Raw genomic sequence first — 72089 nt, 5'->3', positions numbered from 1 at the left:
ACCCAATTAAGCATTACACTTGTTTACAACAGGGTCCACATTGTTCAATTCATCAAAACATTAAAGACGTACAAATAGACACTTCTATATAGTTAAAGAACAGAACAGGAATTCATCATAAAACAGTGTTCCCTGACTGGGAATCGAACCCGGGCCGCGGCGGTGAGAGCGCCGCACCCTAACCACTAGACCACTACGGAGAAGGATGATGATGTTGATGAGAAGGGCTGTGGAGGCTGAAGAGAACGGGCTATTTTATAAAGTATAAAGTTATTTTCAATGTCATGGATCAGGGTTACAGTAAATGACAATGTAATTCAGCCAGGGGTGCCATGGATGAAAAGATTACAGGGGTGATCTGAAGCAAACATGAGAACCAATGCTTTACTTTATTTCTTCAGACGATTTTTCAATGTTTTGTTAACAATTTGGACAGAATGTTACTTCGAGGTGTCTGCCTGTATCCCTCGACATGGCTTTACAAATCCCTCCCAGGGGGGGGGGGGGGGGGCGTTTGACTCCGTGAAAGAAGACAACTACAAGTGAAACTCCTCCCAGTGGATGGGCTGCAGGCTGCATCTGTTCCATTGGCTAGTGCCTATCACTGCCGGGTGACGCGCTTCATTTTCACGCTTGTGCGCAGCTTCTATTTGAGTCTGGCCGTCGCGTCCATTTGAGTCTGTCCGTCGCGTCCGCCGGGCGCGGAGGTGGAGCTTATTTTCCATCTACCAGCTGTCTAAAAACCCCACGAAGAAGAAAACTTCAGCTTCAACTTCACGCTCCTGACGCTTGCAGTGTGCTCACAGGTGTGTGTGTGTGTGTGTGTGTGTGTGTGTGTGTGTGTGTGTGTGTGTGTGTGTGTGTGTGTGTGAGAGTGTGAGTGACACGGTCTCATGCGTGAGTCTCACGCTGATTGCGTGAGAGTTGGTAGGCCTGCGTCTCATGCGTGAGTCTCACGCTGATTGCGTGAGAGTTGGTAGGCCTGGTGACTGACCACTGACCAGTTGTCTTAAGTTCTGAGCCAATTTGTGTCTTTAATTAGACAGTATTGTCTACCAGTTGTCTTGTCTGAAGTTGTTGGACTTTTGAGGTCCAAAAAGTTTGAGAGCCACTGGTGTAGGCAATTACACCTGGTTTACTGTTGAGGTTCAATAAATATTATATTGAAGTGCAATACATATAGTGAAGTTGAAGTTTATTTCTCCCTCATGGCAAAAGGTTATTATGTCTTATGTGTAAGTTGTAACTTGTAAGTACCTGTCTATGCTGTTCTACTCTATGCACCTTGTGAAACCTGCTCCCAAAAACAATCCGAATTCTTAGACATATTACAATTTTTTTTACGCAAATAGTTACTTTTCCTAGTAACTAGTTACTTTTACAATAGAGTAATTCAGTTACTAACTCAGTTACTTTTTTGGAGAAGTAACTAGTAACTATAACTAATTACTTTTTTAAAGTAACGCGCCCAACACTGGCGAAGACACCCAATCAGGAAGGAGGGGCAGGTCCGAACAAGGACCTGTCACTCTCACAGCCAAGTCTGCATTCAATCATTCACTGCCAGCCATCAGCCTTTCTCACTCTCCAACATACTCCATTCAATACCTTACATGAAACACAGAAAGAAACAAATTATAATACAAGCCATCCACAGAAGACCAACATTTCCATACTATAAATATTATTCACAGCTCAACTAATTATCATCATAACAATTAACCATCACAACATCAATAACAAATACTCAGAAGGACCATGGTCCGTAACATGGGCACAGATCCTTCACATATTGTCCATAAGTCAATGCAAATGCAACAATTGGCTGCCATCTCCATGTCATTACAATAAGCTTTTGTAAAAAATTTAATTCTTGTGATTAATTTCTCAACCACCAACTACAGGTTAACCAAGTTTAAGAATATGTTTTAATTAATTAATTTAATTTAGATTTTGGTCCAGTATCTTTTTTCACATCTGAAACCATTTCCTTGCTGCTGTTCCATTGCTACCGACAAGTTACTGTTAGAGAGTAGTTGCTTGCTCGACAAGAAGCATAGAACTACAGCTTGACGTTTACTACGTGTCAAAGTAGGGCGTAGTTATCCCTGAATCTCAACTCTGTCGTCACTACGCTCGTCCCCTACACTTACCATGAAGTGGTGGGTGTGACCACAGAAAAACTGCATATTGACCCTTTTTAAAAAAAAGCTACTTCGTCCCATATAATAATAACCCACCGGTACATTATTTAACTAGGAATGGGACCGTGGCAGCCCATCTTTAAGATGGGTTGGTACATTATTTAACTAGGAATGGGACCGTGGCAGCCCATCTTTAAAATGCACTGATGTTGTATGTGTGAGTGTCATCTGTTACTAGAGGATATACCAATGCTATGCATGTGTTTACAGAGTCATATAACCAACAAGACTTGACTCTCCCCCAGGCATTTGTCAGGGTAGTATCTGGCTCTAACCTTTTTAGTTATATATATATATTATATACATATAAAATGTTGTAGAGTTGTTGCAGGATAAATGAAGGTATTCGTTCATCATAACTAATGGAGTTACAGTAAGAACATTATTGTGGCACAGTCGACAGTCTCTGGGGAAATGGTAGCGTAATGGACAGAGCTCCGATGTATAGCTTCACCAGGAAACACCCTTGGGGAAATGGACTAAGAGCAAACGATATCAATGGAAAGAGCTCCCTGTAAGCTACCTCGACGAGAGGTATGTTCATGCATTATTTAGCTCCTTGTACTAGCCATACCATTCTACACACAGTCTCCTATGGTCATTAACTACACAGAACAGATAAGCAGTCTTGCTCTCAGCAGCTCCATCAGATATTCAGAGATATACTGCCAGCCAGTGAAGGGTACGGCTAAGGTTGGACAAAGATTGCACTGAATGTCGGAGATAAAGCTGTATAACCTGATTAGTAACACATCCAATGGCCTGAATTATGGATGCTTGGATCGACTTGTGCACATAATAATATGGCACATGCGGAGAATAAAACGGGCAGGGTCCAATAAAATCTGGATTGTTAATTTAATTGTAATAGTTGACCCATAGCAAAAATAATACATACGTCTAAGACCAATAACATCTGCAATGAAACACCTTACAAACAATAATTCTAGTAATAGTAATTGAAAATAATAATAGTAGTAATACAAATAATATCAATGAAATAATTTGAATAATGAAGCATTGAAGTACACAACTGTTTTGATAGATAGTTAAAGTAAATACACTTAAAAATACATGGCAGCCAGTGCAAATGTCTCCTCACTTGAGGAGTTAACCAATTTCAAGTGTTGTTTCTGTTCACTCCTTCCCGTTCTCCTGCCCCCCCCTCCCTCCTACCTTTCTGTCTCTGTTGCAGGAGATCGTGGACAAAGATGGCACCAGCAAGCTCCTGTCATTCACAATCCCCTCTCTGTCCAAACCATCTGTATATCATGAGGTGGGATGTTGTTCACTACACCTTACTGCCTTACCTTTTATTTTAGTCTACTTTTTCTTGACCCCACCGCGTGATGAAGAATGACCCATCTGACATCACCTTTTCCATATCTCTAGTGTAGACCAGTGATTTTCTATCTTTTTGTGCCCATGGCAAAATGGCAGATCTACAAGCTCACAATGAAATGTGTTGCTTCTTGGTCCATTTGTTTTTCCACATTTGTGAATTAGATACATACAAATAATTGTAAACTTTTAGCCTACAATGACATCCTGAAAAGTGAAAACGGTGATGATAATATGACACTAGATACTGAGGCAGTTTGGCAATGTCTCTTGACGTTCTACACCTACAGCATACCAGTAACAATTTGATTCCATATTGGTGAAATGGGTTTATCAGTTCTAATAAAGGCCAGCACCAGCAAAACAAAGTGATAATCTTTCTCTATTAGGACGTTGTGCAGTAAATGTGTGTCATCATTGTTGAGCTCTGTACTGTGTTATTGTTAGTTTCATAAAGCGTTCTTGTTCCTTTACAGTTGCACACAGTACAGTACATGCAAGACACCGCTGATTCACTAGTCTTCGTTTATGTCCGTGTAATTACACAATGATTACGATACGTTACTGTCACGATTTGTAAAAACCGGCAGGCCCAAAAGCAGAACACAATAAATCCAATAAATGTCATTCCTAAAGTCGCAGCCCTAAATTGTTGCTGTCCAAGTATAGTAATACAAATGTGTTCTGATTTTGTCTATGTATCAGTATCTGGGTTAAGATCACAAGTTTCCCTTCATTCTTCCCTGTAGAACACACTCACGGCTCCTTGTTTTCGCTGTGTTGTAGACCAGAATCTTAATGGCCTGTCCATCTATTGCAAAAAGAAAGAACAGATAAGAATGAATAAAATGTTCAGATTTGCTGTGTCTGAGGTGTTTTGCTTGTGAATCTAGAACAGTATCGTGTGTAAATGATTGATCCTTTTGTCTGTAACGTGTGCATTTTGTATGTAGCTTAACGTGTGTCTATGTACAGTATGTGCATGTGTTTTTATCATAATGTGTATTGTGTGTGTTTGTACATGCAGCCCTCCAGCCTAGGGTCCATGGCGCTGACTGAGGGCGCTCTCTGTCAACACGACCTGATCAGAGTGGTGTACAGTGGCGTCCATCCACAGAGAGAGACCTTCACTGCACAGAACAGGTAAAGCACCCACTCCAGCAGTTTTGATTTCATCGCCTAATACTATGACGGAAAATGTTCGTCGACTACCTTTTTTGCACTGATGAATGATCCAGTATACTGTAAGTAAAAGACACAGGTCATTGTACACTTGGTTGCATGCTGACAATAGCGGATCTACAAGCTCACAGTCACAAGGTGTTGCGCTCCATCAACACAGCACTCCAGATAACTATTTCCATGAAGATTTTGACGATCTTTAGCTGCGTTTTCTCTGAATCTTTTCTCCACCTGGATTGGCAATTGGGCAATCTTTTGACCTCAATGAAAAACCTTCGATGCCCCGCGGTTAGCATATTGGTGCTTCTAGCAGTACCGAAGGAGCTCCAGACTGTCTCAAAGATGGCGGATCGGGATTCTGTGCCAGCGCCTTGCGTTTCCATATGGTGTTTTGAGTGCAGAGGGGGCCGGGCACAGAACTATGTTGTGCACATGCACGGCATGGAAAGAGTTTTAAAAGCATCATTATTGTGTATGGCTGTCACTCACGATTACAAATTTAAGTTGACGATTAATTGTCACACAAAAAGTTGCAATTAACAATTAAATTGTGTATTTGGCATTGAACATTGGAACGTTCCAATTTGTATTAAAAAACAATTACAAAATAGCGGAAATTGTTGATCTACAAGCTTACAACACATCACGAAGCGAGTATTGTAAGCTAGTTGATCTGCAATTTTTGAATAAACACAAACGATTGATAATTATGCAAAACTAATTGTGATTATCTCAAATAATTGCGATTATGGCAATGTAATAATTGTGACAGGCCTAATATTGTGACATGTTGTTATCGTAGTAGCAATATGGATAATATTGTTACATTACTAATATTTTGTGTAGAGTAAAACAAAAAGGATGGGGCCTACCCGGCCTAGTATAGCCATGGTAGACTCTGATCAATGGATTAAGTGGTTATTCAACTTGATCCCACAGCTTTCTGATGATTACGTCAGACATTGCTACACACATCTCCAACAACTCCAACCATTGCTTCCTAAGCCGTGCACTTATTGGAGTAGCGAATAGGCTAATACCAATCTAAGTAGGCTAATTCCAACCAAGTAACGGATTTTAATATATTAAGTGACCAGGGTTAGAACCCTTTCTCCCTGGTCCCCAGTGATTTAGGATTGGCCATTGATGCGCAAAGAGTTTTCTTTCACGTGGGCTGTAGGCCTACACCTCAAAAGATGTGTTGTTTTCAATAGCACATCATATACAGTAATATGATTGTTTCTATGGTTGTTTATAGCTTGCGTTTTGTTTACATAAAATATGTAAACGATTTACTGATTGAATAGTTGATCTGATCAAGGATATTAGAGAGGGGTAAAACACCTGACTTGAAGTTACTTTCATTTGCGTCACAAAGCTGGTATCGGCAGGCCCGCCATTTAGGAACCATTTTACCCCCCCAACCCCTCCCCTGCTCCACTCCAGAGTAGGTTCCTGAGAGTATGTGTTCCTAAGCAATGGAGCAATGGTCATATGTTTTCGGGATAACAGGCTCTCGAACTAATTTCGGTCTTTTTTTCTTTTTTTGCTTGTGGTACAGTATGTCAGCATTGAAAATATGCACACACGCGTCCACATCAGCATCAAAATAAATCATCGGAGGTAAAAATGTGTGGGTGCGCGTGCTTCTGCTGGGTGCTCTTCTTCAGACCCCTTGGTGTGCGGTTTCTTTTTTTATTCTTATACTGTTATATATATACTGTTATATATATTTTTCGTCCAGCACCCAGCCTAGTATAGGTTTTGGATGTGTGTCTCATTTGGCTGTTTTTCAGCCTCTTTTTCGTGTGTGTGCGTGTGCGTGTGCGTGTACTGGGACCTCAGCTATGATGGGCATTGAGGGCCATAAATTGAGCTGATGGGTTGTGGCGAGGATGTGCCTCGTAGCTTATCTAGGAATCCATTTATGTGACTTGGCCTTAGATGGTGTTTTATGAGGAAAAAAATCCCATCTTCCCCAAGAGAGGTTGTCACTTGCTCAGCTTGCTGATATAGAGCATGGCTAGTATTTACTAATTATGGCCCCGCACAGACGGACAGGTCAAGAAGATGCCTAAAACCAATCAAGTATAAAGTGCACCTCCAAGTTGGGTTCCAAATGAGAAGTGTGTTATTTGAATAATTGTCTTAAAATACTGCAAACATACTCAGCACCACACATACTAATGTACACAATCGTGTAGATCTTTTTTTTTTTTTTTTTTTTTTTTTTTTGCGGCTTACGCCTTTTATTGATTTTTGAAGGGACAGACAGTAGGCTGACAGGAAACGGGAGAGAGATGGGGGGATGACATGCAGTAAAGGCCGTGTCGGGTCCGGGAGTCGAACCCGCGGCACACTGCGACTGGATTACCAGTCCGGTGCCCAGACCGTTACGCTACGGCCTGGGCCAATCGTGTAGATCTTTATCTAGATCTTTCTTCTTAAACACAGAGAGATTATATTGTAAAAATCAAAGCCGTTTTGAAGGCTCTCCATGGGTCACAGTGAGCGCAGCTGCAAATTGAGCAGCTTGCTCAGCACGCTAATTAACAGTCCTGCGAGTTAATAAATTGCTTCAGCAATTCCAGATAATTGTCTTCTGTGTACGTATATGCATGCAACGCTGCCACTAATAGTGCACTGATTAGACTGTGACCGAACTGGTCGGTCTAAAGAGTCTAAAGAGGCCTATTTCAAAATATACAAGATTCAGCGCCATCTCCTCTCTGTGCAGATACACTGTAGCACTATTCGTCGCCGATCGGCAGTGACATTTCTTTTGTTAATTCAGTTACTTTATTTTTTGACTGGAATCCTCTGTTGTTTGTCACCCTGGTGCCAGGTTTGAAGTGCTGTGTTTCCTGATGCTGTGCTACAATTCTGCCGTCGTTTACATGCCCCTCTCCTCCTATCAGGCTGTATGCAGAATGAGTTCACGGTGAGGACAATAAACACACACACACACACACACACACACACACACACACACACACACACACACACACACACACACACACACACAGTAACTTCATGCATTGTCTCAATGTTCACAACTGTTTTCCTCTTGACTCAGTCCTTTAGACTCTCTCTTTTCCTCTTCTTATTTCATTACTTACCATCACAGAACTGAGTTTAAACCTCGTACTGTACCTTGTGGCCACAGAGTACAGTACACAAATATGTCCTGTTTACAGCAGAATGTAGTAATTGGCTTGTATAGCGCCATTGTCCGTGGCGCTGTCCCATGCTTATTGAAAGGTACCAGTTTCCCATTTCCCTTTAGTTTAACCACATTTACCATGTGGTCTTTATTGTAGTTAATTACCATACACTAGTCTTGAGCTAATCTCATAGTGGACTTATTTACGTCACCATCTGGCCACGCCCACATTAAGGTCCCCCTTGTCATTTTCCAGTCCGGCTCCCCTGGCCATTGTAAGAGGATCATGACCTTTTAACCTGACTGTAAATTGAACATTATCAATACCAGGTGGGTTCTGAGGTCAGATAAACAATATACTATATACACACACCACCAATAGGCACAAGAGTCTGCTGCCTACTATTGACAAACAATAATGACTCAGTCATAACTGCAACAGAGCTCGTTGCACAGTAAGGTGCAACAAGCTCTTGTATAGCGCCCGTTTTTGTTAGTTTCCGCCGTTCTCTTGTTGGTTCACTCACTGTGTTTTGTTATGGCTTCCATAGCTCCAGTTAGCTCATAACATTAGCTTCTGTTGCCACTCGCTCTGCGTTGCGTCGTTGAGAGTAGGGGTTTTTATGCATGGCCGTCTTTACGGTCATCATAGTGGTGCGTGCAAATGTAGTCCAGGTGCTTTACAAGCTACTGGCAAAAATCCATCACAAACTCAAATTGGAGTGGCTAAAGTTAAGCCAGTGCTGTATGTTGGATAGGATTCCTGCATGCGCGTTTGCTTCTGGTAGAGTGACTTGCCGTACTCAGGAGGCAGCAGAAGGCATCACTCTGGTATTCATAATGTGAGTTCTTGATGTGGGAGAGACTGCACCACCCCGCCGTGCAGACAACCCAGGATATGAAGACTTCCCTAATTTGGACCGAACAAACACATTGCCTGGAGCTACTGTAGCGATGTCTAGACGGGCAACACACTGAGACCATAAAGAATGCAGAACGCTACAACAATGCTCTCTCTCTCTCTCTCTCTCTCTCTCTCTCTCTCTCTCTCTCTCTCTCTCTCTCTCTCTCTCTCTCTCTCAAAAAAGCCCCACTGAGTTTCTGTAGACCCTGAGGATTTCATCAGTTAATCTCGTCCGACCTCCCGGAGTATGATAGCTATGCATGCATTTCTGTTTGTTTGATTAATATTCTTCCTTTTTGTTTACCTTATTCGGTAAGTGACTAATGTTCCATGGTTATTGAGAATACATTCTTTTACAATAACAACATCCTACTAAATCGGATTTGTAAAAATAGCTGATCTAAAACTGCAAGCCCACAACGCATCACAGATTGTGGGCTTGTAAGCCTGCTGCTTTTGGTGTGTGACACCACCATGTGACAGGCCATAAATTAGTCTTTAGCATTTCACATCTGTAACTAGAAAAAGTGCCCTTCTGGGCACAGGTCTCCACCAGGTTATCCACAGATCCGTGCAGTTAGAGGTAAAAACACTTTTCGGCCAGTTATAGCGCCACCTTGAGGCTGAGTTGAAATTGTTCATGTGGCATTTTGTCCTCGGCCTAGTGGGAATGTGGGTGCACAATTTCACGGAAATCACGCGATGTGTTCATGATTTGCAGCATTTTGTTTGAAACTGAGCACTCCTGTGAAATTTGGAAGCCAATCTTAACCAATCAGGATGGAGTCTGAGAAATCTGAAAGACCCTTTTCGTTGAATGGCTCTAGAGAGACTGTGTACCAATTTGCGTGATGTTTGGACAAAATCTGTAGGTGTACTGTGCAAAAACTAGTTTTGCACAAAGCGGCCTCCTGGTGGCGCTATAACAGGCCGTTCTGGAAAGTTTGGGGCAGAGGTTCATCTTTGGCATCCAGGGAGTGTGTGTGCAAAATTTGGCATCGACCGGGTTAACGGTGGCCGAGATTAGCTGGTCACGGACGGACACACACACACACGGACGGACGGACGGACGGAGTGCAAAACATACTCTCTCCCCATGCCTTCGGCCTGGTGGAGACAATTATCAAACATTTCTCCTTCTGGGTGGCTGAGTGCCACCTGGTGGATGAAAAGAGCGTGCAAAGGCGTGCATTAATTTATAGGATGAGTATAACTGTCAATAGCAACAAATGTTGTGTGTGTTAATGCTTGATTCAGTATGACCTCCCTAACTGTATGTGCGTGTGTGTTCATTCATTCCAGGTTGTGTGTCTGCGGCTTCCCTCGGCAGCAGCAGAAATTGTGGAGGGAACCATGTAATCGTGTGCTGTTGGACCCAGAATTCATGGTTCAGATGCTAACTGCCGTCTACCATGCCATGTACGTATTCGTTGGTGATGTTCACTTGTCTTAAACCAAGCAATTATGGCATTTCGGGGTGCAACAGTTAATCGATTATTAAAAATAAAAGATTATTCTAATCAAATATTTTTATATACAGTAGAAAATATTTTGCAAATTGGCAACAATGTTCTAAAACCATTTTAATCACAAATATTCGGTTTGAACTAGGTTTTACAGGAATACCTTGTCAACACATTCAGTATTTATTGATGAGTATAGCCAAAGCTCCCTTTTGACTTTTGACTATGGTTTAGAATAGAATAGTCTAGATCAGTGGTTCTCAAACAGTGTGTCGTTAGACAAGTCACACAGACTTGTCTCACGCGCTTTGGGATTTTGTGACACTAGACCGGTGCCCGGCTGTAGAGCACCGAGTCGGTAACGATGGTAGTTGGAGATCCATGCCCCACCCGGCTATGCAATACTTTAAGTTGTACCCGCGTCAGAGTATCCGTTACAACCCATCTGTCTGTGTCCCTTTTATGCTCATATGGAGATTTCTGTATCCGTCTCTCTGTGTCCCTTTATTATGGAGTTCTGTGTCAGGCATGCCCAAATATGAGGTGATGTGACATCAGAACAGGCCAGCTCCATATATGGAGATATAGAGGTGACCAGGTCCAGAGCCCAGGCAAATTTGTGATGTCAGAACAGGCCAGCTCCATATATGGAGCCTGGGCAGGGGCCCTGTCCAGAGCCTGGGCCATGGGCGGGCCTACCGGGGGAGATGGGGGTGTGACTTCACCCCGGGCCGTGACTCGAGGGGCCCGGCCTGTCAGATGATCGATCACACATCGTTACACAGTCATGACAGAGATTGGTTGGTCCCATTCAAAGCATTATCTCTCAGGGTGCTACAAATGACTAAGTTCACTTAAGAAATAAAACTAGTGTTGACTAATCATTACAAGTAGCTCTTATTTTGAAGAGGAACTAGCCAACTTCCATGACAGTTTTGTGTTTCAGATGCCGGGAGAGAGGGACTGACAGGCTGTAAACAAGTGATGGTGGTGGTGGATTAAATGCATGCTTTTAGCCAAAGTTCATTATTTACCATTATGAAATCTTTGACTTAAACAATGTACAACACTTTGGAAGTACGTTAAACATGGTGGAACCTCTACGGCGGCCTTGAGATTTTGACATGCCCATTGGTGTGCCTAGGACACAAAAAGTTTGAAAACCACTGGTCGATATTGACAAGACAAAAAAAAACTGAGATTGTCCCAGACCGTTTTTGCTAACAAACTCCTGAGGATGGCAGCTTCTTTGTGCATGGGCTGATTAGATCGGCAGCAGTAGGTTATTTCATCCCCTAGACGGTCGTTGCAAAGCAGATTAGAGTGGATGATTGCTCCTCCTCAGTGATGGGTCCCGTGATGGGACTGGGCAGTGCTCTTCACCTGAGAGAGAGAGAGAGAGAGAGAGAGAGAGAGAGAGAGATAGAGGTGGCCTAAAGAAACCCATGGATTTATCTGTGTGCACGTGCGTGTGGCCACGCTACGTGTGCTGGCATAAGATCAAAGGAAATGTGTTGCTCTTTTGTTGCAGCCATTTCCTTCATCTGCCATTCTCTGAATAGGCATGTTACCTTACCATGTACTATGAATTTTTAAGAAGACCCGACCTGACGTTTTTCGGGCCTGGCCAAACCACACCAAAGGGTCAGGTTTGGACAAAACGTTTTTTTAAGGTAAACCACTCTATGCAACTCAATGAGTTGCATTGGTGCGGTTTAAAGCTGTTTTGTCCTGACCCTTTGGTGTGGTTTGGGCTTTAGGCTCCATGAAAAAAAATATATATATATTGCATTTTTTGATAATATATAATAAGTCTGTTTGTGTATTTATCTATTATAAAGGTGGTGCTGACTGGCATTTCACTTTTAATCTGTGATAGAGTTCTCAAATTCTGCCCAACCCGATTGTGCCAGAGGTTTTAGTGCCGGGTCGGGCCTAAAATGGCCGGCCCAGTTAGGACCGACAAAGCCTTTATTTTCAGGTCCGTTGAGAACTCTAGTTCAATGGACAGGTGGCTCCATCTTGTGAGGTTCCACCGATATTTCTGTCAATGGTATGACGTCACACATTCTCTTTCTGGCATATAATATCTTATTATTTTAATAAGTTTAATGTTCTATTGGAAGTCAATGTGGCTCAGATCAGGTTGAAACCTTGTGTGAGGGACCGAGCAGTCAAAGCTTAAAGATGACACAGGTCCAAACCAAACTCAAAGTTTGGTTTAATGTCAAAAGTAGCAAATAATTAACCAAAACTTCAACAACTGTAGTTGTAGGGCCCTTGAGGTCAACATAACATAACTTAAATTAAAATAATGTGGAACCAAACAGGAAATGAACTCAACCAACAGACCTCTTTTCAAATGACACATGAGGGAGACTTATATAGTGGTGGACCAAACCAATAAATACACAAAGGGGTGGACAGCAATTAGAGCCAACAGCAATCCCTAAACAATTCCTAATTCCCCCCTTCTCAATGGAGTATGTTTGTATGGTCCTCTGCATCACAGCTGACTCCACCCCCTGCCCCATATGTTGCCATTTCAGAAACTGAATAAAGAACAGAACATTAGTACAACAGTGCATATTGTCACCAAGCCATTTTCAAATACTGATTTTGTTTTATGCATTATAATATAATATAATCATTGCAAATGTCAATACTAGAGGTTAGAGTAGAATGCAAATGCGAGTGTGGGTTAGAGGAGTCTTATCTCACTGTGGGGCTGGGATCACAGCCCTCACACCTTGCCATGATGTGGCGTCAGATTCATAACGATTACCGGTATACGTCATACTGTAGACGTCAGGATGGGGCTTTCGACACACAGCTCCCATTCATGTCTAGTTTGATGTTTTCCTACTTTTGTGTTTCTGATCTCATCCGTCCTCACTCCAAACACATTTATATAATGCCCTGTTATTTCCTCATTGTGTTGATCAGTAAAACTGATTTGGGTTCAACAGTTAATTGAATTTACAATTATCAATAATACCGGGTAAGTTAAATCTAAAGTTGCCAAAATAACATAATATAAGTGGTTAATCAAACTAATCAATTTGATGGACTATTTGTTTTTCTTTGATACGAAACATGCTTCTCAATGAGTCTCTTAATCAAGAAAGTCATTGATAGCATAATCGTTAGAAAATAATGTATTGTTGCATCCCTAAAACAGATATCCTTTGGGCATACAGTGAAGTGAGAGTGAAGTGCTGGTTGCTCTGCCTGAACAACATCTGCTTCCCTCTTGTCTCGCTGCTAGCCTAGGGCCTTATTCAATAACTCATAATAATAGACCAGGATATGTGCTTCAGACATCAAAAAAGATGTGTGTGTGTGTGTGTGTGTGTGTGTGTGTGTGTGTGTGTGTGTGTGTGTGTGTGTGTGTGTGTGTGTGTGTGTGTGTGTGTGTGTGTGTGTGTGTGTGTGTGTGTGTGTGTGTGTGTGTGTGTGTGTGCAGATACAATGGCGAGTGGGAGACTGGAAGAGATGCTTTGGAGGACATCTTGTACAGAGCCCAGCTAGAACTTTACTCCCAGCCCCTCCTGGTAAGCGATTATACCACCTTAATAGAAAGGACCTCACTTAAACCCATTTAGGCCTGACGAAACCTCATGTTTCTGTATCAGTGGTAATTGGCCACCGACCCACATCTGAAAAGATGTTGTTCCAGTGACCTCCCAGAAGCAAAGATTTGAGTTAAAAATGTTCACTCTGAAAGAATATATATTCAAAAGATTTTCACGATTTTTCAAAAATAGCAGACCTACAAGTTCATAGCGCGGCACTCGGTGCCACCCTATGAGCTTGTAGATCTGCTATTTTCTTAACAGCTAAAGCATAACATAATGCTTAAAACACCAAAAGGGGTTGCCGCTCAAAATGGGTTAAGAAGGGGGTCCTTGATGGGGTTCCAGGGGGTCCCCACTGGGACCCCATCAATCATTTAGTTGATGACTCTCCAGTGATTAATGGTGACCAACTGAACCCGGTCCCTTACTGTTCTCCATTTGGTTCCATTTGTACAGTACAGTTTACAAATGGACTGGGTCCATTTGTTTCCAATTGCAGAGTTTCATGTTATGGCCTAATGAATATCAAACTGGGGGTCCTTGAAGTTTTTTTTTAATACATTTCTTGAGAATCACTGATATACCTGTAGACTGTCAGTGGACACAGGTCAAGTGATTACCTTTGCATCCCCCATGATCCTAAGAACCCCAGTCACAAATCACCATTGCATAGATGGATCTCCTGTAAGATATACTGGTCCCATTGGAAATCTGACCATATCTCCCATCGCATGTTCAGATTCTACAGACCGTCTCGGTCGAGTGCTTTTGTCTTCCGTCCAACATGGAGCCTGACTTTAAAGCAATAACCACTGATTGAATTGCAGTGCTGTATTCTTTGCGTAGGCATGTCTGCATGCTTTTATAAATGAATTCATGGAAAGATAATTACATTTTCTAATGTTGTATTCCTCTGAATTGCTGCCCTCCACACTCTCCGGCCCTGATGCTAGATAAGGGAGTGTGGAGGACATTGAGTTGTCTTGTGATCTACAGTATGTTTACATATCCGTTTGTCTGTGTCTGCCCTTGTCTGTGTGCATGCGTGTGTGTCTGTGTTTGCCCTTGTCTGTGTGCATGTGTGTGTGCGTGCGCACCTTTCAGCTAGGGAATGCCATGAAGAGCTCGCTGCCCGCCAGCGCTCCCGAGGAGAAGCGGGGGCGCAAGGTGCTCCAGGTCGAGGTGACCCCCACCGTCAGACGCATCTCCATCTCGGCCATCACCACCGCCTCCATACGCCGACACCGCTGGAAGAGAGAGGGTAAGGCCCACCTCTCTAACGCCCCAGTAGTAACTCCACTTAAAGCACAGTGTCCTGTGGATGGTTGTGGTGCTCTCACTGGTGCCGACGGGTGGTGATCAGGATAAATAACGTCCAATCGTACTCACGGGGGGTGATTAGTTCAAATTGTTTTATATAGAAGTCGTGAACTCTATAACGCTACAAGATGATTGGAGCCATGTATGTAAATACATAGATTAATGCCGAGAAGTACAGAAAGGATTTGAGAGACTAGAACCAGGGGTGCAATGTTTTTACTATGATCACTTTAACTAACAGACTTCCTCCCAATCTCTGTGAAGGAAAACCGTTCTGTGTTTTATCCACTCTCCTCATGAGCGCTGTCCAACAAGTGTTTCATGTCAGTTATGTAACCATGATCAATGTGGTCTCTGTGCCAATATGTTGTGCCAACGTTGTTCCAGTCACCGGCGCACCGCTCTTTGCTCGTTTTGTCTCTGTGTGCGTGTGTGCGACTGTGCGTCCTCTGCTTTCTGTCATTACTATGAATGAGTGTGTGTGTGTGCTCTGCTTTCTGTCATTACTACGAATGGATGCGTAAGAATAAGAATTCTACCATCAAGAAGCTCAAGACAAAAAAGGTGCCTCTAGATGCTTCACTCAGTCCGCTCTATATCTCATCCAACAGATTCATCACTGAAGTATCAACTCACCTAAATCATTTTTTATATTTTCTTCTCGTTATCCATTGATATCAAAATATCAAACCAATCGGCTTCCATAACAAAACAAAAAACAAGTCTGTTGTTGTATGTCATGAGTCAGTTATGGATCGAGGCCAGGACGGCGTCATCCCAGTGGACTGTGACGAGGCTTCGCTGCCACTAAAGGAACACCTGTCCCCCCATCTGTGTCGTTGACTCCCAGATTGTTTTGACTACTCAAGCACCGGGGAGCTCAGCCTCGTCGTCAATCCTCCGAGCCACGCCCACCCCCGGTACCCGGTGGCCAACCCCGAGAGAGGAGGGCAGGCTCAAAGTCAGCACAGCGGCGGCAGCAGCATCGTCGTGCCCCCCGTCACGATCGAGGGTAGGGGACAGGGGAGGATATGCCACATGCACAGGGACAGGGAGGGTTCTCACGAGGAGGTGCCACCCCTCCAAATCTCTACCTATCCGTCCCTCCGCTTCCTTCCCCTCTTCCCCGACTCGGGGGTTTCTGATTGAACATTGACGCTGTTCCCATTATTACGGCTGCCTCTTCACTGACCCAGAGTATACTAACTCATCCAGTCTTATCTGAGTTCTTTCTCAACAACCCTCCCCCCTACACACTACCAGATCACTATAAATTGTACGGAGAGTGGAAGAGTCTATTCTGGGTTTGCAGGAAGTGTGGTTCGAGGCCATTTTTGCATGGGCCTACCATCATGTCATGTCCTCCTCGCTCTTTGACCGTGCCGTGTCTCATGTAAGCCACCACAGAGTGTGTTGCCCTTGTCACTCACTGAGCATGTGCGGTGTGCGACCTGCTACTTGACCCCATCCTTTGGGCTCGTCTGTCAGTGAATGCCTTTAGACTCAGAGGGAGACCGTAGTAGAATAATGTTTGCAGTGAACACTTTAAATAGTGTTAATTTTCAAAACAATTGTCCCACAAAACTCATAAAAGCACAATTGTTGTTTCTTTGCTACCCCAGGTGGCCGCACTGTGTCACAACAAACCTTAGATCACCCTGGCCATGATGAGTAACCAGCTGCTATGCCCATCCTGCCGGGAGCTGAAATCTGTGTTTGTTTAGTTTTTCCAAATTATGACAATCTGCTTGTTTGCCAATTTTGAGTTCAGCTATGCTATATGTTATTTTCTATTTTCGTTTCAGTTTAGCATAAAGCTCAGTGAGTGAGAATGATCCCCTTCCTCGTGCCTCAAAGCATGTGCATGTGACAACAAGCTGAGAACATTGAAAAGGAGAAATTAACCCGTTGTATTAAAGAAAGGAAGACAGTCTACTAAGTTTGGACAAGTAGAATGCTCAGCTCCTGCACTCCTTTTATGTTCCATTAAACAAATCCAATAGTGTGCTCTATTATAGCGTCCAGATCAGTGTGTGCGATCACTGGCATTACAGTAAGATATATTGTCATGATTGAAAGTCAACCTATTCCAGTCAGTTTCTGTCAAATTGTCATCCCCTCGTCCTGCCCATGCTGCTCGAATGAAATTAATTTGTTTTGAAGAAGATTCCTCTAGGTTCAGTTTCATTATCGTGGAACTATGACGACTAGCTATTTGGGAACTGTGGCGCCTGATATCTTGACAAAGATGACCACTGTGTGAACACTTTTCAAAAGTACACAATTCATTGAATTGTTTGAGGAACTCATTCTCTTATTTAGAAAGATACGAACATGCTCAAACCCTATAGACTGTATAGAGAGCTCTGGAGGACCCTGGTCTACTATTTGTTACACTCCTTTTTTTCTCTACACCAGATCTCTGCAAAATAAAATAGCTCAGCCACAGTGTGACGCATTGTGAGCTTCTACATCTGCTATTTTCTCTGAATGTTTTCTGCAGAATGGTGAAGCTAGGGTTCATGTGGTTAAATTGATTTGTAACACTTAGAACACAAAACCTTTGGTTACTCTTTTTGTTGCGATGGGGATTAGTACGGACTGTGACAATGGCTAGCAGACTGGCCCATTCGGCCTCTGTCTGTCCCTTTTTAATGGAGTGCTATCGATCTTATGAGAGGTGGAGTGGAGTGGACTGGCCAAAACGCTTTCCTTAGATTGGGACGACTAGTCCATTCAGAGTGTGGCAGGGACAGCATTGTATTTCTCGTCTTACTCCTCGTGCGCATGTCATTCCAAGCCCTATCCCTTTCCTCTCTTTATTTATGTTTTTTATTCTTTACACTCTCTGGTGCCCTGACTGACTGCTGGTGACCTGAGGTCCAGTCTTGCTTGCCCCAGCACTGCATGATGGAGAGAGATGGTTGATCCTTCCTTTTTCTGCTTTTTAACTTGGCTTATACTTTTCCTTCCCTGTGCCTGTTTCAGTTTCTTCAATTTCTTTCAGCTTTCAGACCGTGGACCCATTGATGGATTATAAAAACAATGTTATCAATTTATGCCTGTCTGGTGCCTGGCTTTTTCCCCACAGTTGATCATGAGAATGTGTTTATCTTGATTTTATGTAATTTCCGCTCAGAAACAATGAGCACTTTCACTAAACTAGACTACTGTAATATATTTTTATAGTGAAACCTCCAAATATGGCAACAGAGGTGGTAAATGGAAATCTTCAGTGAGTTGGAACATGATGACGAGACTCAAGGCTAACATGTACCATGAGCCATCTAATTTTGTCCCCTCATTTATCCCACATTATGAACATGATTTATCAATCATCCAGTTTAATGAGGGGTTGACTCTTGCTTTTGTGATTAAAATGACTGAGAATGAAGATCTAAAGCTTTGTCCTTTGCAAGGATTATAGTGAAAAGTATACTTTGTTTTTATTGTTGTTCAATTAATATAAATTGGCCTTGAGAGAGAGGTAAGTATTTCTGTTGATGGTAGATTTAGCCTATTTGAGACGGTGAACCAGGTAGTCATTTTTCATGAGCTTGAACTTTTGGAAGAGTCTATATCCTGTACTCGGGATGAGGTTGAAGTGAAGCATTGTTATTCTTTAAACTTTTCATTAACAAGATCACTCGACATCTGTGTCAAACTCGACCTTTTCCTAAATCTGAACCCCTAACCTCTCTGTCTATCACGCTATTCTTTATTTTTGTGTCTCTGTGTGTGTGCGCATGTGCGTGTCCATTCATGTGGTTGCACGTGTGGCAGAAGCCGACGGCATGAGCGGCGGAGAGGACTCGTTCAATGTGAACGACCCGGACGAGGGCTTCTCCTCGGGGGCGTCCAACAGCAGCCAGCCCAGCGGCACCAAGGGAGGCGGCACCGGCGGCACGGCCACCAGAGGGGGCAGCCTGAAGGGCAGCGGCAGCAGCCTCAAGAAAGCAGTGACGTCCCGCCTGTCTCGAGACAAGGAGAGGGAGAGGGAGAAGGAGAGGGAGAAGGAGAGGGAGAGGGAGAAGGAGAAGGAGAAGGAGAGGGAGGCGGAGGCGGAGAAGCAGCAGTGGGAGGAGGAGAAGCAGCAGCGCGAGGCGGAGAAGCAGCAGCGGGAGGCGGAGAAGCAGCAGCGGGAGGCGGAGAAGCAGCAGCGGGAGGCGGAGAAGCAGCAGCGGGAGGCGGAGAAGCAGCAGCGGGAGGCGGAGAAGCAGCAGCAGGAGGCGCCAACGGAACCCCAAGCCCCGCCAAGGAGGCACCACCCGAGGCAGCTGCAGCAGCAGACCCCGCGGGTCAGCGTCGACCTGGACACCATCGAACTCAGCCCCATCAAGAAGCACCTGAGCTTCCCCACGGGCCACGCGCTGGTACGGACTGGCAGCACGTCGTCCAGCAAGTCCTTTGACTGCATGAGCCTCAATCTGAACGGCGGCGGGAAGAACGGCAAAGGAGGAGGGGAGGAGGTGGGTGGCGCCCGGAGCTCCGAGGTGGCCAGGGGACTCGCCGGCGGCGGCTCCCACCGCCATTCCACCATCAGCCTGCAGGAGGAGCACTTTGTCAGGCCGGAGGAGGCCCAGGACTTGCTCTCCCCCGGAGCGCCCCTCACCAAGCAGTCGCGCTCCCCCAGCTTCAACATGCAGATCATATCGCAGGTGTAATATGGGGATGAGGGTGATGCAGGTATTCATACACACAATCACACATACTATTTAACAACCTGCACACTTCCTCTACACACACACACACACACACGCACGCACACCCCTCCACTCTGGTATTTGTCTGGTATACGAAACACACCATAGACATCTACTACCTACCTACCTACGCTGGTTACTTTGACTGAGTGTCTTTGTGTGTATGTGTGTGTGTCCGTGTTTATGTACGTGCAGAGAGGAGTGGTCTTTGTCGTCATCCTCAGAAGCTATCGTCTACAGTCACTGGATGTGGGTGGAAGGGTGGGTAGGATCTGCTTCAAAGAAGGCACACAATTGTAAAATGTCAGTCGGTAGACTTGGACAGCTCCCTAGTCCACCCACATTCTCCCTTTTGACCAAACTGAGCATTGCTCCTGTAACAAGCCTTCACAGGACCCAGAGAATAAGCATGTGGGGGTTAGTGAGAGCAAACAGAACACAGTACCTGAGGACCTGTATCATTTCAGATAAGTTGAGTTCCTGACTGAATCAGTCCATTTTGTATTGTAATCAGCAATAAGACTTGCCATTGCTCATCATGTGAAGAAGAGTGAGGATCATTGTTCTTTCTCTTGTTAATTCCTGGTCCCATGGAATCTGACCTGATGACTATGTCCCCTCCCCTGTTCTCTTTTTCTGTTCGTTTTTTAAATGTTTCATTTGACAAATAATTTTATGGACATGATTGCTTTAAATATGTTTGCAAGCAAGCATAATCACAATCCAAAGACAGTAGGTCATTTATTTATTTATATTTTTTTCCTTCATTTTAATGACATGCTTTGATTTTGACCTGGACCCAAGTCGGTCTCTAGGCTTTTACCTCATACTGTAAGCTTAATTTTATTTTGTAATGAATTCTACACATTTGATCTCTGGTCATTTTCAAACTATTGATGCTGTTATGGAATTAAACTGGAATGTGTCAAACCGAGCGGTCGACCATGTCAGTTCTAAGCCCAACAAATGGACAAAATGTTGGGATGGCATTGCTGCTGGGCAGCTTACAGAGACCCAAGCATGACAGTTAATCATGGCAATTAATCAAATCTTCTTTGAGGTCCTCTGGTAACTTCTCGTCAGGTTTGAAGAAACTACAATGAAAATTATGTTGGTAAATTATAGAAAGGAGAAGGAGAAAAATAAAACTATTAATATATTAACAAATAAGATTAAGTGCAAGACAATGACTTCAAAGAATGAATCAAAGTTAGATGGTGATGTTTTTTTTATATTATTGTTTGGTCCTTACATCTGAAAGCACTTGGATTTTCATGTGGCCGTGTATGATTTTTGCACGAAACCCCGCCCAGTAGGGGAGGGGTAAGAAAGGCCCTGCCCAGTAACGGGAGGGGATGCCCTCCCTCCCCCTCCCCTCCCAGTATTTCTTACAGATATAGCTGATGGGTGATTCTACCCAAGACCATGATTATTATTTTTTTGGATTGTGAGTGAAATGTCACCCTCTCTGGTTGCTAATGGTCACTACTCGTTTCGGTCACTATTGACATCATGTTGTCTACCTTGATTGGATGCTCATGAAAATATTTTGTTCTACCTCATTGTGTATTCACACACATTCTGGTCTGAGGCGTGGATTAACTTCCCATTGCCTCTGAAGCAGCAAACACTGGAGAATTGTACAGGTTGGGAAGGAGAAGTGGGGACCAAAACAGTTTCAGACACTACTGTAAGGACACTGTATAATCTGTATGCGTGAGGAGTTGTCAATGTGTTTTAGCAAGTCCTCGTGCTTTAGTTCAACCACATTATGCACAACATTTTTGACGCAAGATAAAAGTTTGATCTGTCTTCATTCAGGTTTGAAGAAAATAATAATAATAATGTCCTTGTCCTTCCTGTAAATGTTATTAAAAACACCTAAATTGAATTATCATAATTTTAACATTCCCTTAAAATATCCAGATTTTCTTCATAGTCATGATTTTTGTGTAAGTGCAATTTTCCTCCCAGATATGCATGGATGTTGTCTGTTGTTAAAATGCCTATCTCTGTGCACAGCACTAGCAAGCATTCTGTAGTGCACTCTCCAGCCTGCGTGAATTGAACGTAGTGTTGCTTGTCTGCATGCATTGTGCGCTGTGAAGCACTGCTGTTTCAGCCACTTCCTGAAACCAGCCAGCAAGCCAAACCCAGTCTTGTTCCTGTCACAGGCTCCTAGCCAAATGTGCCAATACACAGTCTCTCTTCATGAAATCCTGTTTGTGTCTTAATTAAAATATTGTTTGCCTAATTTAATTTTTTATCTTTCTGTTTACTAGTCTTATGTCAAATGTTAAAGGACAAGAAGTGAGGTTTGGTTTCACAGCTAAATGTGCCCTTACATGCAGCCCCACTGTACTTTTGTTTTCTTTCTGCTGTGTATAATTCAAGGCAAAATGCATATAGTATGGTTGTTAAAAAGTGCTTTCACAATCACAATGAAGCTTTGCTTTCAGTTGATGTGTCTAGATGTCAGGTTTATGTATTGGCATTTACATTTCTAGCTTAGTATGCTTCTATAAAAGATGGATGAATGGATTCGTTGTATGTATAGAAAAGTCACTGGTCCACGGTGATCATTCGAGACGTCATAAGCTACTGCTGTGTGTGTGTGTGTGTGTGTGTGTGTGTGCGTGCGCGCGCATGCGCCATATCATTTACGGATCACAATGCACTGGTTATTAGACCTCATCAGTAGGTCTAATTTGTACTTTGATGGTCTTGATAATAATAATAATTATTATTATTTTCAAAGTATAAATTAGGCTGCACGGTCCCCCACTGCTTTGCTGACTGCCCAAACAAGGGAGTTGAACAGTACCTGTATATGACAAGGCTCCCAGTACGCAATGCTGTAGTGTCCATATGCACGCACGCACATGTCTGTCACCCCTGTGTTTGGTAATAATGTCCTCATCTGCTGTATTATGCTGTGAGTTGAGTGGCTCCTTTTGCTGTTCGAGCTGGTGACGTATCTGTGTCCCTGACCCAAGGTGAATGGCACCATGTGACACTGTATTGTCAACGTGGTGTAATGGATGGAAGAATATCTGTCTTGTGTCTTGTGTTAAAATGCATGTGACCAGGGTGGGAAATTAACACTAGCCACCAAGCCAGCCAATAATTGCTGGTAAATTTGAACTGTTGCTGGTTTGTCTGTCCAACAAACAAACAAACTTAACTGTGGCAAGTGACCATCTGTCTGGTGGGGTGTTAGGGGTCTGCCCCCCCCCCCACCACCACCACACACAATTTATTTACTAGTTAGTCCCTTTCACTGCCAAGTTGTGCCAACCCTGTGGGTGGAGGAACACGCTTATCCCTCCCAGTTCCGCTTCGTGCTTAACAGGTGGCACGACCAGCCTGTAGGAGTCTGTACTAGTGCAGTGACAGAGATCCCCCTCCTTCCGGCTTCCCACCCGTGAAGACGTGTTCGTCTCTACAGTAGTAGGCAGGAACCTTTCCCCTCACCCCACCCAGACGCCCCCTCGTGGCTGGTGAATTTCATTTTCCACTAGCTACTGTGTCTGTGACTGATGGCTGAATAAAATGTTGGTTTCCTGCCCTGCATGTGGTATGTGTTGGGTTTGTTTTCATACAGTATGATGCACTTTATTCCAGTCTTTAACAACCTCTCCAGTTATTAAGCGATAAGATATAGCGATAGATGTTGTCTATACACTCAATGCAGGGTTTTAGTCTCTTCAAAAGTAGTAAATCTAAGCGGTCACAACTCAATGCTTTTCTTTCTTTTAAAACAAATCTGGCAGCATTAAAATTTCTGTTTTTGAGGTCCGAATTGATTCTATGCAACATGTTTATTTTTTTGTTTTTTTTTCCCATTTTGTCATTATTGAACCTCTGGGGCAGGAGGGTTCAGACACCAGAGTTCTGCAAGCATTTGAACTTATTTTTTCAAGTGTGAGATGTCAACAGCGCCATGTTTTCGGTCCGTTCATAGTGCACCCACTGTTGAGGTGCTGTAGAGAAGAGACTTTCTGGCACACCATCTTGTGTGGTGTCAAACCAGAGGATCATCTATCGTTGTGCATTAGTCATCAGACTCCCACAGAGCCACGCTGCGGCTCCCACAGGGACTGGACTCATGGTGCATGTCAATGTGCTGCTTTGTGGCTCAGAGATGTCAGTGTATGGAAAACAAAATATAATTTGATGATGATTAATCAAATCTAGAAGCTTCAAATCGGAAGCTAAAGATGTGAAAACACTGTACCATTGATGTTGTATACATGGAAAGAAAGACTTATTTTAAATCTTGTAAATAAATGTACAAAGCGTGAAAGCAAGACGACTATTAAAAATGGTGACCATTCTGAGATGTAGAGAGAAATTGATCTGTATATTGTTGAATAAATATTGTGCCGTAAGGGACATGTGCTTGTGGTTTGGTGTCAAGTTCTTGAATAGCCTAAAGTTTGGCAAAAAATGCAGGCCCTTGAGCCAGGTGGCAGTCCTGCTTGCAGGGAGGACAGAGAAGAGTGAGCTGCAGCCAGGAGAGCTCCCTATATAGTCCCCTAAGCCACACCCACCTCAGGTGAGCACAATTGGGCTGAAGGCCTGCTCCACTCTGCCATCACAGAGGCTTCCCTCTAGCTTACAGTGAGGCAGAGGGGCAGGGCTGTCAGTTAATGCCATTTGTTGGCTAAGCTTTTGTTGATATACCGTATATATAAAGCATCAACAGTAGACTTATTTTAACTAATGGCTAAATAGTATTTATACCAGTAGGTAAGCAGGGTATTTGAGATGAGCTGAAAAATATTTTAAAGCATATGATGGGGACATACTTTAATATAATTATGCCAAATGAATAAATAATACTTTGATATGAAGCCCAATTACAATTATGCTACATACTGTCAAACAAAAGCACCAGTAAGTGTGCCTAACCTATAGGACAAACATCTGTCAATCATACTGTGCTCTATGATATTATTGCCAATCAGTATCACCACCCTCTAGTAACTAGAGTACTAGCCTCGGAAACCCAGACGTTTACTGTTGAATGTCAACCAAGAATTATTTAAATTCTTAATGAATTATTCAACTAGATAATATTGATTTGTTTGTATGTGATTCAGAATGTGATGAGGTTCAGTTTTTCATTCTGCCTTCTCTGTTTCCCTCAAGTGGACACATTGAACATTACAAGTTTATTTTATTCTATTTTAACCTCCTTGAGACCAACACATCTCTGAAACATCATCGCCTAGTAAAAAATCCTTTGGGATTCCATTAGGAATTTAAAAAAGTAAGATAGTCATAATCAGTAGTAGTAGCACAAAAAGTTCAAAATTTTTAGTTTGCTCTGATCCTGTATCGACTATTTTCTGCGAATGCTTTCCCCACAATAACAGAACACACGGAAATACACTACCATAGAGCCCTGAGGGACTCTGCATGTATAACACATGCATACCCAAATATGGAGTTCTATGTCGGCCATGCCCAAATATGGGGCTAGTCTAAGATTATGTCAATACTAGACATCATGTTGATGACATCATCTGGCTACTATTTACCAGAGTAATCTAGTAAGTGAGTGGTACTGGTGACACTAGTGCCCATTCTATCTCAATGGGATAGTTCCAATGTTTGGAACTATAGCCCATATAGGCATCCTCTATGCGGCGAGATCAAAGTGTGTCGCCAGTCTCGGCTCCTTACATGGTGATTTATCTGCAAATGTCCAATCAGCATGCAGCTGTGACGCACCAAACTGGAAGACTTTGGGGATATAAATAACGGGGTCAGGGTACAAAATGTTAGTCCGTTCAGTGTTTCTGTACAAGACTTCCGGTTGAAGAGGATAATCAAGCGAAATGGCAGATAAAGGCTTTTGGGGTTTCGTGTGGGATTCAGAGAGTAAGGCATTCTTGGGCCGCACAGGCAGCAGCTGGCTTAAGATCTTTGTGTTCTACACAATACTCTATGTATTCTTGGCGATGTTCTTCTTTGCGACCATTCGGATTTTGATGTTTACACTAAGCGACATCAAACCAACTTATCAAGACAGAATCGAACGCCCAGGTTTATCCTACACCCCACGCTCCGAAAAAGAGGAGATCTCCTTCAACATGAACAAGCGAGATACATATGAGAAGTACACCAATGCCATTAAGGACCTCTTGGCATCATATGAGGATGGACATCAGACTGAAGAGTTGAAATACATGGAGTGTGGAGAACCTGGAGAACCTGGAGAACCTGGACCAATCATTGATCGCGACAACGAAGATGGAGAGAAGAAAGCTTGTCGCTTCTTCAGGAGTTGGCTGAAAGCCTGCTCCGGGTCTAATGATGACAACACATTTGGCTTCAGGGACGGAAAGCCATGCTTGATTGTCAAGTTTAACAGGGTTGTCAGGTACACACCAAAAGCTTCTAAGAATGTGTCACTCCCCAATTTTCACATCAACCAGATTCCTATCCACTGCACAAGCAAAATAGGTAAGGACAAGGGGAAGATTGTGGCGATCAACTACTTTGGCTTTCATCCAGATCTTGGCGGCTTTCCTCTCCACTACTACCCATACTATGGCAAAAAGCTGCATCCCCAGTACCTCCAGCCCCTTGTGGGCATTCAGGTTGACATGAATGATGCTAAGAATGAGCTCGTCCACATGCAGTGCAAATTGTTGGGAGAGGACATTGCCTACAGTGACAAAGACCGCTACCAGGGACGCTTTGATGTTAAGCTCCGTGTATTCAATGAATAGACATGACTAGATTCCTGGAAAAACCAAACAAAGACATTTATATAAATATACAGGATCTACCCTTTAACTGCTATCCATCCACTGGCTTTCGGTTTACGCCAGTGATTAGAATGTACTATTACTAAATAAATAAATAAAAACTAGAGGGCTACTTGCACTCAGCAGAGCACATACCGTATCAGCCAAGAAGTATCTATGTTATGAAGCCTAGCTATTATGTTCATTGTTATCCTGAAAATCGAGTTCATGATGAGTTCAAACCCATAACCCAGACCTTTGCTATCACAATGAATGTTTGAAATCTCTGTACGTCCGTCTGTCTGTCTGTGCCCGGCGTCAAGTCGATCAGATTGGCGGTTGTTCAGAACCACCGATCCAACCAATAGTCTCATACTGGTAGAATATATGGAGATGCCTCTATCATCCCCGCAGACTCTGCACATGCATCAACGAGGACTCGAGGGAGTGTGGTGTTCGGTGCCGAGTCATCTGGATAGGCTGTTTTTTGGGCATAAAAGGGACATGCAGATCTGACAGATCCCCAACCATTAATTTTAATGAAGTTGCTCACCCAGCACAAACTGCCTCCTGGGTTTTTCTTTGGTTTGGGCACACTGTTTTCATGACACCATGGAGCCCATTCGCATGTGCAGTAGTGTCCTTGGGAGTTATGAGAGTTGGGAGCTAGACCCCAAATTCAGACCCATCTGCCAGCGAACCTAAATGAATGAGGTTTTGTTAGTACAGACGGGTGGCTCGGAAAGGAGCAGAAGAGAAGCAACTTCCTGCATGGTCAGGATGATCAACATGGTCTATCTAGTCAGCAGAGGTAGAGAACTGCAAGCCTCCAACCTGTCGATCACCTACTGTAGGCGAGAGGCCCTGGCTGATGAGCAGCCGATGGAGCAACCTGGGTGGTGCTGACTGAGGGAGAAAATAACCTCCTCTAGCCATTGCACAACCTATTGTGAAGGTCAACAATCTGAAATGAGTGGAAGCCAAGTTGATCGCCGACTTGTTGATGAACTCTCCTAAACTGTCGGATCCAATGGTGGACCTCATCGTGCAAGTTTTTTTTCTCCTTTTTTCTTCAAAAACTAAATTAAGAACAAAAAAATTACACTTTTCCAAAAAAATACTGCATATAGAAAAAAAGTACAATAAAGGAAAAAATAACTAAAACAGGATGTAATTCAAGAAAATAAGTTGAAATTCATGGTCCAATCACAGCTAAGCATAACATGGGTTAGACAAACCGCTCCACCAATAGTTTTCCTATGTGATTTTCCTATGGGGGGCTATCGCGCCAGTTCAGTCTCTATCCTTTTAATACTCTATGCATCAACCCCACCCAACCAGGAAATAAGAGCTGCACGATTGATTGATTGATTACTTTGTTAACAAGTTAGTTAACAGTAAATGTAGTACAGTCAAAGGTTATACTAACAGCATAACACTAATGTCTTGTTTCCATTAGTGGTCACAAGGAGGTGGCCCCGACTACATGCCCATACCACACCCGGGCATGCCCACCCCTGTGAACACTGATTACATGCCCATACCACACCCGGGCATGCCCACCCCTGTGAACACTGATTACATGCCCATACCACACCCGGGCATGCCCACCCCTGTGAACGCGCACAAACATGCCACAAAAACAAGCATCAGTTACCAAGTAACCTTTGCTGTGGGACATGGTTTATCAAACCCTGTTTAGTCAGTTGTTAAGTGCATGATTCAATGCTGAACATCAAACGGACAAACGGAATGAAATGCTGTTCTTGCAAGAGGATTAAAGACATGGAGGAAGAACAGAGGAAGACATGGGGTATTCCTCAATTATCCAATTATTTAGAGCCAATGGAGGGAGCGGAGACGTGAGAATTTTGGCTCGTTGAAGACCAAGCGAGCTGCGTCATTTTGGATCAATTAGAGAGGCTTACGTGCGCATGCCGGATAGGCCAGTAGGGAGGGAGTTACAATAGTCACGTTTTGATATGACTGATGTCTGGATAAGGAGCTGGGCTGACTCCTGGGTAAGGAAGAGTGTAGCCTCGATACCCAGGCTTTCATTTCGTCTGCGCGAAAGATGAAAGCCTGGAAAAAGCCGTGGGCTGAACCAGTCTAAAAGTGGGAGTCAACCCTTCCGGGTGGGCGTCGCTCTAAATGATGTGACGTAGCGCTGCACTAGGGGGGAGAGGAGGGGCCGGGGGTGACGGACAGATCGATGAGATCCAATCAGGGTGCGCGCATTTCTGAGGCGCGACCCGCCCCTCTAGACCAGAAATGTCTCTGCTTAGGTCAGGCTAGGAAGAGTGTAAACCTACAGGATCGAGTGACCGCTGTAATGTGTGCTTTGAATGAGAGCTGACGGTCCAGGACAACACCAAGGCTGTAATGTGTGCTTTGAATGAGAGCTGACTGTCCAGGACAACACCAAGGTTCTTTATCTTGGCTGTTGGAACCGAAGTAACCAAGGCGTTGTCTATGGAAGTAGTTAGTTAAACAGCAACATTGAAGACAAAGGTGAGGACACAAATTGTGATTGGCCGGAATGAGATGATGTATGATGAGAAGAGCGCCCCTCACTTCACACGGGTGTGATTTAGTTCTTGCACTACTGTACTTTTTTTTTTTTTTTAATCATTTTCCTATTGCATGTTAATTGTGCTATGGACTTCTGTCTGAAATAAGATTATACAGTAGGATATATGACACTTGAGAATTATCAGTATATGCTCCCCCAAAGAGATGATTAACCTTAATGTGGAAAAGGTTGAAAGAATAATCAAGATCAATTAAACTTGATATATCAGTGGTGCTATTTTGATCAGAGTTTCACTGTTACAGTATCTCAAGGAATTCCGATAAAATGGTAAATGGTAAATCGTGCATTTATATAGCGCCTTTATCCAAGGCACTTTACATAGTTTGTGCATTACATTCACCCATTCACACACACATTCATACACAGATTGCAGCGGAAGCCATGCCAGGTACCAACCAGAACATCGTGAGCAATTTGGGGTTCAGTGTCTTGCCCAAGGACACTTCGACATATAGACAGGAAGAGCTGGGATTCGAACCGCCGACCCATGGATCATTGGACGACCTGCTCTCTGAGCCACAGTCGCCTTTAACCAATTCTCGATCAAATGACCATATCAGACCGCATCCTGTATGATAATAAAAATCGGAACGGCGTGGCTCCAAGTACCTCAGATAATCCATGCCGTAAAAAGGTTCTCAGAATCGGATGCCAGAGATAAAAGAATGATCAAACAGAGGTCCATGGCCTCTAATGCATATCAAAATGTGTCCTTGAATTTTAAAAGATTTACTTACTTACTGACTATGTCCCAGGCTGCAGCGTGCTCCTATACTGCTGACCCTGCAGTTAATTACCTTTCCACTCTCAGCTGTAACGATGTGACCAGTAGTGGAAAGTAATGAAGTACATTTACTTAAGTACAATTTTGAGGTATTTGTTTTACTTTACTGGAGTATTTCCAATTTCCAGTACTTTTACTTCTACTCCACTATTTCAGAGGCAAATATTGTACTTTTACTCCACTACAATTATTTGAAAACTTTTGTTATTAGCTACTTTGTAGATTTTGATTATTATTACGAAAACATACATTAACCACTTCAGCCCTGTATACATTTCGGCCATTTGAGAATAGCTGATCTACAAGCTCACAATGCGACGCATTTTGAGCTTGTAGATTGGCTATTTTCAAACGTTTGTAATACATTTGAAAACTTGAAACGAGAAATTCTGCACAATGAGTAGCTACTTTTACTTTTTGTACATGGGGTAAATTTTGATGCAAATACTTTTGTACTTTTACTCAAGTAGGCCTACATTTTGAATTTCCGGGATTTTACTTGTAACAGAGTAGTTCTACATTGCAGTATTGATACTGTTACTTAAGTAAAATATTTTAGTACTTTTTCACCCACTGGATGTGACCTCAGCTGATCTTTGTCCGTCAGCACCATGTAAGGCAAAAGCCCTGTGGACTATCGACCCAGCTGATGCCCTGTGGATTATCGACCGAGCTAGCTGATGGGCCTGGACTGGAGTTCCCCTTCTTCCACTCTGTGCTGTGTTTGCGTGTCCTCAATAATTTCTGCATCAGACAAAACCAGATTCTGTGGTAAATGTCTTGTGAACCATGTGTTATTAATACTAGTCCTTACCCGTTCTGAATATATGAACAGCAAATGATGTTCAGTGTGGGTAATGCGATGTAATAGATCACATTACTGATAGGGAGGGAATTATTTTCAGATGATTGTGGGAAGTTGGGTTGGGCACAAAAGTAGGCTAATATGGATGGACGGACGGACGGACGGACAGACAGATATATAGATGATGTTGCTGGGTGGCCAACCATTAACTCTAATGGCTACTGGTGAACCGATCAAATAAAACCAAAAGCCTTTTAGATTTTCCTATGCAAGGCAATGGGAAAAATGTTTTCACTAGTAGGCCTATATAAATTAAACTTTTCTTTGGCAATAGATAGATAGATAGATAGATAGATAGATAGATAGATAGATAGATAGATAGATAGATAGATAGATACAGTATATATAGATAGAGATAGATAGATACTGTGGTTGAAGGACAGTGTTTGTTTCCTTTGTTGAAATATGGGTCTGTAAATAAAAGTGCGGCCCGCAGGCCAAATGCGGCCCTGGGACGAATTGTATGCGGCCCTCGGCTTCATACCTGAATTGTATTATATTATATATATATATATATATATGAGACAAAAAAGGGACTCCTGCACATCCAAAAAGACCCGTAGGAGGTGCAAGTCTAGTTAGCAGGCATAGACATCAAAAAAGAGAGAAAAACCTTCCAAGGAAGGGACTGCACACTCCAGGGAACAGAGACGGACAACTTACTGCATCAAACTTATTTATTAGCACGACGCGTTTCGCCGTGAGCTTCGTCAGGTGCTATGCTATCATAGCACCTGACGAAGCTCACGGCGAAACGCGTCGTGCTAATAAATTTGGATGCTGTACGACGACAACAGCGCCCCTCACTTCACACGGGTGTGATTTTTCATAAATCAATGCTATTGAACACCTTTTACGTCTGTGTGTTGGTTAAAATAATCTTTGGATATTACTCCTTCAGACTTTATCAAAATGTCATGTAAATCGGTAGACATTATCTCTATAGTCATTTGATCAAGACGGATATATTTTTGTCTCAACCAATCTGCCTGAATCTGATTGGCTAAGATTGACATTTAAAGTTTGCAGGATTGTGGCCTGTTTTGAACAAAATGAAGCAAATCATGAACATCAGATTGCAGTGAAACTTTGCATGTAATACGTTGAGAAACAAATGCCACCCTTTTGCCCTGTTAAGGTGCCACCAGGAGGCCTACAATTTTGTCCAAACATCACGCAAATCGGAACATTATCTCTACTAGACCTTACCCGTTGTGAGATATTTGCCCCCCTTGTGGCCGTAGGGGGTACTGCGCCTGGTGCGTTTTTAATTCACTAATAAATTCATTATTTATAATTAATGTGTCAAATCGAAAAAAGGGCTTCGTTAAGACCTCCATATTCATATGGTCAATGCCTGTGTGAAAAGTGGGAGTGATTGGTGCAGGCAATGATGAGATAAGGCGGTGTTTCTGACAGACAGACAGACATTGTTAGAATTATAGTATGATTATAGTATGATAGTCAAGTGATCAAGACGCATTCCTCAGATCTTTCATATTCCAACCTGATTGGCGAATTCCGAAAATTTCTGGCAATAACAATTGCCAGCAATAACCTATACCTGGTAGGTTATTGTGGGCCAGCAATGTTCGGAATTCGCCAGGTCAGGTAGGTCCTACCTGACCTGGCGGAGACCCATGTGCACCGAGCAGCACTTTTTCAACCAACAGGTCCATTTTTAGCCAACAGGTTCTTCCTGACCACCACCACCTCCACACCATCCTAGATACATGCACACACGCACGCACGTGCAAAACATACTCTCTCCCCATGCCTTCGGCCTGGTGGAGACAATAATGATAGTCAGCCAGACCAGTTATAGATAGTTATGATGGATAAGCATGAGACACAATGTGCAAATAGAATATTCAGCACACAATAAAATGCATCATACAACTAAGCATACAAAAACATACAATAAACAAAATATAAAATAATTTGAAATGTAGGCCTACCTTGCAAAGTTGCAACTGTAAATTTAATTGATTCAGTATCTCTGTCAGGCGAGGAAAACCACTGTAGTGTCACACGTACGTTACCATACCGGTAATGGTACTCATCTGCAGTGTCCATTGTGTGCCAGTAGATGGCAGTAATGCTAGTAAATAGCAGTGGTGACTGGACTCAGGACTCAGCAGTAGCCTGTCGGCCCTGTCCAGTCTGTCCTGGTCGCTATAACTCTATAATGCTATCACAGTGGTGAGTGATACTCAGCGGCTGAGTATCACTCACTGTATAATAAAACTAAAATAATCATCATTATAGCCTACTGTAGTCTACTAAAACGCCTATGATATACTTTTATTATTTTAAATAAAAATAAATAAATTGAATCAGACATTGAAAAGAAAATCATACCATAAGTAAAAGAATACCGTGATTGATCAAAAGGTATTGTGAGTGACTATACCATGACTATTTTGAGTGGTTAAAGAAGATTATTCAGGAATATAGAAAAGATAATAGATATATATAAGGGTAAGAGTTTTTCCCCTTTTAATTCACTGCAGTGCAACATAAATAAACATACAACAAAAAGCGGAGAATCATTAGGCAGAATGTAAATGGTTTATTCCGAATACCCATTTACATTCTGGAATAATTTATTCCAGTCCAGAAGGTCTAAGCTAGTTTGACCCATTCTGCATAGGCCTACTGTGAAATAAAAATCAATCAAATATAACGAAGGTTGAAGGATAAAACATTGACTATTTCAACAGCCTAAACAGGAAGTGATTTATAGTCATGTTGTTGGTTTTTAGTTAGATTTAATCCAAACTGTCAAACTACTTAAAGGACCACTTCACCACTTTTCAACCTATCTTCATATAATAGGTCCTCACTAATAATCATGAAAAAAATGGTTCCATTTTTTCCGGGTCTGTCTGTGTCTCATAGGAGGGCTGTGGGCAGTTCAGAAACCGTCTTCCAGTGACATAATCGATGGGGAATACAAGCTAATAGAAACTGCACTTACTGCAGGCTTTCTAGTCCTGAAAAGTTGCAATGCGAAAATGGAAGCCATCGTTCTCACGATAATGAAAATCTAAACATTTTTGTAAAAAAAAAATCTTGTTTAAAAAATTATCTGCCTAATGATGATGTCACTGGAAGACTGTTTCTAAACTGCCCACAGCCCATATGAGACACAGACTGAGTAGAAAGAAATCGTGCCATTTTATCATGATTATTAGTGAGGACCTATTATATGAAGATAGGTTGAAAAGTGGTGAAGTGGTCCTTTAACAATTTACAAGCTAACTATTTGCACGCAGACTCGTACGTAGTGCGGCGTTCCGTTATTTTCCGGGTGTTTCGACACAGGCTTGTATAATTGAACGCACGCAGAGCATAGACGCAGAGCCTTGAACGCACGCCTCTCTTCTGCAGCTCTGCAGCAGGCAGGCGCAGGCAGCAGCAGCAGCAGCTGACAGACATCGGCAGGCAGCGTCACGTCAGGCGGAGAAGAAAAGCACATTACAGGCTGTGAGAGGTCTCTAACCAGCTCAGCATCATCATCATCATCATCATCTTCACCATCATCATCATGGCGGAGCAAGGCGAACCTCCGGCTCCTGGTCCTGTCCAGCACCAGCAGCACCACCAGCACCACAATCCGCAACAACCGGTGCCGCCGACGACGACGAGCTGGCCAATTACCAGAGATTCGTACGAGCTGCAGGAAGTCATAGGTTAGTGAGAGAAGTCTGGGTGAATTAATGATGAATAATGATGGTCTGTGTTGTCATTGTAATATCCGGGCCTACCGGCTTTTTCATAATGCAACGAACAGCGGTCTGTCTAGAGTGGCGATGCTTTGCTATGCGGATGTTAGGTTTATACACTGATGAGGAGGGCACGTTTTACGGTTGTTCTGCTCTAGGTGGGAGAAAAACTACATAATATATATTATATCTGTGTGTTTCCTCCGACGTATCACGTGTTGGCACAAATGTCACTCACAGTCAACGCACCACCAGTGCGGAAATGTCACATTCCTTTAAGTAGGTTTTAAATGTTCCTTATTTTATGGCACGTGTCCAGTTCATGTAAAGCGTATGATGTATGCTCCGTAGTACGACGGTGTCACGGCAGAAGAAAAGGACTTATCTACAAGCTAACAAAACGCGTCGCGTTGGAACTTCGAAGAGCTTGTAGATCTTTATTTGGGGCAATTAAGTGACATTTTCGTGCAATATACAGGCCTATACATGAAAGATTAAGCAATTCTTAAATCACGGACGCTGCAGAGATCAGTAGCCTGACAGTGACAGAGAGCAGAAACTTGTAGGTGCACCAACAACTTCTTAGGCAACAATGATAATGTCAATTAAATTCAATGTCACTGTAATAAAACTTAGTTACGTTACGCTTATACGTTTTAATAACTCAATAGTCAATGAATGACCACTATCACCATCACAATTATAGCCTATAGGCTACAGCCTACTGCTATAGGCTACTCTACTGTAATTTGACCAATTTTGCCACATCTACATGGTTGACTAATTCAAATAGGTCAAATTAATAGTTCACTTTAACTGCCCAGTGATGCAGTATCTCTTAATACATTTGTATGACTTACAGTATAAACAATTAGCTGCTAATATACTAATATCTTAAACAGTAATTTATTACTTATTACTTAAAAAAAAAGTTATATAGTTACACTACTTATTACTCTCTGCCAAAAGTAAGTAGTTACTTATTACTTTACTTATTACTTTTTTTCCTCGCCCCCAGTAATTGCATCTTTTGTCCCCAAAAGTCTTACTTTGCATTTCCAACATTAGCAGTCCCCTCCCCCCTATTCTGCAGTGTTTATTTAACTCTGAAAAGTGTACTGTATAGTGTATGTACACTGACCACACCTTCTTCCCTATGCACAATTTGCAGCGGACAATAATGTTCATCTCGTCGTTATCGCAGACATACTCAAAATAATGCGAATACTTCGTAGTGAATTAAATGCTTTGCTTTGGTGTCTCCTCCACCGCCTCCATGTTCAGTTTGTTTACTTCTCTTGCAGTTTAACAACCCGAGTCACATACTAGTTTGTTGTTCCGCGTTCTGGACGGTTTATGGCCCGTCCTTCTGCATCCGATACTTCACAAGTGCGCATCGTTTCCGTATCCACTCTAGAGTCTAGATCAGCAGCCTGCAAAGCAACTCGACCCCAACCCAGTCTACCATTATAAATAAACACTCAAACCCACAGTTCCACCAAGGCTCGTGAAAATAGTAACATGTTACTTTTGAAAAAAAAGTTAATGTAATATTATTACTCAAAATGTGAAAGTAACTATAGTTACGTTACTAGTTACTGGAAAAAAAGTAATAATATTACTGAAAGTAATATATTACTTTAGTTACTTGACAACACTGTATATAGCCTAGTATATGTATGTACACACACACACACACACACACACACACACACACACACACACACACACACACACACACACACACACACACACACACACACACACACAGAGAACTTGGCCACGATCAATATGTGTGTATGTGCTTAAAGCTAAAGCTTTATCAGTGCTGATGATGAACAACATGCACACACTGCCACTTGTTACTGACTATGTGACTAATTAGTGAGTACCCTGCTCTGTGCAATACAGGAGTCAATTCTCCTCTGTTCTCTACTTCTCCTTATCTGTCACCAGCAGTTGGTAAGCTATGTGCACTGTCTCACAGCCCCTAATGAGAACTTCACTGCCACTTGTGTGTGACCTGGTTTTGAAATAACCACCTTGAAATAACCCAACAAGCCAACCCCTTAAAACGACAAAGGAAGCAGGCAAGCACATAAAAATGACTACTGTACTTCATTGATTCTCAAACCTTTTCATTTCAACTCCCGGTTTATTATGCCTTAGGGCTACGCACAGACTTAAGACATCTGAGAGTGTACAAATAGAATAGTTCCATTTTTGTACACTCTCAGAGTTCCCAATCATTTAGCTGGGGACCCCCTGCCTGGAGAACGACTGCTGTACTTAATAACACTGTAATTTGTCTAGTAGGACATTCTTATGTTAGGCATTGGTGAATATTAATAAAAAGACAAAGGAAATGAAAAAAAACATTAAGAAAGGCCACAGAAATACATTACATTCTGCTGACAGATTTGGAACAGTATTTTGAAATTTTGCTAAAGGATAGTCCCTTGAGTTGCAGCAACTCGTTTTCAAGGGGGTCTTCGTGGTACAACATAGTGAACATACAAGACAATACAATACAGTAACACAAAACAAACAATAAGGACATACACAAAGGCTCTTCCCAAGCACAAACCCAGCACAAACCCAGTCAGTATACTCGTAACCCCAGAGGTACATTAAGAAAGTAAATATACAAGAAATGCAAGTAACAAAACAATCCATGCAAATAAGTATGATGCCAATAGGATAGTCTTACACAAGAAAAAAATAAAGAAAATAAAATGTAAAAATAAAGAAATAATGCAAATCAGAAACAAGAACAGATGAACTAGCAATGCATTCTTGAAAGCATCAAAGGAAGCAATTGACCTAAGCGACAAGTAAGTAAATGTCACAACAATATCCCAAAAACCACTTGTAGACTGCTAACTACAATACTTGTGTGTATAATCTCCTCTGTTGTGACTGTAATTGCAGGCAGTGGGGCCACAGCTGTGGTTCAGGCCGCCCTATGCACCCCGAGACAGGAGCGTGTAGCCATAAAGAGAATCAACCTGGAAAAATGCCAGACCAGCATGGATGAGCTATTGGTTAGTACAACAATAAATAAGGGCTATTTTTTCAGCCTGTGTCCACAGAGCGTTTCTGTCCCTCCCTAACGCTCCCCCTGGTAGAGCTGTTTTTCTTTTGATGTGCTTTGTTATTTTTATTATTCTGTGTGAGTGCAACAAAGTTGCACATTTTACATCCGCATTATCCTCCAGGGTTCATTTTAATATAAATTGTTTGGTAATGTACAATACGTGTGCACAGTTCGGTCCCTTTACTTGCTTACCTCCATGACAAACAAAGAACCTACTGTGTAGATATGGCATACCTTTTCTCATATTATGTCTTTGTCTCTCCCTCTGTCTATGTCTCATGATAGAAAGAAATTCAAGCAATGAGCCAATGCAGCCACCCAAATGTCGTCCACTACTACACCTCATTCGTGGTGAAGGATGAACTCTGGTTAGTCATGAAGCTTCTAAGTGGTGGTAAGCTTCAGCTGCCAAGATACAGTACATGCAGTAAATAGACTAAACAATACCCATCCTTGCCCGACTGTTTAAGAGTGTGTGAAGTACAGTTAATATGGTGAGATACTACAATTTAGATACCTCTGTTGTACATGCTCTTATTCGTGAAAGCAGAGTTTGTGCTTTGACCTTTAAAAGTTTTGGTCATGTGATCTGGTAGATCAGTGGTTCAACCCTTTTCATATCAAGGCGCATTCATAATTCTGCATTTGAGAGTGTACTCTCTCAAGAGTTGAAGATCTAAAATGGTCAATTTGGTTACCAACTCTGCATCATTTAGCTGGGCTCCACCTGGAACCCCCTCAAGGACTACTGGTGGTCCATGGACCACTGGTTGAAAATCACTGATTGTTGACATAGAACTTTGTCAAGATCAAGAAATGTTACTGGCTTAGAGGCACACCAGGCATGAAATTAGGTGTACATTTTAATATTATTGAGACGGATGGCAGCCGGAAATTAGACGGCACCCGGGAGCAGTATGGGTTAGCGCCCCAGCCTGTGTCTTCCGTGAGGAAGAAGCCCAACAAACCCACGGTGAGGCCTTTAGGAGGGACATGCAAGCCTCAAGCGGAGCCTGCGGCACCACCAAGGGCAAGGTGGAGCCTGCGGAACCGTTGCGGCTTGAGAATCCACCATTCCTGAATGAAGTGCCTGGTGCTGGGAGTCTGGTGCAACGCACAGGGCCTGACCTGGTGAGAGCAGGAGTGGACCTGGTGAGACGTAGGAGGGGCCCGGACAGGTGTCAACCCACAGAGCCTAGTCCTTCCATGTGCCAGAATGGTACCTCCCAGTCCCGGCAGAGTAGTTCAGGAGGAACGGATTGTGTGGCCCTGGTTTTTCCCTAATGGGACTTATCGAGGGTAGCTACTGGGACGTAAGTCGGGACTTGATCACTCCCGGCTGGGTCACCTGAGTGAGGGGTATGATGTTGCGAGACCCGAAACCCCGATGACCTTGGGATACATCACTGAGGATACGTCCCAGGTGCATCCATTTATGTATGTATTTTGTTATAGTTCTTCTATTTATAGTGACTCATAGGAATAGACTAAGTGACAACCAGGAATAGTTTGGTGACCACCGGAGAGACGGATGGCAGCCGGAAATTAGACGGCACCCGGGAGCAGTATGGGTTAGCGCCCCAGCCTGTGTCTTCCGTGAGGAAGAAGCCCAACAAACCCACGGTGAGGCCTTTAGGAGGGCCATGCAAGCCTCAAGTGGAGCCTGCGGCACCACCAAGGGCAAGGTGGAGCCTGCGGAACCGTTGCGGCTTGAGAATCCACCATTCCTGAATGAAGTGCCTGGTGCTGGGAGTCTGGTGCAACGCACAGGGCCTGACCTGGTGAGAGCAGGAGTGGACCTGGTGAGACGTAGGAGGGGCCCGGACAGGTGTCAACCCACAGAGCCTAGTCCTTCCATGTGCCAGAATGGTACCTCCCAGTCCCGGCAGAGTAGTTCAGGAGGAACGGATTGTGTGGCCCTGGTTTTTCCCTAATGGGACTTATCGAGGGTAGCTACTGGGACGTAAGTCGGGACTTGATCACTCCCGGCTGGGTCACCTGAGTGAGGGGTATGATGTTGCGAGACCCGAAACCCCGATGACCTTGCGATACATCACTGAGGATACGTCCCAGGTGCATCCATTTATGTATGTATTTTGTTATATGAACATTGTATTTATTTTGTTGTTACTCCGATTCATGAGGAATAGTCAATCGTTCAGCTAAGCCAGATTGCCAGCTATCTCAAGTAACTCCTTGTCATGATCTGCTGTGTCCTTGCAAAGGTTAACGCTGTAAGGTTATCCAATTTCTTGCAGAGGATCAATAACCTTCATGTTATCTCATTTTAACTTGCCTTAAATTATTTATTCTTGCATATGTTTAAAATCAATAGATGCTAACACGATTAAACATTTGAAATGTAATTTCTGAAGGACAAACCCGTTTTTTGATGAATGATGGGGCCCTGCAACAGAACCCTGAAATTAATCATGTGATCATGGCTATTCTCTTGAAGATCAGCTGTAGTGTTAAATAACTACCTTATCTGTACTATTGCTTATAGAACAGAAAGCTATTATAATACATTTTAATGATGTGCATAACAATGCAAATAATCATGAATGAACAATTAATGGATCACTTGAGCCAGGAGTAAACATCAAAATGTATTTAATTCTTTTTAGGATCTATGCTTGATATAATAAAGCACACAAGCAAAGAAGAGCACAAACATGGGGTGTTAGATGAGCTTATCATTGCCACCATATTAAAAGAAGTCTTAGCGGCCCTGGACTACCTGCATAGACATGGACAAATCCACAGGTAACTTGTCTTGCAGTAAAATTATGTTTAAATGAGTTTAGTAACATTTTGAAAGTATGTTCAATAACCTACATACAATTGTGTTTATTGACCACCATTACAGCTGCTGTATTGTGTTAAATATTGTGTTAAATTCCTGGACTTCAAGGTCATAGAAAGCTTGGCCTACACAGCCAGGCCTACAACAGATAGTGTAAAGTGTACCCTTATGGGTCCAAGTTTACGCATTTGGACTGCTTTAACATTCTGCATTTTACTGTGTGAATCGGTATTCATCCCTTGGGCAGTATCCCATAATGGCAATGGATTGGGAAACTCATTTACACACACATGTAGTGATCAATGGTGCTCTAGTACATATTGACTGTGTGTGACTGTATTTTCTGTGGTTGGTTGACCTTAGGGATGTAAAGGCCGGAAACATTCTGCTGGGTGAAGATGGATCTGTTCAGATAGCAGGTGTGTTGTGATGTAGAATATACACAAAATCACAGATTTTTTTAAACTTTATTTGTTATTGCTATTTTGCCATTTCGGTTCGTATTTCTTATTCTGACTTTGTTCTATTTGTGCATTCTTATTTAATTTGTATTTGTATCCAAACTTTGAAGGAAGCTTACAAGAATGCCACTGCTTGCAACATTGCTACATCTGTATTGTACTTTCATGGGGCAAGAAACACCCTGAACTTGAATACAAAAGGGAACAAAAATGCAAATCAATTCATATACCCTTCACGAGAAATAATCACTTATCTAACTCATAATGTCATCAGATTAGGTTAGCTTGGATCTTGGCCCATGAATTGATTATTGTTGCATTAATAACACATTAACACATTAATTAATTAAAACATTATTAAAGAGCCTTTAAATGACTTTAATTCATATAAACGGCATGGCTGTGTTTGCTTTGTTGCTTTGCTGAATCCATTGTCAACTTTATTGTAGTCATTCTCAGTTTCTTACAATAGAGTAACTGACACCAATGCCATCCAGCCCACAAATTGGAATGTTCAGAAATTCAAATGGTAAACATAATGCAGCTACTGTATGTATGCGAGCATACTCAAAACTCTTCTAGTAATTTCATACTGGGTGCATGGTCTAGAAAAGTTATTTTACAGTCAGAGGGGTTACCTCTTCTCACGGAAATGTCCTTCAGGTACTTTTATTAAATGGCTACCGGTGGCTACCGGTGCCAATTTAATAAAAGTACCTGAAGGACATTTTTGGGAGTGCTGTAATCCCCCTGGCAGTTTATTAGTTGCTTGCTGTACAATAGACTGTGTTATTTCCTAAACTGTTATGAAACAGCGGATGTCTTGTGTCAACTGCACATAATAACAAATACACAATTTATGCATTGCTTTTGGCATCTAATGAACCTAAATGCGACTGTACGTGTTTAATTCAAAAGTGACAACAACACACACTTACTTTATATTTCATCCTGGAAGACAATAAAAAACAGTTGTGTTATGTTTTTAATTCCTAAGATTTTGGAGTAAGTTCTTTTCTATCCACGGGCGGAGATATGACCAGAAACAAAGTGAGAAAGACATTTGTAGGAACACCGTGCTGGATGGCTCCAGAGGTCATGGAGCAGGTGAGTCTAAAGCCTGAGTGGCATCACAGCACGATTCATTGCAAGCTTTTACATCTGCTTGTGTGTGTGTGTGTGTGTGTGTGTGTGTGTGTGTGTGTGTGTGTGTGTGTGTGTGTGTGTGTGTGTGTGTGTGTGTGTGTGAATAATTAAATTAAAACAGAAGCCTTGTTGCCCCTTGAGAATTTTGATTTAAGAAACGCTAATGGTTTGTGATTTGTCAAGATACATTGTTGTAACATATACGTACTCACTCATTATGAAAAACAAATATTTTACAAATAGTTGGGTGTAATGCGATGCCCACAGGTACGAGGCTATGACTTCAAAGCAGACATCTGGAGCTTTGGAATTACCGCTATAGAGTTAGCAACAGGGTCTGCACCATACCACCGATACCCACCTATGAAAGTGAGTGTTCCCAACAGTATTATTATCAGTAACCTACTTAGCAAAAGCTCCAAAATACCATAAAACCAACTCCATTTTGGGATATTTGCTGGTCATCATAGCATGGCCGTAACCATTTCATCCTGTCTCTGCAGGTCTTAATGCTTACCCTACAGAATGATCCACCCAGCCTAGAAACAGGTGTGGAGGACAAGGAAATGCTGAAGAAATATGGCAAATCCTTTAGGAAGCTAATAACGATGTGCCTTCAGAAGGAGCCAACCAAAAGGTTTGCTTGCACCGGACTGTGTGTCTTTTGTCTTTCATCTACGACTACGTTGCATTTGTAGAGGATATCACATAATGACTGTTGTTTTATCAAGTGTCAACTGACAAAAATGTATTTTCTTTATGTCTATAGGCCTACAGCAGCAGAACTTTTGAAGTGTAAATTCTTCCAAAAAGCCAAGGTATGATCCTGTATTATCTGTAACTGTATTATCTGTAACCGGCCCCTGACTCATTTACATACTGCATGTAAATAATGGAGAAAACACTACTATTACCTGTATCGAAGTTAGAAGTAAACATGCGTGAAAGCAGTATTAAAAGCAAGAACAGGTTGTTTGGAGATGTGAATACAAGGATGTCCTGAAGCGGCCAAGAGAGGTAATTGATCTGAGTGAAAACGGAAGATTGTTCCAGTCAGATTAGGAGCTTCGTAGTGGAATGACCTCTCCTCCCCATGTTTGTTAGCAAGGTGTTGCTCCTAATTATGTGATTGTGGAAATGCGGTTATATAAAGTAGTTATTAACACAAATAATGACCTGAAACAGTTTAATGAAATCAAATCCTTCCAAAAATGTGTAATCCGATGATTAACATGGTGTTGTTCCTAATACGCACTTGTGGAAGTGGGGATATAATAAAACATTTTCTTAACACAAATAACAATACTGTAACAGACAAGATTAAGTCCTTCCAAAAATGTGTGATCTGAAAAGCCTACTGACATTAAAATACATAGTCCGGTCTGAAAATCAAGACTTTTCTGAGCTGCATTGCCTATTTATCTATTGCGAAAAGAACATTGGACCACACATCTTTAGACATGGATATCAAGATAGGCTACAAAATGTTGCTATCTCTGAAAAATAAAAACTTGTTATAAACTCTGTTTTGTTTAGAATTGTATCTGATATGACTATGTTTGCATTTACTTCTAAGTTATTATTAAATACTGACAGTTTTGATCTGTGTTTGGTTTTTCTTTTGCAGAACAGAGAATATCTAATTGAAAAACTTTTGTGTCGCGCACCAAAGATTGCCCAGAGAGCCAAGAAGGTATGTGTAAACAAACGATCTCTGTAAAGTAACTGCAGTATTGACTAAACAAGAACAATTTAAGTCAGAGATCTGGGGACTGACTGGACCCCCCCTCCAGTGCACTGCATTTACAGTCAACAGACGCTGGACGTACTCCCTTTCTTCAAACACCGCAAACACCTCGTGTCCAAACTGTTGTGTGGATTGTCTGCAAATATGGGCTCCTGCTAGAAGCGTATCGTTCATGCAGAAAATATGTATCTTCACTGCAGAAGTGAGTGGTTAGCGTTAAGCAACTGAGGTACACTTGACGGCACACATTTCTGCCTCATTTATACTTGGTTGTATGCCGTGCCAAGCACCGAAAATAGTCTAATCTAATCTACAAGCTCTACAAACACCATGTAGAGCTTGGAGATTTGCTATTTTCTGCAGTACAAGTATCAATCACTTAACTGACTGCTGATTTCCAGTTGCAGATAACTACATAAGTGCACTTTTTAAGCAAGTCTGATATTGGCTCCCCATCACTCTGATGGGAAGCCCAGGGTATGGGAGATAACAGCAGGAAGCCCAGGGTATGGGAGATAGCAGCAGGAGCAGAGGGTCATGGCTGGGAGGCACTGTGGTCAGGGTGGAAATTCACTGACTCTGTCAGGGGTAAATGGAGGACATGGTGGATGGAGCATGTTAGCATGTAGGCCTATGACGTGAACATTACGCACAGACAGAGCAGGGTATCAATAAAGAGGGAGATGACTGGAGGCAGGAGCCATGGATTTGGGGCTGTCACTGGACAGCTTGTAACACGGGAAACCTGGGGACCCGTTAGACTTAGAGTGAACAGAAGTCATATACATTTGAGGCGGTAACAAGTTGTGAGCGAACATTTCGTGCACAGTTCAGTTCGGCAAGTCATAGACCGTGACGCATGCTGAGCATGAGGAAGCACAACCCATGCCCGTGCTCCGCAGCCGTGATACGTCACCGGCACTACCTGCGCGTTTTCAAAACAGCTCGCTCCGTGGATTCCCTTTCCGTTATGCGATGGCCCGAGAATATACACGGACAGCGGACACACGGCATGACCCGGGGAGACAACAACACAATTGGCCCAGCACGGAAAACACACGGTTAGTGGGCACAGATAAAGTGTGTGTGTGTCTCACTCGGATCGCACTGCGACACAGGCGGGTTGAGCTTCTCGTGTTGTACAATGTTTAGTACATCATCCACCAACTCTCTAAGACACATATAAAAATATATAAGAATATATAAGAATATTCATATGACAATTGTGACAATTGTAACAATTATCAGTGTGGAAGAAGTCACTCACATTTTCGACTTTTAAGAAAAAGTACTGTAGCAATACCACATTGTACAAGTAAAAGTGTTGCATTCCACATTCTATCATCATAAAAATAAAAATTATGCAGATTGGCCCGTTTCACAATCATATTCGATTGTAAAATTATTAATGCATTAATGGGTTCATCACTTTATTGGCTGATTTTAATTACTTGATTACTTCTGGGTAACTTAACCTATAATATTCTACCTATAACTTTACCAAATCAAATCAAACTTTATTTGTATAGCACATTTCCAACGACTAAGGTCGAACCAAAGTACTTCACAGAGCATAAAGGCAAAAGAGAAAAACAAGCTAAGAAGAAGCAAAATGAAGGAAAAACAAACAAAGGTAGGCTGTGAGGGCCGGGGTAATCTTACACATTGAAAGTGAGTGGGAAAGAAAGAGTCTTTAGTAAGGACTTGAAAACCGCCAACAATGACAGAGCAGAGCGAATTTGGAGCAGCAGAGCGTTCCAATCCAGCCACACCGAAAGCTCTGTCTCCTTTGGTCCTGTACTGCGTATCAGGCACAATCACAATTTGGAGATGTCTGTCATCACAATGTTATTATTAGCGGGGGTTTTTTAAACTCTGTTTAACTATATAACCGCAGTTATATTGGATGCCAGGTTAGCTTTTCCAAATCCCTGTGTGCTGCTTCCATAGAGAAACAAGCAACCAGTAAACATAATACAGTGGCTATTTGAAAATAACAGATCTACAAGCTCACAACTTCGGCACACACGTGCCTGCGTGTGCGTTAGTTTGGCTGTTCCTAACCCATTCATACAAGCAACATAACTAATTAATTGTAGTTGAGTATAATGTGAAAAATGTGCATCTGATATGTATAATAATAAAGTATAAAGTAATAAACTATCAAAAAGGTTCCTTTCCACCACTGTAAATAAATAATTATGAACTGTACTTGTACTGTAGTAATCAAAACTCTTTGGCTCAAAAAATATTTATAGACTGGATGCTGTAGGTTTGGGAGATTTTAACTAATGATCTTATATTCAGGTTTTGTGTTTGAGGCAATGTGTGTACATATTACATTCATATAGTGTTTATGCTTTGGGGTTTGTTCAATCTATAGGGCAGAGGTCATGTAGAACCAGCTTGCATCATGTGCTACAGTGTCTGTTTCTCCTGATGGCATAGGTAGATGAGCAGCATAGGTAGATGAGCATTAAGAAGCGCAGGGCCTTGTCCTTTTGGTTTTGTGCTAGTGTGACCTGTGGAGCCGTCCATAATACCACCTCAGCAAATGCCTGCAAAGATGGGCAAGAAGAGAAAGAAGTCTTCTGCTGCCTCAGCCCAGTAACCCTGAATGGCCTTCACACCCCCTGGGGACCTGGTGTGTGAAATCCTTTTCAAAGGGTTATTCTGTCAACCTGGTGATCATTGCATTGGATGCTCAGGATGATGTAGAATAATTCTACTTTAAATAGAAGAGAAATAAATGCAATATTTTGCTGCAGCTACAGTACAACAGTGAACATACTGTTCTCAACATCAATATCTCAATATTTGTTAATCCTTAAACTCATTGTAATAGAGCGCTGAAGTCCTGACGTCAATCGCTCATCCCCTCGATTCCCCTGGTTCACGGAAGTAATTTCTCTATGGAGAATAACATCTTAAAATCGTTTCATATAAGCATCGTGGTCCAAAAATAAAAATAAACAAGCTGTTATTGTCAGGGAGGTGTCTGTATCGTTTGCGACAGTCAGTCACTCATACAATCTGTTTCTAGCGAAAATGTAACTAATTCAGTAGCAGTAAATGTGAATGAGTTGTGGGAATGTGTACAGTACAGTATGTGTTGTTGAATGACCAGCAGAGGGCACTGCACAACTCCAAATAGAGCTCTCTCCACAAAGAACTGCAAGGCTGTGTTCAGCTAAGATTAGTTGTGTGCAGTATCTACAAACTAAAGGCAGTGGGCTGTTCTCATTGATTTGTTACAATAATGGAAAGATAGAAAACAGAATGACCGAGATTGAGTTTGCATTGGTTGTGCTGAAGACATGATGGTAGAATATTGATTGTGAGCAGCAGGGGCATTCTTTGAGGCCCAAACGCTTTATGTGGTGTATTTAATTATTTTAATACCTGGATAGCAGATACCAACAGTTAGCAATGTTGTTCACATAGGCCATTATATTGTTACACAAATTCTGTTGCTGTGTATTATGTGTTGTTTTTTGGGCTGTCCGAGTTAACAAATTTAATCGCGATTAACTCACTGTTATGTTAATCGCGATTAATTATTTTAAGTGCAATTAATCACATTTTGGGAGGTCCCCAGATGATTAGCTTAATGTGCAACATTGTTTTCTCATTCAACAGTAAACAAACCAACATACTGTACAGTAGGTATACAGGGTATCTGCACATTTCTAAAGGGACAAGTAAAGTATACCGATCTGCTGCAGCCTGTTGGGTTTTTAATTGATTTCCAATAAAATAAATAACAGCATATTTTTCTATTCCCGTGTTAATATAGTTGAAAAGTGTGTGTGTGTGTGTGTGTGTGTGTGTGTGTGTGTGTGTGTGTGTGTGTGTGTGTGTGTGTGTGTGTGTGTGTGTGTGTGTGTGTGTGTGTGTGTGTGTACGTGTGCGCATGCGTGGAATTCATTCCTGTTTGTCTTGCTCTAGCAGCCTGAGCAGAATTGGGAGAGCCTGGGCTCGATGTCAGGTTTAGAGACAGAACCTGACAGCACCGGGAGGGTAGTTCTCCTTTAATTTTAGCCCACGGCTAATAGCTGGGACGGACCCTGCGGCTTTCACTCTTTTGTCTGTGCTTGGTTTTCTGTTTGATAGTGCTGCCCACAATATCCCAACTCCAAACAACAAAGACTAGCCCTTCCCCCTGTTGCCCGCTTTAATAAACATTTAACAGACCTTACAAATACTTTGCAAATACTCATGGGCTGTACTAGTGATTCTGCCTGTAAATGCATCTGCTTGAAGCCCTTACGCTGATGCCAGTTATAATTTTGTATGTTAATGTCGGTGATTATCCCATTTAATTCAGGCTCAGTGTCCCCTTATGTTGCATCTCCTGATGATCGTCATTCAAAGGTTTTCAATTGCATGAGTACCATGTTGTACCACCCATTGGGCCTGCTATTATCATCCTTAGGTTAGGTACCATAATTCTTTTCAGTGATGTTAGTTGGCGTCTTTTCATGTCACCAATATGAAAGCATTTTTTGTTGCTTCATCACATGACAGTGCCAATCACTGAACATAATCGATGATCAGTTCCTTTTGGCAAGGAAGAGCTGATGAGTATGAATTAGCCTTAATAGTGCCCGTGTTCTGGAACCGAATATATCTGGATACCTTACTTTACATTTGTAGTTGACCTGTTTGCGTGCAAAACATGACAGGAGAGAGACATATGGGTACAGCATGATGCTCCATGAATGAATGGGCTATATGCACACACGCCATTTTGGAAAGAACTTGGGACCCTTCTCTACTTCCTACACAGGTTTTACCGATGATACTAATGAAGGCTCTGTTCCATACAGGTCAAACAGAGTCAGGGTTCTGCTATTGTGTATGTTGCCTCACTGGAAACACCACACCAGTGGGTCTCAAAGTGTCCTTGAGTGTGTTCCAAATGGCCCCGTACAGGGGTTCCATTTGTACACTCAGAGTTATGGGGGTCCTTGCACAAGTTGCACTAAATGGAACAGAGCCTTAATTAGTATCATCGGTAACACCTGTGAAGGAAGTAGGGAAGCGGCCCGGAAGTAGGAAGAGTTATTCTGTGTGCATATAGCCCATTGGGAATGGGAGACACTCTTTGGCGGAACCTGGGAGTAGATGGTTGCTGAGGGGGCGCTTGTTTTGCAGGTTAGGGTTAAGGTTAGATTTAGGCATAGTTTTTGTGAGGTTAGGGTTAGGTTTAGGCCAGGGGGGCAGTCAGACAGATATTTTGTGAAGCCACAAGGAAATCGGGATTTCCTGAAAGTTCATATAATGGCCTGTTGTGGCGCTGTCATTGGGCCCAAAAAAACCCATAGCCCCATAGAAGTCCATGTATTTGGGCCCAACTTCACCTAGACTGTATTACCTTAATAAACATGGTCATGAATACTTTTTGCTTCCAGTCACTAGTTTAAAGTCTCATTTCTAATGTCATAATATTCTTTTTGGAAAATTATGGTCCCATTTATAATGTTTTTTACCATAAAGTCGCGCATGTTCTGAGGGGCGTGGCTACCGTTACAGTCTATGATCGGGATTCCCCACCCACTCGAGTCAAAATAAAAACCAGCTAAGAAGAAGGGGGGAAGTCCCGCCTCGTTGTCTGGGCCAGCCAATGGGCCAGCTGGGCCCAAACGAATCTAGAAAGATGGCGACTTACAATTCAAGGACTGACAGGCTTCATTTTACGTTCATGTTAGACCCGGGGAACGCTTTGTCCATATTTTTTACAGTCTATGGTTTAGGCATAGTTTTTGTAAGGTTATATAACCCCGCCATACTAGTAGTAGCCGGTACTGTAAAACAAGCATTCCATTAGCACCCATCGAAACCCAAGCTCTGCAAAAAAAAGAGACTCCCCATTGGGAATAGCCAATCTCTAGCACCTAACACTGTGTGTTGTCATTGATCAGGTAAGGAGAGTTCCAGGCTCCAGTGGCCACTTGCACAAGACGGAGGATGGAGACTGGGAGTGGAGCGATGATGAGCTGGATGAAGACAGTGAGCTGGGCAAGGCTGCGGTCAATCAGGGCAGGGTAGGTTAGGCTACACATTACGGGTCTATTTGGTTCCCTTTTTGTTCACTCTCTGAGTTAAAAGAACAGATCAGTCTGTCTCCATTAACACTTGACACGACTCAACATTTTACTGTGCATTCGCATGAACCTTTATGTAAAACAGGGCTGCCATATTTCAGAAAATGTCAAGAGTGAGACTCTAGTGTCTTAATGTGTTTGACGCCGTCCGAAGGGCGGCGGCGAAAAAGATTTGGCCCGTTTTAACGTTGATATTTAACCTTAACACTGATGTCTTCACCTCCATGCCAGCTGCTCTCCCTGCACTGACAGCCTCCTCATGCTTAAAGTAGAAATGAAAAAGATATCTATCTATGCTCCTCAGACCCAGCCAGCCAGCCAGCAAGCCACACACATAGTACTCAGACCCAGCCAGCCAGCCAGCCAGCCACACACATAGTACTCAGACCCAGCCAGCCAGCCAGCCAGCCACACACATAGTGCTCAGACCCAGCCAGCCAGCAAGCCACACACATAGTGCTCAGACCCAGCCAGCCAGCAAGCCACACACATAGTGCTCAGACCCAGCCAGCCAGCCAGCCACACACATAGTGCTCAGACCCAGCCAGCCAGCAAGCCACACACATAGTGCTCAGACCCAGCCAGCCAGCAAGCCACACACATAGTGCTCAGACCCAGCCAGCCACACACATAGCTCCGTAAGGGAGTGGTTGCACCACTCAAAGAAATCTTCAAAAAACTGAAGAGGCTACTGGAGATTGGAGAACCTGATTTGGACATGATCTGATGCAGGACAATATAATGTCACTATGACAGAAAGAGAAGATGGGTCTGGCCACATTCATTCACCCCATAATCTCAGTGGAAATTGGGGAATATGTCAGAAAACTGGAATGTGGGAAAATTCCTTATTTTTACATTTTCTTAGTTCAAACACATCTGTGGGCTCTCTCTCTATGAACAGAAACAAGTCGCGATGCGGCCCCTCCCCCTTCACTTCACTTCACACACACACACACACACACACACACACACACACACACGACTTTGTCCCTATAATGTGCACGGGCTATGGCACCGTTCCACTTCCTCATATCACGCAAGAGACGCCACACACCAGTATAGAAGAGAGATAGTCACAGGTCACTTACTCACTTGTTGTAACTTGTGGGGGCTATATTGTCTAATTTGTCTTCCATGAAAAATATTTCGAAGCGATGTTAAACTCCGCATGGCTCATTTCCATGCGTCACACAGTCGCACACAGACGATTTGGTCCACTGTTTACCCTCCTGCATATATCAGCACTGCATGCAGATCGGCTATTTTACCGTTTGTGAGGAGCGTGCGTTATTACGCGGCGGAGCCGCAGAGAAAATTGTTATTTATCATTATAATGCGTGTGAAATGGCATGTGTGGCGTGGTGCGTGGTAAAGGGTTAAATTGCGTGACTGTCACACTCAAAGGGTGAGACATGGCAGCTCTGTGTAAAATTTGTTACGCAGGAGTGGAATGATGGTAACATTTGCTTTTAGTTTTGATTCACATTGGTGATTGTCTGTTACCATAATGAAACTATACATGATAGGCATTCAGACTTGGAAGGAAGGTGCTGCTGCTCATTAACTACTTGAAAAACATGGAAACATATTTTGGTCAATAGCCTATATGTGAAAATGTTATTTAAAAATAACTAAAAAATTACTAAAATTAAAATAATACCAAATTTTGATTTTTGAGAATAACATTTTTACTGGGGACCTTCATTTGCAGTAGCAATGCAACGAGTTGTAACTTGCAACCAATTGCAACCACTTGCTAGCCAGGTAAACCATACCGGTCGCGTGAATTCACATCATATGTGTCTACTGCAGACGGGTCTGGTGCAAAAAGCTGGGTGGGCATTTTGCAGAAACCAAAAAGTGGAAGAACCAATCAGCATCTGTCAATCACAGGGCCCTGAGCGCAAACGCTGATTGGCTCTTCCACTTCTTGGTTTCAGCAAACACCCACGCAGTGCTTGGTCTACAGAATAATAATAATGATAATAATAATATAGTCTCCACTCCTTGGGGTGTTTTTTTGTCACTGTATATTCTATATGCACATACTATACATGCATCTACCCATCCTCCAGCAATTAGGGGTTAAGACTCTTGGTCACGGACACCATCAACACATCACTGGCCTGGCCTGGAATTGAACATAACTGATAAAAGAAAAATGGAGGTCTCCTCATTTCATTAGGAAATGAAAGTTTGCTAATGAAAACTTTTAAAAGTCACCAGTGTGAACCAGTCTGACATAGTTTGAAGTTGAATGGCCTTATGTAACATGGTTAAAATTAAAAAATGTCTAAATGTTGACTCAAGCTACAGAAAATAGTAGATGTGAAAATGACCCCATAACTGTTTAAAAGTGAAATTTCACTTTAAGTTGTTATCCCATTATGACTGGGAAAGCCTATACGTTCCAACAGGAATTATATATTATATTTTTTCACAAATTGCTTTGACAAACATGTTTAACCTGAACATCTTCTACAGTAAATAATTATCTGATTATCTAATGTAACAAATAAGACATGTTTTTATGGTGTGGACCCGAAGGCACGAGCCATGTACAAGTACAGTATGTTTGAATGATTTTACAGTGTGTATGGCATACCGATTATAGATGGCTATACTACTGCATACACTTTGTGCAGTAGTATGCCATCTATAATCGGTTTGTTTGTCTGTCTGTGCCTGGAATTAATCTGTCAAACTGGGACTTACTGTAAATGAAGACAGGATTTTGATGTGTCGAAACAATAAATCAATTTACTGTTGTTGAAACTAAGAGTGTAACCTCATTGTGTTTGCTATTCCCCCAGTCACGAAGGGTCACAGAAGAGACCGAACATGTAAGTTTGTTGTTTTCCAGTATAATGATAAATTACATTATAGAAAATATTTTTATCCCACAATTGATTACTATAAATAATCTATAAAAAAAGATTTTTCATTAACGATGCATATCTGCTGGTAAGCTAAGTTTAATTTATACTCCACACAAGGGTGTTGTTTGTCAAAATGAACACAGCTACAAGCTAATAACACATTGTGTCATACTACACAATTAAGCTGTATACAGGTAATTTGATAATATGACAAGAGTGCATCATTGGAAAAAGACACCTTGGAAGAAATTGCTTCAGTTTTGTGTCAACTCCCATCTTTTGTAAATGCGAGATGGCTTGGAACTGACCATGGATGACCATGCAATGCCTCTAACGTTTTTCTTCTCCTTCTCGTTTTAGAATGAGGAGAACGCCAACAATGTCCCCATTGGAGGGCTTTCCATTCAGCGTCCCCAGGTGAACGACACAATAGCAGTGCTAATTTGTCACGATTCAATGACCTTGATGCTCACATTTTTTCCACATTTTCCCTTTTCTTGTTTGTGTGCGTGCGTGCGTGCGTGCGTGCGTGCGTGCGTGCGTGCGTGCGTGCGTGCGTGCGTGCATGCGAACGTCAGTCGCATGTAGAGACTCTCTCACCGGCAGTAATAACTAATGGCTGCCTGGATGGCAGTGACAGCATACTGCCTGGGTGTTTCTTTCCTAAAAGACTCACTGCCATTTTCCAAGGCTATTGCCATTTTGAAAATGAGCCAAAGTAGTATTGGTGGACTGTACCCCCTGTGTCTGACAGTGAAGGTGGCCAGAAAGGCTTGTCGCATTATTTTCCCGGTCAGGAACAGGGCAATCTTATGCCTGATGTACTGTTATTTAGTTGCGTGTGTACGAGCTCACAATGTGTCGTGCTGTAATGCATTGTGAGCTTGTGTGGATCAGCTACTGCATACATACAAAACATGCCCACATAGATTGTTTTGTGCTGTCATGTGACTGCTTGGCTACGTTTGATAATGAAACAGAGTCATGTGACAGAACATTTGGTGGAAGAAAACAAAGAAAGACAGAAGAAAAAAAACAGATACTTGTATTGGGGGAAAAGCCCAATACAAGTACCAATACTTACATAATATTCAAGTAAAAGTAAAAAGTATTGTGCATTGAACCACTCTTACAAGTAATCTAAAAAGTTACCCAAGTTAAGTACTGAACATGTGACATATTTACAGCCCACCTCTAAAGATGAGGATGTTTGTGTGCGCGTCTATAATGTCTGTATCTCACTCTATCAACATATTTTCCCCACCAGAATAGTTAGTTGACAAATACCCCAAAACAACTAAAATAATGTGAGTGTTGAAAACACAGCTCAACTATGCACACCTCTAGGTTGTCTTGTTTTTGTTTGTAAAAAGAAAAATGAAAAAACGGAGAAAGGAGAAAAAGGCTAACTCAACTGGATGGCATAATATGCCATCCAGTTGAGTTAGCCTTTTTCTCCTTTTCGTTTTTGCCTCCTTTTCGCATATTATGTCACAACTATAACAAGGACAGTGGTGAATGATATAGTTCCAGTTGTAGTGCTTGATGTGGACAGCTCTTTACCTGATTGTACTCTTTCTGTCCTGCAGGGAGAACAGTTGGAGAACGCTCCATACATCCAAGGTGCTGTAAACATGGTCCTACGGCTAAGGTGAGAGTCAATCCCAACCTTTGCATGTGAATAATAATATTACTCAATAACGGATGGGTGGATTTTCATGACACTTAAGTTGGCGGTTGCTTTAGGCTGCCCTGAAGAAAGGATTTACCTTTTGGGTCAAAAAGGTTAATGGTCCATGTAAAAATGTCATTATGGGCCATATCATCGCTCATGAGAGCTTTTGAAAATGTTTGCCTAATGGATTGATTATTAATTTGTCATCAATCATTATTATCACGGGAAAAAATGGCTTGCAAAATTGTGGGATAAAAAACAAAACAAAACATTACAGTTGATTACTTAAATGTACTGTTGCTCCCCTCATATGTTCCCCTTAATAGGATATTCCAATGTGATTTAATATTTAGCATGAAAAGGTTTATTTTCTGAAGCTTGCAGTTCAGTCTCTATCCTAACATAACAGTCCCTGTGTTCACTAAGACCTATACATACAACCTGCTCTCAGACCCAGTGATCTTTAATGATTCGAAAGATGATCTGGCATGACTATGGATGCCTTGTTCCTCAGTTTGAGTCTTACACTCCATTGGCTCTCCCTTGGCCTGAATGAGAAGTTACTGTTAACACATTCACAGCAACAAAGCCGTGCACATTTAAGCATATTCCATAAAAGATATTATGCCAAAGAGAGAGAGGCAGAGCGAGGAGGAAAAAATCAGACCCGTCTGAACTGAGTGGTTCTGTACTGTACTCGTGCTGTACTCGTGCTGTACTCGTGCTGTACTGCACTTGTACTGTACTTGTGCTGTACTGTACTCATACTGTACTATTCTGTTCTGTACTGTACTGTAATGTATTCGTACTGTACTATTCTGTACTGTACTGTAATGTACTCGTACTGTACTCCTACTGTACTTGTACTGTACAGTACTGTACTCGTACTACACTCATACTGGTACTGTACTCGTACTGTACTGTACTATACTCGTAATGTACTCTTACTATACTGCACTGCACTCGTACTGTACTCGTACTGTACTGCACTCTTACTGTACTATACTCGTACTGCACTCATATTGTACTATACTCGTACTGTACTCCATTTGTACTCGTACTGCACTTGTACTGTACTCGTACTCGTTCAGCTCCCTGATGAGTTGGGTGCAGAGCAGCCTCTGGGTCGATGAGATAACAGATGTTTGAATGACCCTCCCAGGCAGAATATGTGGAACACACACACACACACACACACACACACACACACACACACACTCTGCGCTACACTTCCAATTAAATCCAGAGTGTTCATTTAGACCTGAGAGTGCAAAAAGATTGATCCGTACAGGTCCTTTTTTTGCATTCTCAGAATTAAATGAATACATTACCACAGATGTTACTGTTTGTTTCTGGCTTGGAATTGCTTTAACACACAACAATGTTTTGGACCAAACAAATAATTACAAAGAAGAAAAACAACAAAAAAAGTGTTTGTCATGATTTGTCACGACAAGAGTTGGCTTTGTCCGCGGCGTAAACGTCTTTTAAATAAATACTTTCTGAAAAGTCTATGAGGAAAATGAACAGGGATTTATTTTCCAGGTCTCTCGAGGGGGCGGGACTGCGACGCTCTATAGAAGTACGACGTAGATGTATTAGCGATGGGATTTCTATGCAGTGGCGAATTGTAACCGACTGCCAATACTTACATTACATTTGATACAGTAGCAAGATACTGTTGTATGCAGGCCGGATCACATTAGTAACATTTCACAGCCTTTGACTGTACTCAAAACTAGCTTTTTGGTAGGTGGTGTAGGTGGTGTTTTGGTAAATCCAATTCAATCAGTTCATGTACGGTAGAACTATTTACTTGCAAACCAACACCAACCATGATTTGTTGCACTATATCAGAGAGTACCCTGTTTGTGCAAATGAATCATCAGATTTTACAGTTCCTGTCACACCAATCAAACTGCATCCATGTGATCAAGAGATATCATGGTGATGACTTAGTTAGAACTCTATAGGACTGGGAAATATGTTGGCATACTGCCATTTGTTGCTGCCTGGCATGCATGGCATTTTTTGGCCCAGCCAACTTTCTGTCTGAGGGCAGACATACGGTATTGTAGGAGTTAGTGGCATTATTGAAAGCCACAATTTTGGTCAATGGATTCTAGGTGTTTGAATTAATTGCAAGATTAGGGGGCAGGTTGTAAGACTAGTCGTTGAAAACTGAAGAACAGGAATTCTTTGGTATAATTTAAAAGGTGTCTGTTATTACAAGATGTTCCATAGACTGACTATAGGATTCAAGTAAATGTATGTAATTATATGTGTGCTATTATTCAATGGCAGTGTTTCCATAGTTTGGAGATCAAAGCCATTGGTATTAGCCAATGAGACTGCGTACGATACAGACAGGTACAGTACTGTACAATAAGTACTTGTATTTTAATAGATGTTATTTAGTTCAGTCAAGGTATTTAAATACTAGCCCTTAGAGAATCAAATAAATATTCCTGACTTTTCAGTAAAACCGAAGTTTATAACCAACATTATAAAAGCCTCTTCTGGAACGCTGTTCTGATTTTACCTAACGGTGTAGAATCAGTAATGAGGATTATCTCTTTTTTAACACAATTTGTGTTGAGCTTGTTGGGCTTTTTCAGCTCTGTCATTCCACTGAGTGGACTGATATCAGGAGTAACTACAGTAAGTGAATTCAGATTGTTGGAAAGTTAATCACTTAAGCCTGATTTATACGGCACTTTGTCATATGACGTATCACGCAGAACAAATAGCCGCTCTATAAGCTCAGCATGTAAAGCGTGCAATGTGTTATAAATACAAAAATCAACAGCCAAAACATTTTTGGCCTATAATGACGTGCCCAAAATAGGGACACCAGCTTAAAAGTGGTTTCGCAAAACGGGGACGGCTTCATCCGGCATGGGATCAGGAGGTGGAGTGGCCACTTGGGAATTGGAAAGTTGTTTGGTTCGATCCCCAATTCCCCATCTCCTCCTGGCTCAGTGTCAACGTGTCCTTGAGAAAGATACTGAACCGCTAATCGCTCCTGATGAGTACAGTAGGTTGGTGCCATCATCTGCCATGCATGGTTTCCTGTGCCATGCGCGTGTGAATGTGAATTTAATGAACGATACGTTATGATGCAGTATAAATTAGGCTTGAAGGAGTTAAACAATACCAATTAATACGATAAATATATGTGTCTTGTATTTAAAAAATAATAATACAAAATAACTATCCTGTTTCTCCTCCGGTGCCTTATGTGAAAATTAGCAAGATAAAAATAGAATGTTAAAACCAACAGATGTTGTCATGATGGCATCAGATCTCATAACTTTACAATGGTGAAATTGGTATGATGAAGCTAATAGTGTATGAACAGGTAAATTCAGAAATAACATGAATGGTTCCCTAACCTGGCCTAGTTATTAAATGCTGGTTTGTGAAATTAAAGAAAAGTTAGTATTTAGCAAGTGACACTGCAGCTCCTAAAAGATCTTGCTGTGCAAAACAGTTGTCCATAGGGTGGCAGTGTCCCTTTCTGGTACAAAGAGCAGTGCAACATTTTGTACTGATGGTGAGCCAAATGGAGCTCATGTCATTGATAAAGAAGTGAGAGTTTAAATGCAATAATGTTCTGATTTCTGTGTGGAAGCTTGACATCTGCTTTAATTTACAATGGGGAAAACGGATTGCCTCAACTCTACCTCATTCAGCATGCGCTCAGTCATGTGAACATTTCTTGTCAAGATTGGAGGACTGAGGTGCTTTCTATTTTCTCATCGAACATACAGTGGATTCTCCCCCAGACTTGTATTGATTGTGTTTGCTGGAGTGTGTAGAGAAATTGCTTTCTCGTCATTGTGATATAGAATTTAGAAGGCACCTGTGTGTTTTCTGTACAGTGGGCCATCTGTTTGTTTGGCCTTGAGTCCTTGACCTCAAATTGGGCTGAATGTGCTCAGAAAGATCTACAGCCTGCTTACCTAAACATAGCGATCAGTCCTACTGTCAACAGACCGTAATGCTTTGTACTGACAAACATCACTTGGTGTCCCGTGGGGAACCACTGATGAATGATGACATTTTGTAATGCACTGCTGTGCAGATCTCTCCTACCCTTTCTGGATTTGCACATTCAGTATGTAACAGTGCAATCCTGAAGTGACACATTTGCATTTGCAAACACTTTACCCTCCAAAGAATTGGGGTAAGCTTCCAATTGACCGATGCATCGGGCAATACGGGCATAAAGAGTCATCCCACATGCTTTTTGAGCTAAGAGTTCAGCCAAGGTGTATACTTAGCTTTTCTCTGATGGAATGATAACATTATATCCCCCCACGAGAAGGGAAACATGATGACACGTTTGGAGGAGTGGTATGAAGTCCTATAATCCTCAAATTAATAACACCCAGGTTTCATGTGGTATCTGGCTTTACAACCCAGATACCTTGCATAGCTTCACCAAGACCACCATTGCAATTACACCTGTTCGTTGAAGTTCTAATCGGACACCACTGAGGCGATCCCTAAACCTAACCTTTGAATAACAGTTCTTATCGATCCTAGTTCCTTCCTAATGCCGTAATGCTCCAACACTGTACGATGTCATCTGATGGCTGTTGATCTCTGGGGAGGACTACAGTGTAATGCTAAATGTATGCTCTGTTGTTGTATGGCAGTGTTGCAGACCTTAAATAGCAGATCGGCTATTCTCTGCGCTTGACAGTGTTGCACGACGCATAAATCAGCATAAACCACATGAAACCTGGGTGTTATTATTCTGGGGTGATAATAGCAGATCTCCAAGCTCACAACATTTCGCATTGCAACAGTTGCCCAGAGAAAAACGTCTACTCCAAATTTCCAAATCAGGCTCATGGTAGTTCTATAACCTTTAGGCCCACAACACTTTTTAGTATTAGTACTACTAAGTCATATGATCAAGATGTATCCGTCTGATTTTTCATATCCAATTCTGATTGGCTATGACTGACATTTGCGGGCAACCAAACCTGGTGGAGACATGCGCTTCGAGGAGCACACGTTTCTGGTTAAAACTACATATTTATAGTTATAGTACTTGGTGTGGAATGCTCTTTACTGTCTCTGTATGGCGTCACGAACAAGTTTACAAGTTTCCTGGTGGTTCTAGTTAGCCTCTGAATCGTATTAATTTGTATTTGTTTTCAGCAAGCAACATAGCCACACGATGAAGTGTACAAATTAGGCTTTTAGAATAAGGCTATTCATAATCCAGCTGTAGCTTGCCGCAGGGATTGCAGGATTATATAAAGTCATTCATACTTCATTAAAGATTTATGAAGGTCAAAGCCTTGCTTTTTCTGTTACAGTAGGCAGATTTTACACACTATCATAAAGGCTTTCACAGACCAGTTTAATGCCCATAATTTTCCCATGATAGCTCCCTGACATAACCAATTACCTACTTTGAGCTCAGTACTGTAGGGTGATTTATGTTTGTATACAGGTATATCCAATTTATATTCCAAGGCTGTGGATTGTTGTCACACAACACATTTTGTTAAAGAACGACTTCAACCATTTTCAACATATCTTCATATAATTGGTCCTCATTAATTCTTATTACAATATGGCACAATTTTTGTCTATCCCCTCTGTGCCTCAGAAGAGGGCTGTGGACAGTTCAGAAACCCGCCTACCAGTGGAAGCCATTGTTCTTAGGTTAAAACAATATATACAATAAAATCTTGTTTGAAAAACAACGATGATGTCACTAGTTTCTGAACTGTCCACAGCCCTCCTCTGACACAGGTTTAATATTATCATGAGCATTAGTGAGGACCAATTATATGAAGATACTGTAGGTTGACAATGGGTGAAGTCGTCCTTCAACTTCAAAGGACAACAGTGTCACACACACCCTTTTGTTTTGCACGTGGGACCTGTGTGTGTGTGTGTGTGTGTGTGTGTGTGTGTGTGTGTGTGTGTGTGTGTGTGTGTGTGTGTGTGTGTGTGTGTGTGTGTGTGTGTGTGTGTGTGTGTGTGTGTGTGTGTGTGTGTGTGTGTGTGTGTGTTAAATGTGTGCAGGCAGGTCAGCTGGGACATTTCACCTCCTCATCACTCTTCTTAAGCAGAGTGGTTAGATCACATGGCGGCGCTGCGTGTCTGTCTAGTGCACATGTACAGTAGCCATGATCCCCTGCTTCCCCAACCCCCTGCCGTGTGGCAACATCACTTATAGCAGTGATCCATCAACCGTTTTAATTTAAAGGCCCACAGACCCTCATGTGATACTTAAATCTCAATCTACAAGTAAGGGTCCATTTGGCCCCTGGGGGCCTCTGGAACCCACATTGAGAACCAGGCAGTGACCTACTGTATTAGCCTGGCTTTGGCCATACTAATAATGTGGATTCACTCACACTTCCTCCCCGGTACCGGGGAGGAAGTGTGAGTGTGAAGTGTTGAGAGACATAATATAAATAGAGGAATTCTTCATGCAGAATGTGCCACGTGAGGTATTGTTTTCACACTCTTATCTCTTATGTCACCCTCCGCAGGAACTCCAGAAAAGAACTGAATGACATCCGCTTTGAATTCACTCCTGGTCGCGGTAAGAGCTCAGCCTCTGCTGGATGCCACACTGTTGTAAGACAAAGTATTAAATAGAGCTTGTCAATTATATATAAAAAAATCTATTCAAGTTTTTTTATATATAAAAATCAAATTATTGTTTTTTTAAACTCGCTTTTCGCTTCTTCAAATCGCTAAGAAAATACTGGATACTTGCAGCCCTAAACAGCACTTTAAAATCAAGAAACACAATTCAGTATTTTAGCTGTGACGTGAGCGCCCCCTCCTGAGATACTTCCGGGTCCTGCTTTTGTGTCCCCATGGAGTTATACTGTGACGCTACGTTGGACTAAATCTGAGACGAAAACAACCATGAAAGTCTCATTTTACCGCTTTCCTCGCAACAACAAAGCTGCGCTGCTCTCCAAAATCTGGCTGTGACAGGCCGTCTGCCCCACATGGAATACTATCGCCATTTTATTTTATTGTGTCAACTAAATCCTCATTAATGCAAACTAGATTCAACATACTCAAGCCTGCACACATTCTAAATATCCCCCGAAATATTTTACCGAGCAAAAAAAACCTTTTGATGATAATAATAGTCTTTATTGTCTCCACTCCACATCATATATTTTTGTTGTCATGGACACTTGTACAAAACATTAATAATTCTACTCGAGTTGGAAGCATTAAGACCCATTTTAACCCTCTATGGCTTCCTTTCTGAAAAATAACGTCAATTTAAAAAGATTCACGCGTTTAGATGTTCTATTTACAATGGGATGCGGACGGGAGCTGGTGCCACTTGGACCCGGACGTAACGTAGCACTACAACATGACGTCGGACTTAAATACTGAATAGAGTAGACTGTTGGCATTATAGTACGAGTGGCCCAGGAAATGCTATTCGAACTAATGTTCTACATCAGGTAGCATTATTATTATTCCTCAGCATACTGCAGTGCATACTGAATCCCTTGCTGTTTGCACTCTGTGCACTAATAGCACTAATACACATTTAGCTGCATTTGAGGAGCTTCCTACTTTGTTATCTTTTCGGATCCATTCTCCCACAGTTTATTCTGCTTATGATGTAAGAGCAAAATGACTGCTCAAGGTTCAAGGTTGTAATTTATTGTTACATCTTGTGTACATACATACTGTAAAAGTAAATCTGATTTTGGTTTGGCTTCATTAAGTGTGACTATGGCCAATGCCAATGGTGTTGTCTATTATCATACATACTTGTGTTGTTTTTAATTTAATTTCTATATTCCCTGAACAGACACTGCCGATGGTGTTTCCCAGGAGCTGTTTTCAGCTGGTCTTGTCAGTGGACAAGATGTTTCGATTGGTAATTGTTGATTTGTGTAAAACTGTAAATGCCGTCGCTTAAATGTACACCATTAGCTTCTTTTGCCTACATGGTATATTGTGAATCACATTCAATGATTCAGTGATAAATCACCATGGGTAGGAGACGAAGGACTGATTCATGTTTTCAATTAATTAAAATTAATTAATTTGTGTAATCAGTTATTTTAGTATAGTATACAGTGCATTTTTATAATCATTAACAACATCATCATCAACAGAATGTGTTTACACATCACATATTATATAACTGACTTCATATGAGATTAATCTCTGAACGTATTTCTACAGTACTGTGTAAAGTTAAAACTAGATAATATGACTATTTATGAGCGATAGAGATTGTCAGGGTTGTCAACACAAATACAAGTTGTTTTGTATTGAGGCATGAATGTATAGTATGTGTGTGTGCCCTTCAGAAGGTGTCTCTATATTACTGTTGCAGTTGCTGCTAACCTTCAGAAGATTGTAGATGACCCCGCTACCTACAAAGTATTGACCTTTAAACTGGTGAGTTTCCAGATGATTTGTGCCACAACACCTTCCATCTTAAGATAGCCCAGTTGACCGTACATGTTTTGCTCTTTTTATGTCACGGCCATAGAGACTGAGATGAGTTGCTTCTATTTCTGCAGGACCAACACCTAAAATCAGTGGTTCTCAAACTTTCACTTACTGACTTTCGGCTATGTTATGGTACGTCAGTAAAATGCTTCCCCGTCGTCCACTGCCATGCTAACTGAAATCTTAAAACATTTATATCTCAGATTATTTTGCCAGATTGAGTTTTTGATGGGCGCTAGCCCCTCCTATGTCCAGCTTTGAGTGTTTGTCCTAACACAAACATTTAATGCCAATGAATGGCTAGTTGTGAGTGTTTGTGAAAACACTAACATTGAATGCCATTGACAATGAACGGACAGTTTTTAGTGTTTGTGTAAACACAAACATTGCGTAAACACAAAAATTGAAGACGAAGGTGAGGACACAAATTGTGATTGGCCGGAATTAGATGATGTACAGTATGATGATGTATCATGATAAGAGCGCCCCTCACTTTACACGGGTGTGATTTGTTTTCATCAAAACGATTCACAGCTCATTAACTAAAGCGTTGCTGCCTTGCGGTTACAATATTAACGTTTCGGGTGACCTTTTTTTGAGTGGTTGTAGGAATGACCGTAGTGGCTGGAGAAAGAGTACAGAGGCATTGGTAAAGGTTAACCAATGGTATGTTTATTCACCAAAGGAGCACTACCAACTGGCATAAATGCAGGAAGCTCTCTACTCCCAGCACAGACTTCAGTTCACTGGCAAAATGGCTGCATTTTATACCCAGCTGGAGATAATGAGAATGGACTATACCATTTACAGGGTGTCTTCAAATGAAAACATACCATAAATACATACATAAGCATACAATAAATACATATAAATAAATAACCTTAAACCATACAAATGTTACAAGTTTCTGTGAACTACAGTACATGAACTATACAAGTTATATAATAAGTCCTTCACACTACAACATAAATAATCAATCACAACAGCACATCTTAACCCCCCCCCCCCCCCCCCCCCCCTGCTATCCTGACATGGTCCAGCCCAATCCTACTGAAACACATCACAGGCAATCATTAGGCATTCAATCAAACCTCAACAATAGAACTCCACATTATTGCACTTCCCAAACATATTGAATCTATAACCCACATTGCACTTGCCCCTCATGTTTGTTAATCACCAAGCATTTCCCCAGGTGGAACTCGTTGGCTGAGTGGCCGTCTCAGCTAAACAGGAAACGGTATTCAACAATAAAATCATGACTGCAAAATACAACTGTGCAAGTTAATAAAGTGCCAATATGCTGTGCAGAATAATTAACAGAGGACCACTCTGTTACAGTGGTGCAGCCACTCAAAGGAACAGCAATGTCTGTCCCTCCCTATGTCTGTACTGTATGGTGCTGTTGAGTTAGTTTGGGAAGCTAAGAGCCGATAACCAATAGTGAGACAACCACTAGTCAGACACTCACTAGTCAGACACCCACTAGTCAGACACCCCAACAGCAACACTCAGTTCAGACGGGTCTGATATATATATATATTCTTTAAAGACTTGTTTTGGGACTTTATATGCCTTTATTGATAGGGAACAGTAGTCAGACAGGAAAGGGGGAGAGCCGCACGCTGTCCGGCTGGCTTGGCAGCCTATGTGCCCAGACGTTTTAGCTAACCGTCCGGGAAGGTGACTATTATAAAGAGATCACGGTTAACATTAGCCTAGACGATTTCCCTTCCGGTTCATAGGTCGTGAATTTTGGGGTCTTCAAAATAAGATATCCAGCATCAGGGAAGTTATGGAAGTTAAGGAAGGGAGTTAAGTACCCCCAGATTACTATTTATTTGGCCATGGATCTGAAATATTTTGTGCCAGGGACGGCCCATACAAGATTTGTGTTGTTAAAATGTTACAAAAAGATATATATATACAAAATTAAGTGACGTGTTGTGAGCTTGCAGATTGACTATTTTCAAATAGCCTTTATAGACAAAAGTCTTCTTTGCTTGCGGGTCAGGGGGGCAGTCAGACAGATATTTTGTGAAGCCACTAAGGAAATGAAAGTTCATATAATGGCCTGTTGTGGCGCTGTCATTGGACCCAGAAAAACCCATAGCCCCATAGAGGTCCATGTATTTGGGCCAAACTTCACCTAGACTGTATTACCTTAATAAACATAGTCATGAATACTTTCTTCTTCCAGTCACTAGTTTAAAGTCTCTTTTCTAATGTCATAATATTCTTTTTGGAGAATTATGGTCCCATTAATTAAAAAAATGACCATAAAGTCGCGTATGTTCTGAGGGGCGTGGCTACCGTTACAGTCTATGATCGGGATTCCCCTCCCACTCGAGTCAAAATAAAAACCAACGGAGAAGAAGGGGGGAAGTCCCGCCTCGTTGTCTGGGCCAGCCAATGGCCAGCTGGGCCAAAACGGAGCCAGCCAATGGCCAGCTGGGCCAAAACGGATCTAGAAAGATGGCGACTTACAGTCTTACAATAACAGGCTTCATTTTACGTTCATGTTAGACCCGGAGAACGCTTTGTCCATATTTTTTACAGTCTATGTTGCGGGTAGATGATGTCTAAGTCCAGTGTAGTCACTCAATGGGTTTAGTGGGGATTTATTTTTTACAGTTGGAACGACATTTTTGTGACATATACCCCCACGTGAGCAATGTGAACAAATATTAATTATAGTTTGACCTTTGATTTCCGTTTAATTTTACTTGGCTTGATGAGTACATGTACAAGTTAGTTAGTTAGTCAGTCATTCCCGCTACATTGAATGGCTCATAATGAGTGATGAGAATGATGAGAATGGCTGGCACGTGCGTGCAACCACTACACCCCTGTGTATGCAATTATAATTAATGCAGAAGTGAATGTTGTTAGTGTGACATCACAGTGATTGATGCTATACTATAATTAATGCTTCATTAATTTTGCTGGGGACCCCCTGGAACCAGGTGAAAAATGAGCAGCCTACTAGGTTGCGCACATCTGTCACCTGATGAAGGCCTACTATGGCCAAAACGTTGTTTAGTGGATGTCGTTGTTTTAGATAAATGAAACACTGTGGAGCTGAGCCTGTGTGCAGACTTCTCTCTTTTTAACACGACCCCCTGGAACCACCCCCAGGGGCCCTTGGGGGTCCCGGGCCCCACTTGCGGAACCATTGACCTAAATGTTACACTTATTGCAATGAATGTACCTACAGTAGCTAAATTTAGATTCTCTGAGGCCTGTTTCAGTGTCTCAGAAATAGGCCCACATCTTCGTTTCTTTCCACACAGGGAAGCATGCAACAAACTAAATCCATCTGATCTGCAGCAAACACAGGTTGTTGATGGGAGCGGTCGAATTAGAACAGCTAGGATGAATAGCCATGCATGCCATACACAAGCAAATAAAATGTGTAAAGACCAACACCCGACCTGAGCATGTGACAAACAATGCAGGGTAGATCATTTTATACTTTATTTGTCCATTAAAACTCAGCTCAGGATTGACCACTACCATTTATTGCAAAGCTATTGCATTTAGTTTGGCGGTGTGGCTCTGCTCATGTGATATTACAGATTACCTGTGCAACAAGACACAGAATCTGATATCAACAACAATCCCCTAGAGCAGAGTACAAGATAAAGACATTACATGACAACATAAGTTCAATTGTATGCCATATATACCACAGCCAGATACATATGATACCACATATACTGTAGAACAATCCATAAATCACTTATAATCACAGAATCACCCATTACAGAACTGGATACCACATAAGTAGCCTTGTCGAGCCATAACTATCTCCTGTTTCTGTACATGTACACCCCCTGGACATGACGCTAGTATGTCGCAGGGACTTACCCCCAATCCAACCCTTGATGTACATGTACACCCCCTGGACATGACGCTAGTATGTGTTTTTTATCCCCACAAATAACCAATTTTGAACAATCAGGCTTTCATATCATATGGGTGCTTTAATGGAAATTGCTCTCAGGAACAGCTCAACTGATTTTGTCCTCATCGTGATGTCATCAATGTCACCCTACTTTGTATAATTCCTCCTATTCTTCAGTCTTTAGTTCCAAATTTGCATTTCCACTTTGTTTACAATTTCCGCCATTGTTGATTTTCCAAGCTGGCATGGAATGGAAACAAGCCTGGTTTTATCAAGCATCAGTATTATAATGACTCAAATATGAAGTAATCTGCATATCAGCGCCCCCACCACCTCAGGACATTGTGGTATTGCAGCTAAAACTGTCCAGAAAGAAATGACAAGGACTGGTTATATCAGAGTGATGATTGAGGCTCAAACCATTAGAAATAAGTTTGAGGGACATAAACAATATGATATTAAATATTAAAAACAGTTTTAAAATGCTTGTTATTTCTGCTTTAAATGAACCGCCTGATGTACTGTGGGTGTGTGTGAGTTGGCTTGAAGCAAATGAGAAAACAGACAGACTGATTAGTGGGAGTATATATATGAATGAACTACCGGTATTAGTGAATGATGTCGTAATGAACTATCGCTGCGCTGGATTCCTCAAGGAATCGGTAGGTGCATTCATAACACAAATACATGAGACGTACAGAATTAGCCCTTCGCTAAGTTCCTCCCCAACCGGTCCTTGTCCAATAGGCACATTAGCAGTGAAGAGACGGGTCAAGCTGTTCTTCTCACCCATTGAGATGCATGTTAAATGATGCGATTTCTCCATCATCATCATCATACTATAATTCTAACAATGTCTGTCGGCGTGTGTGTGTGTGTGTGTGTCTGTCTGTGTGTCACTGTGACTGCTGTAGCTCCTTACTGCCTGCACCAATCACTTTTATTTTACTCAAATGTATTAGTCAATTACAAATGCACCCGGGCGCAGTACCCCCCACGGCAAATATCTCACAACGGGTAAGGGCTAGTATAAATAATGGATCATTTCAGAAGCCAAACCTTCAAAATGTCTTAGTCTACCTAGCCTCGGTACCAGGCTTTCATTTTTGTTGGTGCAAAAATTGAAAGCCTGGAGGAACGCATTGGCCACTCTGGTCTAAAAGTGGAGTCAACCCTTCCGGGTGGGCGTCTCTCCAAATTATGTGACGTAGCGCTGCACTAGGGGGGAGAGGAGGGGCCGGGGGTGACGGACAGATCGATGAGATCCAATCAGGGCGTGCGCAAATCTGAGCCGCGACCCGCCCCTCTAGACCAGAAACCTAACACGTTAGCTCAGGCTATAGTCTACCAGGCCTGCAGTAAACTATGCACTGGGAAAATATGCATGACATTATTTAAATAAACTAGAAATACGAGGAAATGACAGAGAGAGAAATCATCTTTTAACGACCGCCCGACAGGAGTTTTCATGTTGCATGGTAAGACTACGGTAATTAGTATTATTGCCATCACCTGGGTGGGTCAGTCGTGTAACTTTCCTGACATTAAGCTGTGTAAATGTTCAACAACACAGCCATGCAAAATAACATTGACAGCTATGAGGTGGTGAAAGCTTGACTTGCATGCATAGCAACAGTTGATAAACTATTTGGATTGGCATTGGACAATCGCTTTTTGGGGTGGGATTTAGCGAAGGGCTAATTGTACAGCTTCATACAAAACACACAATTTACAGGAACACTTAATTACATAGGTCACACACATGGATTCTACTACGTTTTCTTCTGTTGCTTGATATTATCTATTAGACACACTATCCCAGCCAGCACGCCAATGTGGGTCCCATGTGGTTTAGAGGTGGGCTACCTATGTGGGAGCCAGGTGGGTTACCCATATGGGACCCATAAAGAAATGTCAGCGGGCACCAGATGGTTCTCACCTGGGTTGCCCATGTGGGTTTTAAGTGTCCTAGGTGGCCCCACCTTGGCAATTTTATGTGGGACCCAAGTGGGCCCCAGGTGAGCCCCAGGTGGCAAACTATCTATCTGCACAGTGTGTCTTTTCCTTGCATTCACCTCTGTATGTCATTGACATCCTCTGCATGTAAAGGCAGTCCAAATTCTGAGACAATACTTGAGAGTGTTGCAGCAGCAGCGTTTCTGCTGTGGGTTGTGGGTAAACAACATCTGTGTGTCAGGTTACAGTACACCTCATTCAGACCTTTCTGCCATGTTCATCTCATCAGCAGCTGGTGAATGTCACAGGTGGAGGGATCTCAGGAGAGCCAGGCTGCAGCTAGGCTCAGGGCAGTGGCAGGCTCGCTAGATAGATAGAGTAGTTATCAACACTCTCTGTCTTTCATATCGTCACCGTTGGACGAAAACCTTGTATTGTCCAAAATGGTTACTTTTCAGGAAACAGGGAAAAAGAAACAGTGTTTCAGTGGATCCAATGTGATATTTAGTCTTTTCAGTTTTCATTGGTTACAAAATGTATAAAACACACAGACACACATTAACCACATTTACTTTCACTTGAAATGAATGTTTAAAAATATCAAAATTAGCTCATAACACTGTAGAAACGGCACTGCCGTTCATTCAGCACTCGATTCTGTTCCCATGCAGACTCCTCACCCAAACGAAGAATTATGTCTGCAGCGTCACACAAAACCCAGACATAGAGAATAATTATCCTCGCTTGGAGAACAATCCATATATTTTCACTGGGACGATTTAATGTGTAGGTACCAGCCGAGCAGCTTTTACGACCAAACTAAACGAGAGGTCAGAGCATTCGCAGTAAGCTTTCTAAGTAGGACTAGATCAGTGCTTCTCAATCTTTTTTAGTTCTGATCCAGTAGCATATTTCGATCTACAAGCTCACAACGTGTCGCATCACGTGTTGTGAGCTAGTAGATCTGCTATTTGCTATTTTTCTAATCAAGCTGTTGACAGTTCAATTCATTTCAAGCTGTTTTCCCCACACTGAACGTATTTTAAGATGATGTTTCACTTGTAATTCTGCTATGGACCACTAGTGGACAGTGGACCACTGCTTGGGACATGTTGGACTAGATTTCAGTACAGCTGCTCAATGAATTGCATTTTTTTTGCTGGAGGCCCTGCAGGCATCAGGCTCACACTCTTTCACAGGGGGATAGCTGAGTGAATAAGTGATATTGATCAGCTCTCAGGGACCACTCAGGCAACTCTGAATGCATGTTGCCTGTAATATGGCCTCTGTGAGAAGCAACCGACCAGTATAATTAGTTCAAAATGTAGCAAGACAATGCAGTCACTGGAAGGTGAAACTGTCAATAAAATAGAAGTTGTAAGTTGTTAAGTTTAGGGGTGAACTCTGCTAAAAGTAAACTGGCAGTAATCCTAAACAACCCATCTCATAGCTATTTCCTTGCCAACTTTGAAAGTTTGTTTTCCTTTTATGTTTGTTTCTGCTATTTATAGAACATAGTAGGCTACGCTAAATAATCCTGTTGGTTACAGTATAGTCACCTAAACCTTCAAAATAATGTAACTACTCTTGGGCGACTGGGTGGCGCAGAGGTAAAGTTCCTGCTCACCGCCATGGAGACTGCAGTTTGATTCCTTTACGACTGTGGCTTGGTCGGTCGACCAACAAATACAGTTGGTTGTGTTCTTGGATGAGAATCTGGCAAGGGAGGGCGTTCTTTGTCGCTGCACTAGCAATCACTAAAGGTTGGTTAGGCCACCTGTCCTGCCCGAAACGGCTGCACGTCGCCAGAGGTTCAAATCACATTAATCACACGCTATGGGATGGGTCGCATAATAATGCACGAGCGAGAGAGAATGAAAGAGAGAATGTTAGAGAAATAGACTGTGACATCTATTCAACTTCTAGTAGGTGAGTAAAGGCCTATTCATAGTCTGGATTTTCGGTGGAGCGGTGGTCACCTTACCACCGGAGCTGAAATAACGTTGAGCGGTGGTGAGTAAAAACAGAGAGAAGGGCTGGAGCGGTGGCGGTGGTTTGCTCTTCACCGCGGCTCGTGACGTCATGTTGTAGTTCGGTGGTCACCCCACCACCGTAAATCCAGACTATGTATGAGCCTTGAGTTAGCTATTTGAGGAGTGTGGTTCTGTGTAGTAGTGTGTACACATGCGTGCCTCTAAATTCCATTATATAAAAACGTCTCACCACAGTCACCAGTCCATCACCACCACATGTACAAACAGAAAATCAAAAAAGACTCTTACGTACTGTACTTCCACAATGCATAGTTTTTTATGTTGTATAAATGTGAATTTGAGTGAGACAATTTATTAATCAATTTATTCATCAGTGCATCTTCCCATCATGGCAGCCTTCAATAGCTAGACGTGCCGGCCCGAGGTTCAAAAACAAAAAAAAACGAAACAAAAACATACTGTACTTTTCCAGGCTGATCTCAAAGTTTCTGAATGTAAGATCAAATGATTCAAAAAGCCTTAATCCACAAAACAATAAGCTTACCACAGTAAGTAGGTTGAAGCCATCGGCTAATCCCAGTTGTTACAGCACAGCTGTTCTGCGGATGTCGGGAGGATTAGATTTTGCTGATGGAAGGGAGAGTCACAGGATGTGACCTGAAGCCCCGTGAGCCCCCTGTGACCCCACCTATGCCTTTCTTTCTCCGCATCCCAGGCTTCCGGCTGTGATGACACGGAGATCCCAGACGAAGTGAAGCTGATCGGCTTCGCCCAACTCAGCCTTAGCTGATGCACTCTCTGTGGCTGAAGAGCAGGTGAGACGGAGGACAGTTCAGGGGCAGATGGACTGAGGAAAGCACCATGCCACACCCTTCACAACGACCACCACCCCCCCCCCGCCTCCAACATCCACCCCGCGAACACGCACATTAGCCTTTCCTCTTGCCCCGAGGGCAGACTCTGCCAGTCACAGCTCCAATCCTGCTCCCTGCACACCGCCCCTCTGCTGCCGTTAACCTATACCCTACCACCTTATACAACATTCCACCGGCCAGCGCACAACCCAGGGTCAGGATTAAGGCCAGAGGAAACTAAAGATGTACTCAGGTGGCGAAAGCAGGTGATTAAGATGTAGCTTTGGATGTGTACTATTATTATTATTATTATTATTATATATTTTTGTTTTAAAGGAATTGTCCAGTGTTCGAAATTAATTAAATTAATTCATTTGTCACTTTAAA

The 72089-nt window shown here is 42.2% G+C and overlaps 3 protein-coding genes across 5 annotated transcripts in view; all 3 read left to right on the top strand.

Annotated features, from left to right (window-relative positions):
* The window catches only part of LOC310866856 (hyccin 2), a 66695-nt gene extending 42455 nt beyond the window's left edge, over positions 1 to 24240 (top strand). Inside the window, exons 6-13 of one of the 2 annotated variants that reach the window (XM_083776623.1) lie at positions 3400 to 3480; positions 4573 to 4688; positions 7573 to 7668; positions 10097 to 10213; positions 13724 to 13811; positions 14940 to 15096; positions 16006 to 16167; positions 18939 to 24240. In XM_083776623.1, the coding sequence (XP_083632749.1) occupies positions 3400 to 3480; positions 4573 to 4688; positions 7573 to 7668; positions 10097 to 10213; positions 13724 to 13811; positions 14940 to 15096; positions 16006 to 16167; positions 18939 to 19819 (1698 nt within the window). In that variant the 3' untranslated portion in view covers positions 19820 to 24240. The remainder of the gene's footprint in view (positions 1 to 3399; positions 3481 to 4572; positions 4689 to 7572; positions 7669 to 10096; positions 10214 to 13723; positions 13812 to 14939; positions 15097 to 16005; positions 16168 to 18938) is intronic. The other variant, XM_083776624.1, reaches the window with a different exon arrangement.
* A 1464-nt stretch (positions 24241 to 25704) lies between these two features.
* LOC310866931 (sodium/potassium-transporting ATPase subunit beta-233-like) lies at positions 25705 to 26601 on the top strand (the record flags this gene model as incomplete). Its single annotated transcript, XM_083776726.1, has 1 exon — positions 25705 to 26601. The coding sequence occupies one exon, from the start codon at positions 25705 to 25707 to the stop codon at positions 26599 to 26601; it is 897 nt and encodes a 298-aa protein (XP_083632852.1).
* Positions 26602 to 34284: 7683 nt separating this feature from the next.
* On the top strand, positions 34285 to 71736 carry stk39 (serine threonine kinase 39). Of its 2 annotated transcripts, none has more exons than XM_083776626.1 (18): positions 34285 to 34556; positions 37521 to 37633; positions 37972 to 38080; positions 40314 to 40452; positions 40856 to 40911; positions 41951 to 42060; positions 42367 to 42468; positions 42603 to 42736; positions 42869 to 42917; positions 43727 to 43792; positions 49771 to 49893; positions 52770 to 52799; positions 53196 to 53252; positions 54425 to 54486; positions 61038 to 61090; positions 62339 to 62407; positions 62873 to 62937; positions 71564 to 71736. In XM_083776626.1, exons 1-18 carry the CDS (start codon positions 34412 to 34414, stop codon positions 71636 to 71638), a joined length of 1557 nt encoding a protein of 518 aa, XP_083632752.1. In that variant the 5' UTR covers positions 34285 to 34411; the 3' UTR covers positions 71639 to 71736. The 2 variants fall into 2 exon arrangements, with proteins under 2 accessions (XP_083632752.1, XP_083632753.1); XM_083776627.1 differs by having other exon boundaries at positions 62847 to 62937.
* Positions 71737 to 72089: the final 353 nt, after the last annotated feature.

This window comes from Protomyctophum parallelum (genome assembly GCF_964188405.1).
Source record: "Protomyctophum parallelum genome assembly, chromosome: 11".
In the NCBI taxonomy this organism is placed as follows: Eukaryota; Metazoa; Chordata; class Actinopteri; order Myctophiformes; family Myctophidae; genus Protomyctophum; species Protomyctophum parallelum.
Note: the sequence above shows the minus strand (reverse complement) of the source record. Positions and strands in the feature narration are given on the sequence as shown.

Excerpts from the sequence above, each read along its gene's own strand:
- stk39 (XM_083776626.1), top strand. The coding sequence starts at position 34,412 with ATGGCGGAGCAAGGCGAACCTCCGGCTCCTGGTCCTGTCCAGCACCAG. Across the intron at positions 34,557-37,520 it reads CGAGCTGCAGGAAGTCATAG|GCAGTGGGGCCACAGCTGTG; the intron begins GTTAGTGAGAGA and ends CTGTAATTGCAG. Across the intron at positions 53,253-54,424 it reads TTTCCATTCAGCGTCCCCAG|GGAGAACAGTTGGAGAACGC; the intron begins GTGAACGACACA and ends TCTGTCCTGCAG.